The sequence below is a fragment of the Leucoraja erinacea genome, chromosome 24, assembly GCF_028641065.1.
Source record: "Leucoraja erinacea ecotype New England chromosome 24, Leri_hhj_1, whole genome shotgun sequence".
In the NCBI taxonomy this organism is placed as follows: domain Eukaryota; kingdom Metazoa; phylum Chordata; class Chondrichthyes; order Rajiformes; family Rajidae; genus Leucoraja; species Leucoraja erinaceus.
Genome location: NC_073400.1, coordinates 15558481 through 15630569, shown reverse-complemented (window position 1 = coordinate 15630569; position 72089 = coordinate 15558481). Strand labels below are relative to the sequence as shown.

The 72089-nt window shown below is 44.1% G+C and overlaps 2 protein-coding genes across 3 annotated transcripts in view; both read right to left on the bottom strand.

Annotated features, from left to right (window-relative positions):
• Nucleotides 1–31531: 31531 nt before the first annotated feature.
• Nucleotides 31532–56328, bottom strand: LOC129708669 (suppressor of cytokine signaling 2-like). 2 transcript variants are annotated; one of them, XM_055654578.1, is made up of 3 exons: nucleotides 55884–56328; nucleotides 55182–55407; nucleotides 31532–39649 (listed from the first exon to the last, which is right to left on the bottom strand). In XM_055654578.1, exons 2-3 carry the CDS (start codon nucleotides 55309–55311, stop codon nucleotides 39177–39179), a joined length of 603 nt encoding a protein of 200 aa, XP_055510553.1. In that variant the 5' UTR covers nucleotides 55312–55407; nucleotides 55884–56328; the 3' UTR covers nucleotides 31532–39176. The 2 variants fall into 2 exon arrangements, with proteins under 2 accessions (XP_055510553.1, XP_055510552.1); XM_055654577.1 differs by having other exon boundaries at nucleotides 55182–56328.
• Nucleotides 56329–70270: 13942 nt separating this feature from the next.
• LOC129708667 (diphosphoinositol polyphosphate phosphohydrolase 1) overlaps nucleotides 70271–72089 on the bottom strand; it is an 80778-nt gene continuing 78959 nt past the window's right edge. The window contains exon 5 of the mRNA XM_055654574.1: nucleotides 70271–72089. This exon is cut by the window's right edge and continues 326 nt beyond it. The gene's annotated coding sequence lies outside the window, so the exon portion shown is untranslated.

Below are 72089 nucleotides of genomic sequence, written 5' to 3'. Positions count from 1 at the left end.
CTAGTGTGGAAACTGGCCCTTTGGCCCGCCGAGTCTGCGCTGACCCGTTCACACACTATTTCCATGTCCAACGCGTTAAGGGCAATGTACAGGAATTGCCAATTAACATAACAAACCTGTACATGTTTGGAGTGTGGGAGGATACTGGTGCACCCGGGGAAATCCCACGCGGGCACAGGGTGAACGTGCAAACTCCGTACAGTCAGCACCACTCTCAGGATCAAACCCGCTGTAAGGCAGCAACTCTACCGCTGTGCCACCCTACCGCCCCTTCTTCAATTCATTTTGATTCAATGTATTTAGGGAATTTGATTTTCCATTCCTGTTCCTCCTTTCCTCGACTGACCAAATCCATTCACTCCCAACACCACATCCACATCTGATCATTGACTTCGGAAATGGGAAGTCAGAAGGCTAGTTGAAGGCTACATAATCCATTTCTATCCATTCCCTGCATATCCATATGTGGCACAGTTGGACATCCTCACAGTGCCTGCAGCACGGGTTAGATCCTGACCTCAGCTGCTGTCTGCATGGGACTGCATGGGACTGCACGTTCTCCCTGTGACCACATGGATTTCTTTTGGGTGCTCTGGTTTCTTTCCACATCCCTAGGTCGTGCAAGATTGTGGGTTAAAAGGCCTCTGTAAAATCCATCTAGTGTACAGGGAGTGGATGACAAATTGGGAGAGCATGGAGCTAATGTGAATGGGTAATCGATGGTTGGCGAGAAATCCATGGGCCAAAAGGCCGGTTTCCATATTGTATCTCTAAAAGATAATGAAAGATACTAAAAGAGTCCGAAAAGGGTCTTGACCCGAAACGTCACCCATTCCTTCTCTCCAGAGATACTGTCTGTCCCATTGAATTACTTCAGGATTTTGTGTCTCTCTTTCTCTAAAAGAAACATTCAGTTTAGTTTAGTTTATTATTGTCACGTGTACCCAGGTACAGTGAAAAACTTTTTTTTTTAATTGCGTGCTAATTAGTCGGCAGAAAGACTGTACATGATTATAATCAAGCAGTCCACAGTGTACAGATACAGGATAAAGGGAATAAGGTTTAGGCCAAGGTAAAGTTCAGTAAAATCTGATTAAAGATCGTCCTTGGGTCTTCAATGAGGTAGGTGGTAGGTCAGGACCGCTCTCTAGTTAGTGATAGGATGGTTCAGTTGCACGATAACAGCTGGGAAGAAACTGGGCCTGAATCTGGAGGTGTGCGTTTTCACACATCTGTATCTTTTGCCTGGTGGGAGAGAGGAGAAGAGGAGTGATTGGGGTGAGACTGATCCTTGATTATGCTGCTGGCCTTGCTGAGGCAGCGTGAGGTGTACAGATGGAGTCAATGGAAGGGAAGTTGGTTTGCGTGATGGTCTGGGCTACGTCCACAACTGTTGATTGCTGTCCTTGAAGCTTTCAAACTTTTAGAGTCCTTGCATGCTCTCGCACTTTTAACATGCATTCTTGGATATATCTTGGAAGTAAAGCTCAGATCTAAGATCTGAGGCATCAATCTAATGCAATACCTTCATTAATCACAGGATGGAGAGAATTACAAGGAATTGGCCTTTTCTGTTATAAGCATTGCTCACAATATTTTTCACAGATTCTTGCATCTGATAACAGTTTGTACATATTTCTCACACCTATTTAATGCATTCTTTGGGCCTTCAAAAGTAAAGAAATAACCAATTGAAATAGTCCCAACCTAGAACGTCACTTATCTATTTTCACATTTTCTCCAGAGATGCTGCCTGACCCTTTGAGTTACTCCAGCACTTTGTGTGATTTAAAAAAAATGTGAATTTAGTACTGTTTATTTCAATGTAATCTAACAGAACTGCAGATGCTGGTTTATACTAATGAGTGACACACAAATGCTGAAGTAACTCAGCGGGTCAGGCAGCGTCTCTGGAGAACATGGATAGGTGATGTTTTGGATCGGGACCTTTCTTCAGACTTCTTCTAAAGAAGGGTCCTGACCCGAAATGTCACCTACCCATTTTATCCAGAGATGCTGCCTGACCAGTTGAGTCACTCCAGCATTTTGTATCTATCTGCAGTTTATTTCAACAAGTTTTTACTAACTGGGTAAATCCTTATCAATTCACCTTAAAGATACTGACCTATAATGGGAGGACAATCTGCCTCATAGTCACTCTGCACTAGTAAATCTCTCTTCCTGTGCTAACAGGCCTGAATCTCTCTATGGATGCTATCACCCTAGGGTTGATTCCCCTTAGACTGGCTAGCCTTCCCCTTAGATTGGCTATGTAGGCTAGTCTGTTGGACCTCTCTCTACACTCCCTGCTCTCAGGCAATTCCATTGAAGTCTGCTACACTACATTATTTTGTCCTCTTTTCATCTGTGGCCATTGTCCACCCATCTCCCAATCAATGTTGTGACATTGGTGCATTAATTGCTCACAATGAGGTTGCCGTGTGATGTACATAAATGGCAGAATATGTGAGGACTTTAGCTAAGGTTAGTTTAAAGACACAGCATGGAAAGTGTCCCTTTGGCCCACCGAGTCCACGCCGACCATCGACCACGCCGACCCATTCACACTAGTTCTATGTTATCCCATTTTCACATCCACTCCCTACACACGAGAGACAATTTTCAGAGAGCAAATTAACTTACAAACCTGTGTGTCATTGGGATGTGGGAGGAAACTGGAGCACCCGGAGGAAACCCATGCTGTCAGGTGAGGAACGTGCAAACTCAACACAGACAGCAGTCAAGGCCAGGATCGAACCTGGGTCTCCCGGTACTGTGTGGCAGCGGCTCTACCAGATTCCTTCAATTTGTTCAGGGGTGGCAATGGTAGAGTTGCTGCCTTACAGAGTCTGAAACCCAGGTTCGATCCTGCCTACGGGTGTTGTTTGTACAAATTGTAAAATTGTCCTTATTGTGTCGGATAGTGCTAGTGCACAGGGTGATCATTGGTCGGCATGGACCTGGTGGGCTGAAGGACCAGATTATGTGCTGTATCTTAAAACAAAATAATTTAAACACACTTCTTTCTGCTCCTTGTTTTACTCCCCTGCCCGTACACTGGAGCTGGGGCAGAGGGCTGAGGGACTGCTGTCAAAATACATTTCTGTTCACAACTGAATCTGAAATTTGACCCTGTCCCATCCTTGGCCTCCGTTTAAAAATAAATAACCATGGAAGCCAAGCTGGTCGAGTTTAAGCCGCAGCTTGGCTAGCTGATCTGAAATGAGTCAATTGTTAGTGCCAGCTGTAAACAAAACCACTATGATTGGCAGCTCACACAACGTGTCACATGTGGAGGCACAGATTTAGACTTTAACTTTAGACTTTAGAGATACAGCATGGAAACAGACCCTTCGGCCCACCGAGTCCATGCCCGTTATCTATCGCCCCGTGCACTAACTCTATCCTACACACTCGGGGAAAATTACAATTTTTACCAAACCCAGTTAACCTCCAAACCTGTACGTCTGTGGAATGTGGGAGGAAACGGGATATACGTTCATAAACCATAGGAGCAGTTAGATAGGTGCCAGGTAGATTAACTGGCAGTGATTAGGATTTGTCACAAAGATGGACACAAAATGCTGGAGTAACTCAGCAGGACTGGCCACAAATCTGGAGAACATTTAAAGGTGATGTTTCCGGCCGAGAACCTTCGTCAGACTGATTGTTGGGGGACGAAAAGAAAGCCGGAAATGGGGAGAGGCAGGCGAGGGTGATTTTGGGACAGGCGGATGGTTGGAACAAAGGTGGGAGATAAGAACAATAGGTGTGAAATGGGTTTGAAGAGTTGCGGATTGTGAGGACAGGGGAGAAGGTGGTGGAGGGGAGCAATAGGTGTGAATGGGGGGGGGGGGGGGGCGCAGGGGAGGGAATGGGGTGGGGGAAAGTGGGGGAGTGGGGTGTGTGGGGAAGAAAATTCGGGGGGGGGGGGGTTAGAGGTTAACTTAAATTGAAGAATTCAACATTCATACCACTGGGCTGCATTCATGTTACAGAATTTTCTTTGACTGAATACCAGGCAAACAATTGTTTAAGAAGAAACTGCAGATGCTGGAAAATCGGGTAGACAAAAACGCTGGAGAAACTCAGCGGACGAGGCAGCATCTATGGAGCAAAATAAATAGGCAACGTTTCGGGCCAAAACCCTTCTTCAGGCAAACAAACTTCTTCTCGATTAGTAAGGGAGACAAAGGTTATGGAGAGAAGGCAGGAGAATGGGGTTGAGAGGGAAAAATAGATCAGCCATGATTGAATGGCGGAGTAGGCTCTGCTCCAATGACTTATGAACTTAGGAAAAAACTTTTCACAGTTATTAAGTACACATGACAATAATAAAACTAAACATTAAACATTAAATTCAGGAAATGGCATGGAATAATCTGCCTTTATTCACCAGAGTGCTATTTATACCAAGTTAAAGGCTGGCTTGGCAGCATATCTTTGGGCTAACGCTCAAAGCTGTATGTAGTAGAGAGAGAGTCCAAATCCAATGCTTTCATCTCAAAGATGTGAATTTGGATTGAGCCCAATAAACAAGATGAAAATCTCTCCCCCCTGGAAACAAGGTCACCAATTTGAAAGAGATTCTGGAAAAAAACAACAACACCCACCACACCAAACCACACATGAGTACATGGGCAGCTGTACTCAAAGCCAAAAAGTTGATCTTTCACATGGGATTTAGAATGAGCAGACTCTGAAAGATAAAATATTACACAACGGCACCAATTGTTGGCTCATCAGAGTGAAAAGGTCACTGCCTAGAAACCAAAGTCAACAAATACCTTCAAAGAAGAGAAGTTGCCTTGCAGTGCCAGAGACCCGGGCTCAATCCTGGCCTCAGCTGCTGGCTGAACTTCATACAGAGGGTGGTGGGTGTAAGGAACAAGCTGCCGGAGCAAGTAGTTGAGGCAGGAACAATGGATAGGAATGACGCCATTTAAAAGCTACTTGGACAGGTATGTGGATAGGAAAGGTTTAGAGGGATATGGGCCAAATGGGACTGTCTTAGAAACAAGGAAGCTCACAGAGCGCCGTGGCCTGCAGGGAGAAGCTGATGAGCCGGCCCTTGCACAGAGAATCTGGTGGACAGCGGCCTGTAGGGGCAGCCCACCGAACCGTCCCCTGTTCGTCCCCCAAAGACCAGAGGCCGAGGATGGAGCCGGAGATGGCAATGGGCCAGACCGGTGAGGGGCGATGCTGGTTGGAGAGGAGAGGGAACCAGGGTCTGGCCTTCCACCCCCTCGAGGTCAGCTGCAGGAGATGCAGCCCCAGGGAACAAGAGGAAGCGAGCAAGTAGAGGGGCGCCAGTTCACAAGTCGACCCACACGACCATGGGATGGCGACGTGATGATTGCGGGTCTCACTGGGCCATAGGGCTTGTTTTCCTGGCTCTAAACTAAATGTTCAAAGGTGGTGGTTAATTGGGCTCCGTATAATTGTCTTTGGTGTGTCGCGAGTGGATGCGAAAGTGGGATAACATGGAACTAATGTGAACGGGTGGTCGACGTTCGGCGTGGACTTGGTGGGTTGAAGGCCCTGTTTCTGTGCTCCTTCTTTCAATCAATTATTTTACCAGGATTTTTTGATTCCACCATTGATCTTACATCGTAGGTCAAGGGGTCATTTTCTGTGGTTTGGACCAAAACTGGACAAGACTGTTCCTGACAAAACCCAAAATGAGCCTCTGTGTGCAAGATACAGCCACTCCCCGACATACGCAGTACGCCACTCACGTAAACGCGCACTTACGTGAACGGTTCTGCACCCGGTCCCTAGGACAACGGAGGCAGTTTCTAATTTGCACAACACTGTACGGTCACTTAAGTTTACATTGGAAACAAGTCGGCAATGGCGGATGTGCTTACCCAGAAGGCTGCGCTCTGCAGAAAGTGCCCTGGTTGCAGCTGAGATGGTTCATAATCTCAGTGAGTTATTTCGGGCAGTGGATGGAGATGGTGATTCTGTCTGATGTCAAATCTGACAGTCATAGAATCATACAGCGTGGAAACAGGCCCTTCGGCCCACTTGTCCATTCCAACCAACAGGCCCCATCCACACTAGTCCCACCTGCCTGCTTTTAGCCCATATTCCTTTTAACCTAACCCATCAATGTACCTTCATAAATGTTTCTATAACATTGTGATCGTACCTTCCTCAACTGCCTCATCCAAAGCTAGTTCCTAACACGCACCACCCTTTGTGTAAAAAAGTTACCCCTCAGGTTCCCATTAAATCTTTCCCGTCTTACCTCTAACCTATGTTGTCTGGTTCTCGATTCCCCAACTCTCGGCAAAAGACACTGTGCGTTTATCCGATCTATTCCTCTCACTAATTTGTACACCTCTCTCTATAAGATCATCCCCACATCTTCCTGCACTCCAAGAAATAGTCCTAGCCTGCTCAACTCTCTCTGTACACCAGGCCCTCAAGTTCTGGCAACATCCTGGTAAATCTTTTCTGAACCTTTTCAAGCTTGATGAGCATCATTCCTACAACATGGTGCCCGGAACTGAACACAGTACTCTACAATGTGGCCTCACCCACTTCTTATATAACTGTAACATGACCTCCCAATGGAACCTTCATGGAACATGACACTTGGGGAATGTACGTATTTGCAAAGAGGTGCTGCCAGATGGAATCTCAACACCCATCACTAGGCTGATGACGGAGAGAAGTCTGATTCGATTTGTCCAACTCTTTGAGAAGTGGACATATCTGGGCAACAGTCCACATTGCTGAGCTGATGGCAATGTTGTGATTAGACTGAGACAGCTTGGCTCGAGGCAGACCTACACCCAGGGCGTAGGCTGTCAGTACAACATTTGCTACATCCAGCTTTCTCAACCTTCTCTTAACATCAGACCCAGTCCATCGAGTTGATTGAAAATGGTAAACGTCACCGCTGAGTGATCAGCGACTCTTTTAAACATTTTCTGTTCATAAGATCATGCAGTGACGACATGGAGACAGAGTCATATAGCGTTGAACCAGGCCCTTCGGCCCAACTTGCCCACACCGACCAAAGTGCCCCATCTACTTTAGTCCCACCTGCCTGCATTGGACATGCAAACTCCACACAGACAGCACCAGAGGTCAGGATCAAACTCGGGTCTCCAATGCTATGAGGCCACAGCTCTATCCACTGCGCCATTAATGCCAGGCCTGATCACTTTCTCTGGAACTGTAATACCACAATACTGAAAGACTAATTTCTGCTCTCTTGTCCATATCTATTTAAATCTACCCTATCAATGTACCTGTCTAAATGTTTCTATAACATTGTGATAGTACCTGCCTCAACCACCTCCTGCGGCAGCTAGTTCCATACACCCACCATTCTTTGAAGCAGAATTAGGTCATTCACCCAATCGTGCCTTCTCCACCACTAGATTGCGGCTGATCTATTTTTTCCCTCTCAACCCCATTTTCCTGCCTCCTCCCAGTAACCTTTGACACCCTTACTAATCAAGAACCTGTCAATCTCCGCTTTAAAAATACACAACGACTTGGCCTCTACAGCCGTCTATGGGAATGAATTCCACAAATTCACCACCTTCTAGCTAAAGAAATTCCTCCTTGTCTCCATTGTAAAGGTACGTCCTTTTATTGAGAGGGTGCACCCTCTGGTCCTAGACTCTTCCACTGGTGGAAACATCCTCTCCACATTCGCACCCGCGCCCATCAATCACCCATTCACACTAGTTCTGTGTTATCCCAAAAACCGTCATCTTTCCGACAAATCAGCACGTCTTTGGGATGTGGGAGGTGTAGATGGCTAGTGCATGTCCCTTTAACATAGTGACCTCACTACCCTTAACCACTCCCCTTATTAGGTGTATAACTGCATGCTCCCTCCCTGGTGTCTCTCTCTCTAGCTACGGTGACAGACCACGTACAGCTAAGATAGTAATAATGTGAACAGTTAATAAAACTACAGTTAAGCCAAAGTGTTGTTGAGACTTCTTTACATGGTGTCAGCCTGGCTCCACATCAACAACGTCAGCCGCTGCTGCAACAACCTGCCCCTGAACTCCCCTGGACGGCGGTCGCTACTGACATTTTCGAGTGGCGGGGGAAGCACTTCCTGGTCCTCGTCGACTCCTATTCTAACTGGTATGAGGTCGACCAACTTCACTCTCTCTCCTCCTCAGCTGTCATCGGGAGGCTGCGTCGCCACTTTGCCACGTTTGGCTCCCCTGCTCGCCTCCAATCTGACAACGGCAGCCAGTTCACCAGTGCCGAGTTCCAGCGTTTCGCCTCTCAGTGGAACTTTAAACATTTCACCAGCAGCCCTGAGTACCCGCAAAGCAACGGCCTGGCGGAGCGTGCAGTCTGCAGTGCTAAGGATTTGCTGGAGCACTGTCGCCTGTCCAATTCGGACTTCCACCTGGCCCTCCTCAATCTCCGCAACATCTCCCGCGACCCTGCCCTGGGCTCGCCGGCACAGCGCCTGCTGGCCCGCAGAACTCGACCCCCTCTACCTGTTGCCCAGCAAGCCCTTGCCCCCTCTGTTCTCCCGCCCGCTTCTGTCCAGGAGCGTATTGCCACTAAGCACGACTCCCAGAAGCGCTCCCACGACCACTCCTGCCGCCCCCTGCCACCTCTGTTTCCCGGCCAGATCGTCCGGATGCAGACGGCCTCTGGCCACTCCAAGCTCGCCACGGTGGTCGGCGATGCCGGTTCTCCCCGGTCTTACCTGGTTGACCACGACGGCGTCATCTACCGCCGCTCCCGCCAACATCTGCTGCTCGTTAACGAGCCCCCTCCACCGCCTGCTGCTCCCTTCTCCCCTCCGCTTTCCGATTCAGCTCCTGCCGTTCCGCGGTCGTCTCGTTCCCTCCCTTCTCCGTTGATTAAGCCACCGTCTCCTCCTCCCAGCCCTCGTTCTCCCCCCTCCCCGCCGGCGCCTGTGTCCTCGCCCATTCCTGTGCCTTCCCCCACCGCTTCTCCCCTTGGGTCCCCGGTTCGCTCGCCTGCCCCGGCTCCGGCTGCTCTTGTTCCTGCAGGGGGAGGAGGTGGCGAGCATCGCACCCGGTCTGGCAGGCTGGTTAAGCCGCCTGTCCGATATGGGGATTTTGTTTAGATCTGTAATCATTATATGCCTGCTTGTAGCGCATGAGACGTGGTCGCCCGGTCACCATTATATTGCTTTGTTTGAAGAGAAAGGATGTAGATGGCTAGTGCATGTCCCTTTAACATAGTGACCTCACTACCCTTAACCACTCCCCTTATTAGGTGTATAACTGCATGCTCCCTCCCTGGTGTCTCTCTCTCTAGCTACGGTGACAGACCACGTACAGCTAAGATAGTAATAATGTGAACAGTTAATAAAACTACAGTTAAGCCAAAGTGTTGTTGAGACTTCTTTACAGGAGGAAAATGGAGCACCCGGAGGAAACCTATGCAGTCACAGGTAGAACGTCCAAACTCCACACAGACAGCACCGGAGGTCAGGATCAAACCTGGGTCTCTGGTGCTTGGCGGCAGAAGTTCTACCCGCTGCGCCACTGTGCCACCCTAACACAGTTTCTCTCCAACCGTAATGCAATGATACCAAGAGGCTATCTTCTGCACTCTGGCATTTTTCTCTTTGCACTATCTGTGGTACTTGTGCACGGCCAGATTGTACTCATGCATAGTGCTATCTGATTTCATTGTACAGCACGCAAACAAAAACTTTTCACTGTATCTGACAACATTGAACCAATACCAACCTGTGGGAAAATGCTGAAAGATCAACTGCTTCTCTTTCCATAGACGTTGCCGGACCTAGGGTGCTGTCCGTGTGGAGTTTGCACATTCTCTCTGTGACCAAGTGCCTTTCCTCCAGGTTCATAATTCAAAGGAGCAGTAGTAGGCCATTCGGCCCATCGTGTCTACTCTGTTATGGAATCATGGCTGACTAACTTCCCTCTCAATCCCATTCTCCTGCCTTCTCCCCATAAGCCTTGAACCCTTACTAATCAAGTTTCTATCAGTCCCTACCTTAAAAATATCCAATAACTTGACCTCCACAGACATCTGTGGCAATGAATTCCACAGATTCACCCACCCTCTGACTAAAGAAATTCTTCCTCATTTCCTTTCTAAAGGTACGTCCTTTTATTCTGAGGCTATGCCCTCTGGTTCTAGAATCTCCCACGTTGAAACATCCTTCCACAACCTGGCTGTTCACTATTTGGTAAGTTCAATGAGGTTCTCCCTCATCTTCCCAAATTCCAGTGAGTACAGACCCAGTGCCATCAAACGTTCATCATATGTTAACCCAGTCACATACTCCGGGTTTCCTCCCACATCCCAAAGACGTGCATCTGTAATATTTTCCCTATTGTGTAAGCAGAAGATAGGTAACATTGAACGTGTGAACTTTCCCCAGAAAAGACGTACAGGTTTGGAGGTTAATTGAATTCAGTAAATTGTAAGTTGTAAATTGTCCCTAGTGTGTGTAGGATAGTGCTAGCGAAGGGGAAACCTTCTGTCCTGGGCCTCTTCTACTGTCAGAGAGACAAATGCTGCCTGACCCACTGAGTTACTCCAGCATTTTGGGTTTATCTTCTGGACCTTATATAAAGTTGTATTTCAAGGTCACACAATGTTCTTCAGTTTGCACTATTATGGTCTGATTACCTAATATCACTGCTAATTTACTGTATTATTGTTCATTGTATATTGAAGCCTTTTGTTGCTTGCATTCCAGTCAGCAGAAAGACTATACACGATTACAATCAAGCCGTCCACAGTGTAGAGATACAGGATAAAGGGAACAATGTTTAGTGCAAGATAAAGTCAGGTAAATTCCGATTAAAGATGGCCCGAGGGTCTCCAATAAAATAGATGGGAGGTCAGGACCACATTCTAGTTGGTGAGAAGACGGTTCAGTTGTCTGATAACAGTTGGGAAGCTGTGTGTGTTGTGTTGGAGATTTAAAAGAAAAGTTGCACTCTTTTCATTATTTTTCTATCATATCTTTTATTTCTTTTGTCCAGTTTTTCTTGAACTCTATTTTGCTATTTGTACATGATTTAACAACTAAGCATCGTGGTTTAGGCACTGCATGTGAAGATTCCTCCACCATTTTGTTTGAAGAGACCTCAGTTGCTTGATAGGCTGGGAAATATTTCTGAATAAGATACGTTTCCTGCAAAAAGTTGCGAATCTATCGTCACCTGATAAACTCCAAGCAAACCATTTCACAACGACTCAACTGTGAAAACCTTCATTTTGAGAAAAAGAGAGTACAAGAAAAAATGGAAAAATATACCCTAAATTTTAAACCACACCATCCTGGCCATGCTCTCATTTTATTCCTACCATTGAAAAGATGGTACAGGAGGCAGAAAAACATGACCTCCAGGTTCAAGACTAGCTTCTTCCCAACAACCATCAGGCGCCTGAACATTATACAGCACGAACCATTTAACTGTAGACGGTTTTGCGTTGCAGCACGCAACTTCATGCTTTTCTTATTGCACTAGTATTGGGGTTATTCATTTATTGTTTTTTTTTAATATATACATTATACTGTGTTATGCTTTTATGCTTGTTCTGCTGCCACAATAATTTAATTGTTTAGTTTATTTATTTAATGAGTTTAAGGAACCTTATATATTTAATTATTCTAATTTAGTTTAGTTTAGAGATGCAGCGTGGAAACAGACCCTTCGACCCACCGAGTCCGCGCTGATCATTGATCACCCGCACACTAGTTTTGTGTTATCCCACTATCTCATCCTACACTCTAGGGGCAATTTGTTTTTTTACAGAAGCCAATTAACCTACAAACCTGCATGTCTTTGGAATGTGGGAGGAAACCGAAGCACCCGGAGGAAACCCAGAGAAGGTACAAACTCTGCACAGGCAGCATTGCTAGTCAGGATCGAACCCGGGTCACTGCCACTATGAGGCAGCAGGTTTACCACTGTGCCACTGAGTCGGCAAAGACATAGTCGGTTCATTTGACAATTAAACACTCTTGACTTAACTCGCTCATCCTGACTATCAAATTCATACTTCAAAAGAATATCCTCCTGACAAAAAGTGCGTTGGGCTCGAAATTTCAATTATGAACCATAAACAGCCAAATATCTGGTTTTGATGAGTTTAAAAACAGAGCAATGAATCAATTTATAACAGTAACGTGATTTCCCACCATCTCAAATCCTTTGAAGGTCCAAAAATTCCATTCTTTGTTAACTAGGTCTTTCTTTCCAAGTGGCACGTAACTATTTCAAGTGTTGAGCAAATATTTTCCAATGCTTTTGGTTTGGGGTCAAATCAGTTCCCATCCAAAACAGTTTAACAACTTCTGGCCAAAAGAAACACAGCAAAGCATTTATAGAAGTTGGAAGAAAACGATATGCTTACGCTACATTTTCTAGGAAGTATTTATGGTTACATAGAAAGTAACAAGGATTAATGTTACTGGTTAAATATAACCTTACAAAAATCGCAAAAAGTGAATTGAATTTTTAACGGCGTCATTTCAATCTTGGACCTCTTTACAATAGTACAATGCATTTATTAGGTGTATTTACAACTCATTTATACTCAGCAATTTTTCTGTAGATAAAAAGGTGCTGGTATTCATATTATTCCTTGCTGCTTAAGGCGATTCCTATAAACTGCTTAAGCTGATCAAGGGTCTAATTTACTGTAATTAACAAGTTTAATTTTTTCAGTAATCTTTGTAATATTAAAAGTTTTAAAAATCTGGTCTAACTTTTTAGAGGTGAAAGTGTGGCATATGATTACAAATAGTGAACGGCCTGGATAGAGTGGATGCAGAGAAGATGTCTCCACTAGTGTGAGAGTCTGGGACCAGAGGCCATGGCCTCAGAATAAAAGGACAAAACTTTAGAAAGGAATTGAGGTAGAATTTCTTTAATCAGACAGTGGTGATTCTGTGGAAGTCATTGCCACAGGCGGCGGTGGAAGCCAAGTTATTGTTTGCTGTTAAAGCAGACATTGACAGACTCGTGATTAGTACGTGTGTCAGGGATTATGGAGAGAGGCTGGAGAATGGGGTTGAGAGGGAAAAATAGATCAGCCAAGATTGAATGGCCTAATTCTGCTCCTATGATTTATGAAGTTATTAAAAATGTTATTTACATATTTAAAGTAACTTTAATTAAAGCACTTCAAATCTCTAATCCATATTTAAAATATTAAAATGGAATAGAATGGTTAGACCTTTTAAAAACTGTGAATGAGCTGTAAAATAAAGCCAAATACAAATATTTAGGTAGGAATTCCTTCTGCTCCATCAATTTAAGAGTGTTTAATTTAAGTGATTAATTGTCAAATGAACCAACAATTTTTTTGGGTGCCATGATAGCGTAGTGATAGGGTTACTGCCTCACAGCACCAGAGACCCGGGTTCGATCCTGACTATGGTTGCTGTCTGTACGGAGTTTGTACCTTCTACAGGTTTCCTCCGGGTGCTCCAGTTTCTGGTTAACTTCCATAAATGGTTTGATCCATACAAAAAGCTTCCTGTGAACCTGTTTTTCAGGAAAGGTTAATTTACCGCAGATTATACTTTTCTCAGCACCCACACCTGCAGCAATTTGGCGCAAAGTAGTTGATTAAATGTATCCACAAAAACATTTTAGTGAAAGGAGTCAGGTCCAAAATGGGGACTTGCATCTCCCCACAGACTGTTTTCATCCCTTTATTTTGTGCTGGGTTCAAAGCTTGATCGCAGTTTTGAAAAGGTCTATTTTTCTAGTCTTTGGACTTTACCTTAGTCTTTAGATTTTAGAGATACAGCGAGGGAACTGGCCCTTTGGCCCATCAAATCTGTGCCGACCAATGCCACTAGTACTTTCCCACACACTAGGGACAATTTACAATTCTTAACAAAGCCAAATAACCTACAAGCCTGCACGTCTTTGGAGTGTGGGAGGAAACCAGAGCACCCCGCAAAAATGCACGCAGTCACAGGGAGAATGTACAAACTCCATATATACTGCACCCATAGTCAGGATCGAACCCGGGTCCCTGGCGCTGTAAGGCAGCAACTCTACTGTTGGGCCAGCGTGCCGCCCTCTAGTTATTGGAGACAAGCCAAACTTACTTAGTCTTCTGAGGAAGTAGAAGTGTTGGTGTGCTTTCTTGGCCAGAACTTCAGTGTAGTTGGTCCAATTCAGATAGTTGGTGATATTTACACCAGGAACCTGCAGCTCGCAACCACCTCCATTTCTGCTGACTGGGGCCTGCACACCACCTTGTTTCCTGAAGGCAGTAACCACCTCCTTTGCCTTACTGGTGAAGGGTTGATGAATAAATGCATTGCTTTCACATGAGTTCAGCCATGGAAGATGTCATCGAGTGTTTCACAACCACTCAGTTGGACAGAGATAGAGAGGTTATTTTCTCTAATGCTGAAATATCAATCAGATGTGTTGTAATGTGGAAAAATGTGAGTTTGTCCATCGTCATAGAGATACAGCGTGAAAACAGGCCCTTCGGCCCAACTTGGCCCTTGGACCTGCCAACATGCCCCATCTACACTAATCCCACCTGCCTGTACTTGACACATATCCCTCCAAACCTATGCTATCCTATCTTGTTAGAAAAAATATTAGAAGAGCAAAGTATTATTTTAATGGTAAAAGACTGAAATATGCTGGTGTGAAGAAAGTCCTAGGTTTCTTGATACATATATCCTTGGAATTTAACATGAAAAGAAATGGGAAGACAAATGCTATGTTGGCCTTTATTGCAAGAGCGTTTGAGCACAAGAGCAAAGACACTGACTGTTATTACATATGGCTTTGGTGAGACCCTTCTTAATATTGAGGAAGGTGCGACAGAGGTACAGGTGCACCTCCTCTCAGCTCATCACTTTAACTCCCCCTCCCATTCCCACACTGACCTTTCTGTCCTGAGCCTCCTCCATTATCAGAGTGAGGCCCAGCGCAAATTGGAGGAACAGCATCTCATATTCTGCTTGGGCAGCTTACATCCCAGCGGTATGAACATTGCCTTCTCTAACTTCAAGTAACGCTTGCTTTCCCTCACTCTCCATCCCCTCCCCCTTACCAGTTCTCCGGTCAGTCTTACTGTCACGGCTACATTTTATCTCTGTTTGCTTTGTTGTTACCTTCTCCCAACTAACAATGATCTATTCTACATTTTCCTTGATCTGCATTCCCTTTGCCCTTTCACACCTTACACTTCCTTATCTATACCCTGCCTTATCTATGTACCGCCCACTCTCCTGACATCGGCCTGAAACGTCACCCATTCCTTCTCTCCAGCATATTGTGTCTATCCTCCTCTAACATTATCGACTGCATCTGATGCTCTCGATGTGGCCTCCCTTACATGGACAAGTCGAGAGTACAGGGGACTGTTTTGCCAAACATGTGCTTGGTCTGCCAAGGCCTACTGGATACCACTAACCATTTTAACTCCCTTTCCCATTTCCATTCAGTCCATTGCCAGAGTCCGGCCACATGCAAACTGCAGTTAACAGTACCATATATTCCGCTTGGGTAGCTCACAACCTAATGGTATGAACATTGAATTCTACATATTTAAGTAACCCCTACCTTTTCACCCCTCTCTTCCCTGTGCCCACGACACACTTGTGCAAACCCATTTCTTACACTATCCTTCTCCCTGCCCCAAACCACACCGCCCTGTCCCCTTATATCTATACCCCTCACTCAGGCTTTACATTTCACATTTCTATTTTCCTTATCTAACATCCCTTCATCTAACATCTCTTCATCTCTAGCAGTTGTCCACTGATCTTCCAATCTACACCTGTATCCACCTATCGCATGCCAGGCTTTAACCCACTCCCACCTCTCATGCAGCTTTCTCCTCCCCCCCCACAATCTCTCTGATGAAGGGTCCCGAACCAAAACATCACCTAACCATTCCCTACAGAGATGCTGCCTGACCTGCACAGATCCTCCAACACTTTGTGATCTACGCAAGATGCACAGATCGCGGAGCTCCAACACTTTGGTTGAGCCGCGGGACTGACTTACCATCGCCCGGAGGGGTAACAACATCTTCGGCCTGGATCACCTCAGCGCAGAGAGAGAGAATAAGGAGGGAAGAGACAGAGACTTTAAGACTTTGCCTCCATCACAGTGAGGAGAAGCCTGGTGAACTCACTGTGGTGGATGTTCATTTGTGTTTATTGTGTGTTTTGTTATTTATTATTATATGTATGACTGCAGGCAACAACATTTTGTTCAGACCGAAAGGTCTGAATGACAAATAAAGGAATCTAATCTAATCTAATCTATATTTCAATAGTTTGTGTTGGATACAAGATATTTTTGTGTTCTGAGAAATTATTAAACAAACAAATAAAGTCTGCGTAAGGGACTAGTGGGGGTGGGGGGTGGAAAATATGAATTGTTTCAATGACGTTATTTTGATTTGTCAACAACTGAATGTTTTATATTCAATCATGGGATGTGTTTAGATATGGATCTTCATATCTAATTCTCCACTAAACTTGAAGGCTAGAACTAATATCAAGCACATTGCAGCACAGTGTCACAGCTGGTAAAACTGTTGCCTCACAATGCCAGAGACCCGAGTTCGATCCTGTCCTTGGATGCTGTCTGCGTGGAATTTGTACATTCTCCCTGTGACTGCATGTGTTTTCTCCGAGTGCTCCGGTTTCCTCCCACACTCCAAAGAGGTTCAGGTTTGTAGGTTCATTGGCTTCAGTAAAGATTGTATATTGTCCCCAGTGTGTAGGATTGTGCTTGTGCACAGGGAGGTCAGTGCAGACTCGATGGGCCAAAGGGCCTGTTTCTGCACTGTAGCTCTAAACTAAACTAAACTAAACTAAACTTATGTATACTCAGTTCAGACAGCATCTGTAGAGAAGGAAACAGCTGAAAGAAATAGCATTTTGAGAACCTTTCGTGAAAAACATTGAAACGTGAGAGAAAAAAAAAGACAAGCTTGTCTTTGCAGAGAGAGGGAAGTGTGGAACCAGCAAAGAAGTTTTTAGTGTTGGAGTCATAGTGTCATACAGTGTGGAAACATGTCCTTTGGCCCAACTTGCCTACACCTACCAACATGTCCCATCTCCTTTAAACTTTGCCAGTTAGGTATCACAGGTGGCTGACGTGGCTGATCTAGCACTCTGGTGCCAGGATAACAGCCTCCTCTTGAACATCAAAAAAACGAAGGAGCTGATCATGGACTTTAGGAGGGCACATCATCCGAGGACGTACACTCCATTGAGGATAAATGGGGATCCTGTGGATAGGGTGAACTGTTTTAAATATCTGGGAGTCCACATCTCTGAGGATATGACATGGGCATCACACGCCTCAGCACTCGTGAGTAAGGCAAGGCAGCGCCTTTACCACCTCAGGCAATTGAGGAAATTCAGAGTGTCTCCGAGGATCCTCCAGTGCTTCTACGCAGCGGCGGTGGAAAGCATCTTGTCCGGGAACATTACCATCTGGTTTGGGAATTGCTCTGCCAAGGACAAGAAGGCTCTGCAGAGAGTAGTGCGTTCGGCCGAACGCACTATGGAAACTTCACTCACCCCCCTGCAGGAACTATACAACAGGAGGTGCAACTCCAGAGCAAACAAAATCATGGGAGACCCCTTCCACCCCTGCAACGGATTGTTCCAGCTGCTACGGTCAGGCAAACGCCTCCGTTGCCGTGCGGTGAGAACGGAGAGGTTGAGAAGGAGTTTCTTCCCAGAGGCAATTCGGACTGTACACGCCTATCTCACCAGGGACTAACTCTACAGAACGTTTTTCCTTCCATTATTTATTATGTAAAAGAATATGTGTGTTATGATTGTGTGTATTATTTGTTTGGTTGTTTTGTTGTTTGTCTTTTGCACAAAAGTCCGCGAGCATTGCCACTTTCATTTCACTGCACATCTCGTATGTGTATGTGACAAATAAACTTGACTTGACTTGACTTGACGTGACTAAATACGCGCTGGACTTTTAACATCTCAGGAATTTCTTCAGACTGATGGAGTAGGGGAAGGAGACTCGCTTTAGACTTTACTTTAGAGATATAGCGCGGAAACAAGACCTTCAGCCCACCGAGTCCTCGCTGACCAGCGATCACCCCGCGCACGAGCACCTACCTGCTAGGAACAGCATTTTACTGTAGCCAATTAACCGACAAACCTGTACGTCTTTGGAGTGGGAGGAAACCGAAGCAATAGGTGAAAACCTATGTGGGTCACAGGGAGGACGTACAAACTCGTAAGGAGTGATAGGAGCAGAATTAGGCCATTCGGCCCATCATGACTACTCCGCCATTCAACCATGGCTGATCTCTCTCTCCCTCCTAACCCCATTCGCCTGCCTTCTCCCAATGACCCCTGACACCCGTACTAATCAAGAACCTATCTATCTCTGCCTTAAAAATATCCATTGACTTGGACTCCATTCCTGTGGCAAAAAATTCCACAGATTCACAACCCTCTGACTAAAGACATTCCTCCTCAGGAACATCCTTTAATTCTGAGGCAGTACAGTCTGTACTACCTGCTGTACTGTACTGAGGCAGTAATCTGTACTGTACTGGGGTAGTACTGACTCCATGCAGTCAGCACCCGTAGTCAGGATCGAACCCGGGTCTCTGGCGGTGTAAGGCAGCAACACTACTGCTGCACCACTGTGCCACTAAAAGCTAACTTGCTTTTCTATAGAACCAGCATGGGCTCAATGGGCCAAATGTCCTGAGGCTATAACCATCTTGTTATTCTGTTTGGTGTCAAATCCCTTTATGGCTTTGTGCTATCTTATCTCCATAACCAGCATAACAACCCTCGCATTCCTTCAATTTCTCTCATACTCTTCCCCTTACTATTGGCAATGATGTCTTCAGCTGTCTGGGAAATAAGTTCTGGAACTAAACATTTATTTAAAAAAAAGTCAGGAAATTCCTCAGAGTTACTTTGGCTCCAGAACTGTGGCAGAAATCTTGTTCACATGTCGATTTTCAATGAAAGTGAAGCTTAGGGTTTTGGCTAAAGATTACCTTGCAGTGGGCTGTTCCTCTTGAATTCTTCCTTTTCCTGGGTTTGTATGCCTTAACATTAACCTGGTCTCTACGGTAATGTGGATGGGTTCAAAGATTCCAATGTGTTCCTGGTCTATACATTGCGATCTCCATCGGTACTGATCCTGCAGATCATGGTGATTCCCACTCACCTGGCTGACAGCTTCCCTAGGACTGTACTTGCCATACAGGGAGTACAGAGAAGGTTCACCAGACTGATTCCTGGGATGTCAGGACTTTCATATGAAGAAAGACTGGATAGACTCAGCTTGTACTCGCTAGAATTTAGAAGATTGAGGGGGGATCTTATAGAAACTTACAAAATTCTTAAGGTGTTGGACAGGCTAGATGCAGGAAGATTGTTCCCGATGTTGGAGAAGTCCAGAACAAGGAGGTCACAGTTTAAGGATAAGAGGGAAATCTTTTAGGACCAAGATGAGAAAAAAAATTTTCACACAAAGAGTGGTGAATCTCTGGAATTCTCTGCCACAGAAGGTAGTTGAGGCCAGTTCATTGGCTATATTTAAGAGGGAGTTAGATGTGGCCCTTGTGGCTAAAAGGGTCAGGGGGTATGGAGAGAAGGCAGGTACAGGATACTGAGTTGGATGATCAGCCATGATCATATTGAATGGTGGTGCAGGCTCGAAGGGCCGAATGGCCTACTCCTGCACCTATTTTCTATGTTTCTATGTTTACCGAGGCCGCTGAATATTGATTTCATCGCAGATGATACTTGTTATCAGTGCAGCTGCCAGTACAATAAAGGACTTCACAAATAGGAGCAGGAATAGGCTTCTAGCCCTTCACACCTGCCCTACCATTCAGCTCTACCAAGTCCTGATACATTAGTGGATATGAGACTTTTGGATAGATGCATGGCTATGCAGAGAATGGAGGGATTTAGCTTATGTGTAGACAGATAATAGTTGATCTTGGCATCATGTTCAGCACAGACATTGTGGGCTGAAGGGCCTGTTCCTGTCCTATACTGTTCTATATTCTTTGTTCTGCGTTCCATGTTCTATGTCCCATATTCTATGTTCTGTGTTCTATGTTCCATGTTCTATGTTCTATGTTCCATGTTCTATGACTTGCGAGAATGTTGAATATTTTGATGAGATCACTTCACATTCTTATAAACTACTGAGAACAAATCTATCCAATCATTCCGTATCCCTGAAACCAGTCATTCAAAACTTTACCGCACTCATTCTCTGACAGATGCATTCTTTCTATCGACCTTTGTGTTTGGACAATGTGAACTCATGAATGAACCGTTCACCCTAGGCACGAGCAATTACCTATGTCTAACAATCTGTTTTTGCACTTCAATTCAATCTCACTTGCAAAAAAAGTGAACTGAGCGCTTGAATTTGTGGGCAAAAATATATTAAGGTGATTCAGAAACATGGCTGCAAACAGAAAGATTTGCAATGGTCTTTCATGGAAAAACAAGCAAAGAATTCCAGGATGCCTTCCCGAGGTCACTAGATTGTGCTGCGGCATTGGCCACTGGGCTTTGAGCTATTTTTGGAAGACATCATAATTTGAGAAGATGGATGTATTGTCCCAAGGAGGCAGCAACTTATCATCATCAATTGAAAGATACAGCATGGAAACAGGCAGGGCCGGATTTAGATGAAGAGAGGCCCTAAGCTATTTAACTTGTGAGCCGCCCCCGCTCCCAATCCCCCACCCCCACGACTAGAGGACCATGACTACCTGACAGTGACAGTGTGACACTTTTAGATCCTACTGTATGTTGTCATTAAACAGTTGGTTTTAAAATACATATTGGATTCACCGCGGAGCGGGCGATGCGTTACCTGGATCGCCGTTTGAAGCTCTGGGGTGTTGGGCCTGCTGCTTCACCATCATGGAGCTGTGGTTTGCAGAGCTCCCAGCCTCGGGCCGTGCTGATTTAATATCGCGGAGCCCTGGGAACCCTTTGCCGAGGGCCGCCAGAGTGAATCTCCACCCAGCTCAGCCTGTGGACTTCGGGAGCCGCGGTCTCCGGTAGGAAGTGGCTGATTCGGAAGTCCAAGCCGCTGAGAATGTTCTCCCGTTCCAATGTTTGAGGGGGATGGGGAAGACCCAGTGGAACAGCCACTGAGGTTACCAGGGTTGGGGGGACTAGCACTAGAACCCAGCGCAGTCAAACCCGGGGGAGTGGGAATCTGCAGCGTGGAAGCTTCAGGCCCAGTACTGAGTCCAGGCTGCAGGTAAGGCGACAGCTGTGGGCTGCTGGAGGGCAGTGGAGTGGCCAGGGTCAGCGGGCAAAGAGTAGGAGGTCCCGGTGGGCGGATGGTCGGTGGGGCGGCGAGGTTCGACAGTCCAGTGAGGCAGCGAGGTGAGTAGGCCCCCATAGATCTCGAGACCCTAAGCTTAAGCTTGTCTAGCTTATACGTAAATCCGGCTCTGGAAACAGGCCCTTTGGCCCACCGAAAATCCATGCCGGCCATCAATCGCCCGTTTGCACTAGATTTATGTTAACCCACTTTCTCATCGACTCACTCCACACCAGGAGCAATTCTACAGAGGCCGATTTAACCTATAAACCTGCACGTCTTTGGGACATGGGTGGAAACAGGAGCACCCTGAGGAAACCCATCCGATCACAGGGAGAACGTACAAACTCTGCACAGACGGCACCTGAGGTCAGCATCGAACCCTGGTCTCTAGCACTGTAAGCGCATACAAAGGAAACATAATGACTTGGTGACACAATGAAATGCAATGCTGGAATCTTGAGCAAAACACAAAGTGCTGGAGGAACCCAGCAGGTCAGGCAGCATCTGTGGAAGGAATGGATAAGGGCACATTTCAGGGTGTGACTTATTTTAATTTAGTTTAGAGATACAGTGTGTAAACAGGCCTTTTGGCCCACTGAGTCCACGTTGACCAGCGACCATCCGTACACCATTTCTATCCGACGCACTAAGGAAAACTTACAAATACCAATTAACCTACCAACCTGCACATCTTTGGAATGTGGGAGGAAACCGGGGCATATTTTTGTTTATAGATATTTGTACAGTTTCACATCCATGATATGCACACATTTAGTTTACTTTAGTTTAGAGATACAGCGTGGACACAGACCCTTTGGCCGACCAGCAATCACATGTACACTAACTCTATCCTACAAATGAGGGACAATATAGAAAAGCCAATTAACCCACAAACCTGTAGGTCTTTGGAAAGTGGGAGGAAACCGGAGCACCCAGAGGTCTCAGGAAGAACGGGCAAACTCCACACAGACAGCACCCGTAGTCAGGATCGAACCTGACCCTGTAAGATAACAATACTGTTGGGCCATTGCGCTGCCTCTAATTCTTCAATCTGGTGCGTGGACAACACAAGTAGAACAGGGAGCGCTGGCACACTTGGTGAGTGAGTGGGGCTGGCTGGTGGCCTCTCTTCCCACGCCCGCTCCCTCTGCCGACACAGCTGTTTCTGTGATCCTCCCCCACACGTCGTCTCTGCCCAGAGCCAACTCTGGGTCATAAACTGCTCTCAGGAATGGAAACCTTTCGCAACTTGGGGACTGTATCTAAGCCAGAGGAGGGAGTAAAGGACAGATAGGAACAGTAGGCACATCAGAGCAACGTAGCAATACTCCACCTCCCTTTGCTTCCCATCTCACAGAAGGGGAGCTCCCGGTGAGCGCTGCGCAGACGTGCTAGTGTGGACCAGACCGCCCGTGCGGAGCCGGTCAGTACCGGACCCGGCCAGCGGGCGCTGTGAACGAGGATGAGCCCGGCGGACAAGGACCATCGAGAACGAGGGCGGGCTGAACATGGGCGGACAAGGATCGGCAAGTACGAGGGCGGGCCAGCCAAGGGCGGACGAGGACCACGGAGAACAAGGGATGAGGACTGGTCCGTCAGCCAATGACAACAACGACCAACTGGCTGCTGGGAAGAAAGGCGCAGGGGCCACGTGTGAGGGAACAAGGAGCCCCGAAAGCCGGAGAGTGGAGGAGGAGGGAGACGCTGGCAGCGACAGAGGCGAGGAGTGGGTCGGCAGGGGAGGTATGGGGTATTGTCTCCAGCATCTTCAAGGAGGCACCCCCTGGGACACAGAGGTGGTCGGCAGAAGAGAGGGATGTAGGGTCAGGCTTACCTAGAATTACATCAGGACCTCCAACACATGGGCTTTGCACTTTAGACTGTTTGTGTTTTCTGTTTTTGTTTTTGTTTTTTTGTGTGTGTTTGTGGCTGTGCAAAACACGTTCACTGTATTGTGCATATGTGGCAATAAAGAACCATTGAATATTTGCTCTCTAAAGCCACAAACAGGCTTTAAGACCACCCCCCCCCCTTGCCCTGACTGACCTTGTACCTATCCCTCTTCTTCTCTCACCATACATTCATAAACAATTCACACCTTGCCATTTCTCTGGAGACAAAAACATTTGTCTCACACCTTGTGTGTGTTCATATCTGGCCTTTGTCCAACTATCTGTCTATCAAAAAGGGCACAGTGGTGCAGCAGTAGAGTTGCTGCCTCACAGCAACAGAGACTCGAGTTTGATCCTGACTGCGGGTGCTGTCTGTACAGAGTTTGTACGTTCTCCCTGTGACTGCGTCGGTTCTCTCGGGGTGTTCTGCTTTCTTCCCATATTCCAAAGACGTGCGGGTTTGTAGATTAATTGGCTTCTGTAAATTGTCCCTAGTGTGTTGAATAGAACTAGTGTACGAGTGGTTGTTGGTTGGCACGGAACCGGTAGCCTGAAGGGCCTCCTGATTATACGCTGTTCCTCCCCCCACCTCCCCAATCCCCCCCTCTCCCTCCTTGCCTGTGTTCAGAAAGATTATTCAAAGGTCTCCATTAAGGTAGATAGTAGCTCAGAACTGCTCTCTAGTTGTTGATAGGATGGCTCAGTTGCGTGATAACATCTTGGAAGACACTCCCTGAATCCAGAGGTGTGCGTTTCACACTCCTGTGTGCATTAGCTTGCCATACACTTAATGGGTGAAGAATTCACATAACACCCCTACTTTACAACAGTGACCATTCACTGGGGCTATGGGTTGAGAATAGAGGCTTGTCACATGTACACATTTCGGGTGATTTTCAAGATTTCAGCTTGTTGAATAAAGTCTTGCTCTATGTAGATTCAATGAGTCAATAGACTGGTTGGCACCACACACAGGAGAAGCTACAATGGAGACCACACATAATCAAAGCGCAAGTTTGAGACAAGAAGAGGTCATCACGGTCACCTTGCATCAAAGACCCTCCAATGCTCCTGGGCAATTCATTCTTGAAAGCAACCTGGGTCAAAAGTCACTTGCTGTGTCTAATTGTCCACTCAGTGGAGTCACTTACTGGAAATCATCTCAAAATTTATAATTTTACTCTTTTAAGGATTAAATATGTGGAGAAACATGGAATGGCAATCTAGAGCTGGGACTGGTTTTGAGTTTAGTGTTTAGAGATACAGATTGGAACCAGGCCCTTTGGTCCACCGAGTCAGTGCTGACCAATGACACCTGTCCACTAGTACTATCCGACACACTAGGGACAATTTACAATGTTTATCGAGCCAATTAACCTACAAACCTGCACGACTTTGGAGTGTGGGAGGAATCCGGAACACCCAGAGAAAACCCGGGCGGTTACGGGAGGAATATACAAACTCCTTACAGACAGCACCGTAGACAGTGTCAAACCTGGGTCTATGGCGCTGGAAGGCAGCAACTCTGCCATTGAGCCGCCCGGTGGTTCTAAAGGAATGCGAGCTAAACAGAATAATTCTGCAAATAAATCTAACAATACTTGGAGAAATGTGCTTTCTTGAAAAATCTCTTTTGATTTGGCTGCTCATGTCTACCTTGAACTGATGTAAAACATTAGGTAAAACATAATGTCCTTGGCTACAACATTATGTTTTGTAAAAGTTCTTGCCCATCAGTCTGTGCCAGAAGCTAATAAGTAACTCATAGGACTCATACGGCATGGAAACAGGGCCTTTGTTCCAATTTGCGTATGCCAACCAAGATGCCCATCTACCCCAGTTTGTATTTGGCCCAATAACCTCCAAACCTTTTCTATCCATGTACCTTGTCCAATGCATTGTAACCCTTGTTATAGCACCTACCTCAACTACATTGATTAGTCCAGGTGTCGGGGGTTATGGGGAGAAGGCAGGAGAAAGGGGTTGAGAGGGAAAGACAGATCAGCCATGATTGAATGGTGGAGTAGACCTGACGGGCCAAATGGCCTAATTCTGCTCTCTCTAGCAACTCGTTCCATATGCCCACCACCCTCTGGATGGAAAAAGTTGCCCCTCAGGCGCCAATTGAATCTTTCTCCTCTCACCTTAAACCTATGTCCTCTGGTTCTGGATTCCCCTACTCATGGTAAAAGACTCTGCGCTTTCACCCTATCTGTCCCCTCCCCCAATGAATTTATACGTGTATACATGTGGTGAATTCCAGGTGGTTACATGAAATGAAGGCGATATTAAGAGGCACGATAAATAAGCATGTCATAAGACACGATCCGTGTCTGGTTCTTGTCCCATATTCAACATGCAAACATTTTAGGACCTGATCATTTCAGGTTATTCGCATACAATCTGAATGGGGCTTGAATAATTATTTGGCTTGACCAAGTCATTTGAAAGTTTATTTATAAAATCGGGGAATGACAGCATGTCTACAGAATGAGAAAGACACCACCCCGAGCTCCAAGTGCCCGGTCTCTTAGGACGGCATAGCTGGCAGTGTCGCTGCCTCACAGCGCCAGAGACCCGGGTTCAATCCTGACCTCGGGTGCTGTCTGTGTGTGTAGTTTGCACGTTCTCCCTGTGACCACGTGGGTTTCCTCCGGGTGCTCCAGTTTCCACCCACATCCCAAAGTTGTGCATGTTTGTAGGTTAATTGATTTCGGTAAATCACCCCTAGTGTGAAGGGAGTGAATGAGAAAGTGGGATAACATAGAACTAGTGTGAACGGATGATCGATGGTCGGTGTGGACTCGGTGGGTCCAGCCTGTTTCCATGCTGTATCTCTAAACTAAACTAATCCTAGATATCATGTCTTGCCTGTATCTATTGCAATGTCCCTTGTCCTTTAGATTTGTCACAGTCCATTTTCTGCTAAGATCTGCCAATTGGAGACAATTTAAGTTTGATCTTCAGCTTTTGGTTTGTTTCATTCCCTTGGTGTGATCACTTACTTGATCTCGTCCAAGTAATTACCCACAAATTGATGCCAAATATTCTGAGAACTAACCAAAAAACAGTGTTCAAAAGTTATAGGAGATGAATTAAGCCGTACTGCCCATCAAGACTACTCCGCCATTCAATCATGACTGATATATCTTTCCCTCTCAACACGATTCTCCTGCCTTCTCACCATAATCTTTGACACCATTATTTATCAAGAATCTGTCAATCACTGCTTTAAAAATACTCAATGACTTGACCTCCACTGCCGCCTGTGGCAATGAATTCTACAGAATCACCACCCTCTGGCTGAAGACATTCCTCCTTTCTAAAAGTACATCCTATTTTTCTGAGGCTGTGCCCTCTGGTTCTAGACTCTCCCACTAATGAAAAATCCACTCTACCCAGGCCTTTCACTGATCAGTAAATTTCAATGAGGTCCCCCTCATCCTTTAAACTCCAGCCAACACAGGCCCAGTGCCGTCAAACGCTCATTATACGTTAACCCAATTATCCCCGGGATTATCCTCGTAAACCTCCTCTGGACCCTCTCCAATGCCAGCACTCAGATAAACAATAAAAGGAGCTATCCACATCACTGAACCCAGTAACCATTTTATTTAATCAGACACACAACACACACACAGAATGAAAAGATTCAGCAGTATTTTATTCGAGTGTGAATGAAAACAAGTCTCACAAATTCCAAAGACATGGTGTAAACATCAGTGAATAAAATGTACAGTGCCTGCTGCTCCAGCAATGTAACTAACAGGACTGTCAATTAAATATAATACAGATATCAATACATACAGGCCAACCAGAATTACCTTTCTAGTGAACTAGCCAAGAAGCTTATTTTTTTTATACAGGTTTGCATACAGGATCTATCAACATTAGCACAGTAACGGTGTTAGTCTCAAACACTATTAATACACATTTAATATTTAGTTTTCTTTCATCTAAAAGCATGACGTTTCAAACAGTCCAGTGTTTGGTTGTTGGCAAATTGGGATATTAATACTGGACTGAAGACTTCAAAAATTATCATAAAGTTCAGCAAAACATTGTAAAGAAAGTCTATTTATCACAATCTATTCTCCATGAAGATTTATAAAGTGCAGCCTGCCATATATGACTATTTTAAAATATTTTACACATTCTCGTTGCACATCCCAAACCAATTATGTGTCAGCTAGATTTTGAAAAAGTCTCAAAATTTCACTCCCTTTTTGCATTTCCGCAAAGGCAATACGTAAATGCACCATTAACTGGCGATAATCTTTGTCCAACGCACAGATTTTGACTGAGAGACCAGATTAGTTTTCCCAACAATACAATAGATCTGTTGGCCAGAGTAGCTGACACTCCGCCAGTCACCAAATACTCAGTTACTGGGTGATTTTTATTTTAAAAACCAGTTCTCAATGTAAATAAGACCAATTGTAAAACATAAACCAGGGATAATATGCCGTCAGTCACTATGTCCAAATTTTTCAACATAATCTTTTTTCAGGAACAATATAAAAATATAAAATAAAGAACTAGATGCATTCCTGTATCTTACTGTAAACAGAATCCGTTATATTTTACTTTGTGCTTTTATCAGACATGCTGCTAATAAAGTGGGGAGTCCAAAAAACATTTGCATATAAACATAATCTATATTCCCATTTCTCAGAAATGTCTGCACCAATGCTAACTGGAGAGCGGGGATAAAAATACTATTGAAGTAATTCCCAAACTCCAGGAATTTAAAAGGAACACCCTTTCGCAAAGCAGTTAATAATCCCTCTATCGATTGGTTATTAAAAACTGCTTTACAAAGATTGAATTTAATTATATGGTTAATAAACGACATCCATCGTGGGAATAAATAGACTTAATTCTTCCTCTTCAGAATCGATTGAAAAGTACAGCACGGAAACAGGCTCCTCGGTCCACGCCGACCATCGACCCCCCCGTTCACACTAGTTCCATGTTATCCCACTTTTGCATCCTAAAGGGCAATTTACAGAGTTCAATGAATCTACAAACCCGCATGTTATTTTTGGATGTGGGAGGAACTTGGAGCACCCGGACAAAACACACAGTCTCAGGGAGAACGTGTAAACTCCACACAGACAACACCCGAGGTCAGGATCGAATCGGGGTCTCTTGGCCATGAGACAGCAGCTCTACCAGCTGCACCACTGTGCTGCCCAAAGTTGAGTAATTCAAACCATTTACACGGTCTCTTTAAATAAAGGGCAGTCACGGTGGCGTAGCAGTAGAGTTGCTGCCTTACAGCGAATGCAGCGCCGGAGACCCGGGTTCGATTCCGATTACGGGTGCTGCCTGTACCGAGTTCGTACATTCTCCCGTGAGTTTTCTCCGAGATCTTCGGTTTCCTTCCACACTCAAGACGTACAGGTTTGTAGGTTAATTGGCTTGGTAAATGGAAAGATTGTCCCCAGTGGGTGTAGAATAATATTAATGTGCGGGGATCACTGGTCAGCATGGACCTGGTGGCCAAAGGGCCCGTTCCCGTGCTGTATCTCTAAACTAAACTAAACAGCCATATTAAGCCATAACGTTCAACAGTGATTTTGGAAAAAAACATTCAAAAGACATTTTTAAAGGCAGTTTAGATATATGTCAGGAAAATAATATTAATAGTTGAATAGTGACCATTGTCGATTAATGATAGTTTTGCAGGTACAATAATATGTCAGGAACCTGGAGGGAGTTACATGTTAATAACCAAAAATGGTTCAGCACCACAAAGTTGTTAAGATATTAAACACAAAAGACTTACTTTTGCATGTGCACCATTTTCATAACTTGGCTATTTCCCAGCAGTTGATATAAAGGCTGCTGGTGGTCACACTGAGATAGTACAGTGCTCTGGAGTGCTCACACTCCTCCTGAGAAAACAGATCTGTTCACATGAACAAGACCTCCAGTATTCAAGACAACCGGTCTAAAGATTTGTACAGGATAAATTCAGCTCAGAAAAATCCCACAGTTCACAAGACTGGAAGTCAGTAAAATGGAAGCAAGGTGGACTTTGTGGATAGTTGTAGCAAATCTATTTGCATTACTTAGCTCCTGTTATTTTCTTGATTATTAATATCAGTTCAATTTTAAAACAAGTCAGGAATACAAAATGGTACTAAATAATTACACATGCTTCAGAATATTTTGAATGAATGCACAATTAGGAAACTCAGTTAATCTTTTACTATTATTAATCTTGTCTATGCAGGTCTCATTTCAGAAATATTTGCTGCTTTTTATTTCTTAAAAATAATAAAAGCAGCTTCAGACATTACGACCACCCTGACAACTTGCTCACATGATGTGTGATTGATAGATGCACGGCATCAAAAAGGTGGTACAATTCCTGTTTTATGCACTGGTGAACTCTTGACATACTTTCTCGTACAGAACTCAAAGGTGAATTCAAAATCCTAACACAAATAATATCATCCACATCACAAATTGTAGAGACCCCGTTAGTGGGCCGAATCTCTGTCCAAATAATAGAAAAATTGCAAACAAACGGAACAACACCACACAATCCTTTTCTCACCGAGGGAGAGACATACAGTCGGTAACAGGCCCTTCAGCCCATCTTGTCCATGCTGATCATGATGGCACTTCCTGCTCGACCCACTTGCAACATTTGGCCCATATCCCTTTAAACCATTCCTTTCCATGTACCTGTCCAAATGTCTTTTAAATATGGTTATTGCACCTGCCTCAACTACCTCCTCTCCATATACACACCACCCTCCGAGTGAAAACGTTGCCCTTCAGGTTCCTATGAAATCTGTCTCCCCCCTCAGTTTAACGATTAAACAAAAAAGGGTTAAGTTATAACAGGGAATTCCTCATGACTTTCTCTCAGGAAGTTTGGCGCTGGGTTAAGATGGAGATGAATGGAAACAATGTAATTGTCTAAAGAACCTAAAGAGCTGAAATCACTCAATGTTTGAGGCAGAGACACACATTTAGTGTAGAGATACAGCACAGAAACAGGACTTTCAGCCGACTAAGTCTATGCCGACCAACAATCACCCTGTGCACTAGTTCTATCCTACACTCCAGTGACAAATTACAGAAGCCAATTAACCTACAAATCGGCACGTCTTTGTAGTGTGGGTGGAAACCAGAGCACCCGGAGCAATCCCATGCGTGCACAGGCAGAGCGTACAAACTACGTACAGACAGCTCCCATGGACAGGATTGAACCCAGGCCACTGGCGCTGTAAGGCAGCAACTCAACTGCCGTGCCTCCCATTTGTGGCATAAAGTAGTGAGAAGATTTATGGGAAACAGGCAGCAAACAAGCTGAGCCCAAGATCAGATCTGTCACAATTGTATTGAACAGTGGAACAACCTTGAAGGGCCACCTATCCTGGTCCTATTTTACTTTTCCATGTTCCTTGTAAAATAATAACTGTAAAAGCGCAACAAATAAAATGTAGGCATCAATACTTTAGACATGTTTCTCTCTACAGCAATGCATCTGAACGCTTCCTATTTTGGGAAATAGTGTACCATTGGCACTAAAAGTCAAAAACCGTAGCATAATGTAAAACTGAACGCTTTCTAAATTCTGCACCTGCACAATTGGTCTAGAATGATTAACTATTAACGTTTCTGGCAGGAACTAAATATTGAGTGGAAGAAGGGACTGCAGATGCTGGTTTACACCAAAGATAGACACAAAATGCTCAGCGGGTAAGACAGCACCTCTGGAGACAAGGAATGGGTGATATTTCAGGTAGAGTCTTGATGAAGGGTCTAGACCCAAAAGGTTGCCTATTCCTTTTCTCCATAGATGCTGCTTGATCCGTTGAGTTACTGGACTTTGGGGCATTTGCATTGGTATCCAAATTCTACTTTGGTCTTTTTATAATCTTAGCTAGGTTGGAATTCTGAAGTCATCATTCAGAATTTCACTTTTGCTTCAATTGTGGTTTCACCAAAATTAAATACTCACATTTAGCAAATTTAATTTATTGAAATTAAAATGGGATTTAGGTACACGGATCCAGTTACTGGTGGACCAGACTCAGAAGGCAAGCTCATGACTATAAAAAAGAAAAGAAAAAAATGGGAGAGAACAAAATATATTCTTTTTGTTCAAGTCATTTAGATTTAGTCAGAGGGTGGTGAACCTGTGGAATTCTTTGCCACCAAAGGCTGTGGAGGCCAAGTCAATGGATATTTTTAAGGCAGAGATAGATAAATTCTTGTTAGCACGGTTGTCAGGGGTTATGGGGAGAAGGCAGGAGAATAGGGGGGGGGGGGGGGGGGGGGGGGGGGAGGGAGATAGATCAGCCATTCTGCTCATGTCACTAATTACCTTATTTGTACGGGTTAGGAGAAGTTGGCTTCAGTGTGGTATTGTTGGTGATTTTCAGCAGGGATCTCAAATAAGGAATTAATTATCAACTCAAAGAGAACACCAGGAAATGATATCTCCAGACACCATGTAGGGAGAAAAAACCCCTCTAACTGAACCCATGCATAGTTGGCAGTAATTGAGCACATCATTGTCATTCAAGACTGCAAGGTTCCCGAAACTGTTCCAATTTAAAAAATATCAATACTTTAAGATGATCCTTAGAAAAGGTAGAGGATGAAAAACTAAATAAATCAGCTTTCTTAAGGAGCCATTACATTAATTAATGTTACATTAATTAATTTTACATTAATTATCCATCATTTTCATAATTACAGAATAAATGTTACATATCACCCTCATCTTATCATCTTTACCAAAGCCAATTAACCTACAAACCTGTGCGTCTTTAGAACGTGGGAGTTAACCAGAGCACCCAGAGAAAACCCACATGATCACAGGGAGAAGGTACAAACAGCACCCAGTCAAGATCAAACCCGGGTCTCTGGCGCTGCAAGGGCAGCATCTCTACCACTTCACCCAAACGTTATGGTCATCCCTTTCCAATTTAAAAAGAGTAATAATCAACAATTCAGTTTTTAATTAAAATTTAATTTAATTTACGATGTTATTTCTTTCTACCTGTTCGCAGTAAAAAATATTGCAAATTCTACTTGATGAGTTTTTGAGTTTTCTTATTTTTTGCAGAGGGTAAATATTAGCTTAATTTGTGGCTCCAAACACAAAATACCATTGAAACTGGTGCACAATTTCCAATGTGTACAGTGATCCAACTTGGGTGGGATTAGTTGCTGCACTAAATACTCATAGTTCCCATTCTAATCAGGCAAACATTTTAATTCCATAAAGGTGGTGAAGGTGGTGAAGGCCAAACATGCATCGTGCTCTACAGAATTAGACCAAGCAATCTATTTTCAGAAATCAAATCCAACGTGGATGAAATGCAGAATACAACATTTCATATAATTCTGACTAAAAATATTCAGCAATGGCTCGTACCAACATTGTCCGGTACAGCTGGGGAAAAGTTGCAAAATGAACTTTTGCTCAGCTAAAACGGTCACCATGTAAAATAATAAAACATTTGGTTGCACAATTTTCTAGTTCTCCTACCCATGTCTGCAAAATATCCATACTTGGGCTGTTCATTTTAAAAAAGTATCTAATTTTCTCTACATTATTCACAGGATTTTTTTTTTTAATTTAAGGGTCATCACTTCCAATTGTTAAAAAGAATCCATTTGGCCAAGAATGGTGTCAAATCCTAGCATAAACATGGAACATTTTCCTCCAAATTCTGGCCCTCAAAGACAAATGCTCACTTTAATTTTGAAAAAAAATCGAATATGAAAAAAAAGGTTTGTGGTCCACGGCAAATATGTTGGATTCAATAGAAGGAAAAAAAAAAAACAGGTTGCCGTTCCAATACTGCACAATTCGTATAATTATGTCAGCCATTTGCTCTGTATGTGAATGCTTGCAATAACCTCAACCCGGAATGAAAGGCAAAATGCCTCTTGTACAGTGTGTTCTTGCTTAGAAAAACAAAATAGCCCCAGTGGAAGAAACATGAACAAGAAGTTGGGTATCTGGCAACATTTTCGTTGAAAGTTTAGTAATATATTTGAGTTATTATTGGAATCACACATCATAAATCCTTTAAAAGAATGAAGTACCGGTCTGTGTTTTTTTTTTAATTTTACTTTTAGTTTTGAGATACAGCGTGGAAACAGGCCCATCGGCCCACCGTGTCCGCGCCGACCAGCGATTCCCACTTATTAGAACTATCCTACACAAGAGGGGATAATTAAAGGTTTTACCAAGCCAATTAAAATACAAACGCACAAGTCTTTGGTAGGAAACCGGAGGACCTGGGAAAAACCAACACTGTCACGGGGAGTATGTACAAACTCCGTGCAGACAGGATCAAACCTGGTTCTCTAGCGCTGTAAGGCAGCAACTCTACTGCTGCGCCACCGTGCCGTATTCAAAGTTAACAAAAGATCAGAGTTAGCTTTAAACACTAGATATTAGAATTAACTCCAGAAACAACCACAGAGTAGGGTGAAAGAAAACGGGGCACTTCCAATTTGTAGCCATTGTGAATTAGTGATTGGAAACATGTTGCCATATGGTGTTCTGCACCCCAACAATAATTGGCCATCGTGAACCATCTTGACCTTTACATGGGTCCAGATTTTGCTGGGATTTGTTGACATTTCCTGCCAGTGTTTCTATCACCATGATTTGCCACAGGGTTCAGCAATGGAGCAACAAGTTGCTGCAATTGTCCAGCAGTTAAAATGGAAAGTCTGGTCCAGATTAGGTCTGGTATACGTTCACTGTCCCATTCATCAAATGAAGATTACGTGGCTATGGAGTAAAAGGGGAGAATAGTAAATGGCTATTTAATAATGTTTTTCTTCTGGGATATTTTTAAATTTATGACACTGTCAGAGGCATTAGGAAACATTTTTAAAAAGAACCAACTTGGCAGATACCAAATCCGGTGTGCGACTTTGTGGTCTGTTAACAGTTTCTCCACAGCTTTGGTGGGGCTCGTTTTAGTTCAACCATACCACAAGGTTACAGGTAACATGCCGTGTCTTGCCAATGGAGCCCAGGAAGTTTCCAAAAGACAATTTATTTCCACACACGTCCAAGCTCAACGCTAGACATCAAGGGTATTTGTTGGAGCCACAACCACCAAAATCTGGACAATTGGTATTGAGGGAGTGCAGCGTAGGTTCACAAGGTTAGTTCCCGGGATGGCGGGACTGTCATCTGTTGATAGAATGGAGCCGCTAGGCTTGAATACTCTGGAATTTAGAAGGATGAGAGGGTATCTTGTTGAAACATATAAGATTATTAAGTGATTGGACACACTAGAGGCAGGAAACATGTTCCCAATTTTGGGGGAGTCCAGAAACAGGAGCCACAGTTTAAGAATAAGGGGTTGGCCATTTAGAACAGAAATGAGGAAAAACGTTTTCACCCAGTTATGAATCTGTGGAATACTCGGTCTCAGAAGGCAGTAGAGACCAATTCTCTGGATGCTTTCAAGAGAGCGTTAGATAGGGCTCTTAAAGATAACGGAATCAGGAGATAGCTAGAAGGCAGAAACGGGTACTGATTGTGGATGATCAGCCATGATCGTATTGAATGGCGGTGCCGGCTCGAAGGGCCGAATAGCCTACTCCTGCATCTATGGTCTACAATTCAGTGCCAACATACACTGTGAAAGCACGTTAGAGCAACCGTTAGACTTTAGGGTGTTTTATGAATCATTTTAGTTTAGTTTAGAGATACAGTGCAGAAACAAGCACTGAATCCACCCACTGAATCTCAACATCTATCTCTACTTGTGGCCAAATTATTGAAGTGGGGGTGAGGTCAGGAAGTTGCAGGAAGCATTTATCAGGACTCGTACCAAACAATTGAAGCTTCAGCTAGCTATGTCAATTTATCTATGTCAACTAGCTACGCCAGTTGGTCTGAAGAAGAGTCCCGACCTGAAATGTTACCCATTCATGTTACTCCAGGGAAGGTGCCTGACCTGCTGAGTTACTCCAGAACTTTATGTCCTATTGTGTAAACCAGCATCTGCATTTCCTTGTTACTACAATATATATTTAAAATGTTTTTATAGTACTTGCCTCAACTACCTCCTCCAACAGCTCGTTCCATATACCTACCACCCTGTGTGTGGAAAATGTTGTCCCACAAGTTCCTATTAAATCTTTCCCATCTCATCTTAAAGCACCTCACCTCAATAGCACTCAGCCATTTGGATATCTGGAAAGTGCAGTACATGCATCCAGACACACAAGCCCAGCATTCAAAGACAGACAAACATCCGACAATATCTTTGATTGCTAGATATCCCTCTATTCACGTGTGCCTTTCCAAAAGTCTCTCAAATGCCACTAATCTATCTCATATTTCATGGTATAATGAACATCATAACTGCTTGAGATAACTAAAAAAATAAACAGAAACAAACATCTTAAATAAATCCCCTTTCAGCTTTGACTCCTGAGCAACAAGCCTGGAATCCAAACTAAATGCAATCGGGTCTTGGATTTAACTAACGAGTTCCCAACTGATATTTGTAGTGATTCCATTTATTTTTTTCAATTTATCTCAAGCAGTTAGAATTTTCATTATACAATGAAATGCGAGATATGTTTGTGGCGTTTAAGAGACTTTTGGATAGGCACATGGATTTGCAGGGAATGGAGGGATGTGGATCATGTGCAGGCAGATAAGAGTTGATCTTGGCATCATGTTCAGCACAGACATTGTGGGCAGAAGGGCCTGCTCCTGTGATGTACTGTACTGCATTGATCTCTGTTCCATTAACCCCATGCTTTGTTAATATTTCCTTCAGTTTTGATAATTGTTAAATATGTTTGAACAACAGGGACGTTTTTGAACTTGAATTGCATCATGACTTTTAGGTTGCCAATTGAAAACCAATTGGGGATTGTTTTGGGGCCATTTTACTTCTGAGACGTCACTGTTGGATTAATAAGTGTAAATGCCCAGTAAAATTAGCCCAGTGTTCCTGCCCAGTTAAGTGCCATTTTGGAACCAGTATGATCTCACTGTTCAATACATAAAACAGATTTCCTGTATTTCATTCTCAAAAGCAAATCTCTCCATACAGAATCATGATTTGGGATAAGTCAAAGTATGGTATCGATTGAAAATATCCTATTGCAAAACCTATCTGAGGTAGGTATAGTGTGTTTATGGAAGCTTAACCTTTGAACTAGTCAATGATATTAAGGACCAGTTGGTCTGGTTGGGAGTTACAGCATGGAAACAGGCTCCTCTAACAGCTCGTTCCATATACCCACCATCCCCTGTGTGGAAAAAGTTGCCCCACAAGTTCCTATTACCGTATTTCCCGGCAATGAAGACGCAGCCCCATTTTGAGTTGCTAAATTTTGAAAAAAGGCTGGCAGAACAGGATCTAAGGGTTTGTTTAGTCGTGCAGACAGGATCTAGAGTTTTCTGCAGTTTCCAGATCGCCTGCATGCCCCGGGACTGGCTGCAGTTCCAGATCCCTCGTGTCCCTGGGACTGGCTGCAGTTTCCAGATCGCCTGGGAGCCCCGGGTCTAGCTGCAGTTCCGCTGTCTGCTCGCAGCCACCTGAGCTACTGAGTGAGTTGCTGGTATGATCCCAACCCCCTCCTTCTCAACGTCCTGCCCTACACGTAACTTTACCCCTGGCTAAAAAAATAGCGTCTTCATTGCCAGGAAATACGGTAAATCTTTCCCACTTTACATCCACTCTCTACACACAAGGAGGCAATTTTCAGAGGCCAATTAACCTGCAAACCTTACACGTCTTTGGGATGCGAGAGGAAACGAGTGCACACAGAGGAAAGCCCACGCAGTCACAAGGAGAATGTGCAAACCCTACGCAGACAGGATCGAAGCGGAGGTCAGGATTGAACCCAGTTCTCTGGCGCTGTGAAGCAGTGATTCTACCAGCAGCGCCACTGTGTCGCCCTATAAATCTTAAAGTGGGTCACGGAATACAGTGGCTATCTATAGCACACATTCATAGCTCACAACAAGCTTTACAGCCTCAGTGGCCTTTCCTTGTTCCAAAGATTATTAAGAGTCAGCAACATAGAAAATAGGTGCAGGAGTAGGCCATTCGGCCCTTCGAGCCTGCACCACCATTCAATATGATCATGGCTGATCATCCAACTCGGTATCCTGTACCTGCCTTCTCTCCATCCCCCCTGACCCCTTTAGCCACATCTAACTCCCTCTTAAATATAGCCAATGAACTGGCCTCAACTACCTTCTGCGGCAGAGAATTCCAGAGATTCACCACTCTCTGTGTGAAAAATGCTTTCCTCATCTCGGTCCTAAAAGATTTCCCCCTTATCCTTAAACTGTGGCCCCTTGTTCTGGAATTCCCCAACATCGGGATCAATCTTCCTGCATCTAGCCTGTCAAACCCCTTAAGAATTTTGTAAGTTTCTATAAGATCCCCCCTCAATCTTCTAAATTCTAGCGAGTACAAACCGAGTCTATCCAGTCTTTCATCATATGAAAGTCCTGACATCCCAGGAATCAGTCTGGTGAGCCTTCTCTGTACTCCCTCTATGGCAAGAATGTCTTTCCTCAGATTAGGAGACCAAAACTGTACGCAATACTCCAGGTGTGGTCTCACCAAGACCCTGTACAACTGCAGTAGAACCTCCCTGCTCCTATACTCAAATCCTTTAGCTATGAATAATATGCAATGCAAAGAAGTAGCTGCTTTCTTCATTCGGAGAAACCAGTGCCGGCTCCATTGCATTTCATATCATTCAATACTAATTTTAAAGATGCAGCATGGAAACAGGCCCTTCGGCCCACTGAGTCCGCGCCGACCCGTTCGGTGTTATCCCACTTTCCCGTCCACTCCCTACACACAAGGGACCAATCATTCTAAAAACCCACACATCTTTGGGATGCGTGAGGAATCCGGAGCACCCGGAGGAAACATCCACGGTCGCAAGGGGAACGTGCAAACTCCACGCAGACAGCACCCAAGGTCAGGATCGAACCTGGGGCTCTGACGTGGCGAGGCACCAGCTCTACCCGCTGCCCCACTGTGCCGCACTTTTGGCTCATTGTTGAAAGAATGTCTTATACATATTAACACAGATAACCTGTAAAGTTTGATCCTATTATCTAAGGTTTGAGGTTTTGTGTTGCCGCTTGGCTTGCCTCTTTAGCCTTTGTCTCAAGTTCTGTTAGTGTCAGGTATGCTACTGGTACAAGTTAGCCTAACTCACAATAGGAAGCAAAAACAAATGCAGATTTCTTCTCCCAACTCCCACACGGCCCTAGAATGGATCACGAGCCATCTTCCTGGAAGAGACGAGAAGTTTGTTTCTCAACTAGAAACACACTACCAACTTGCATCTAGGGTGAATGTCCAGAGTTTAACCCGTATTGGAGTTTATAAGACTCCTGGGATCACTAGCAGTTCTGCAATGAGTCTCGCCATCAAGGCCAACAGTTCCACTTATTCTAGCAACTCATTTTGGCAATCGAGCAAAAACAAAACATTTGAGAGCCCTACCCATATTTAGTGTTAACCCTCCCTTCAATCCATCCTCCTGACCCTGCACAGAAGGACACCTCCTCCCATCCCCTCCCAAGTGAGGCACAAGAAATATCAGATGCCGATCTATTCCTTATGCAACACATCCCAGGAGTTCAAGGTACAAGCAGTATATAGTGCACCATGAAAAGCTGCAACAGAAATACAGAACGAAAAATAAAATACGTGCCAGAAACCTCATTAAACAAAAAACAATTACATTTAACCAAGAAACTATAAAAAAAAAGTATTTTGATTATTGGATCCAAATATAAAAAAGTTGGCTAGTTTGTATCCATCCATCGCATGGTGTGTCATTCTGCTTCTTCCTCACATAAAACAGTTGATCGTCTCCTCAGTGTACGAATCTCTCAGCCACTTAATTCATTTGCTCGCCCATCCACCTGTTTGGAATGATTTACTATCGGTTGACTTGCTTATAAGTGGAATGGGTATTCTAATAAATATTCCTTCAATCTGTTGGGTAGAGGAAGTTCTTGGATTGTCTTGGTACTTTTGTTGATTATAATCCGACAAAGGTGTTGAAGTGAAGGCGTTGCGACGTATAAAGGTTTGGTCAACTTCAGATGGATGACTGTATCTTTAGTCACTGGTGCGATGGACTGGTCATGTGCGTTGTGAGCGCCCTTAGACACCGAGACATAGTGCTGGACCAGGTCGACCACATCGTCAAAGTTCTTCAGCTTTGGTTTTGCCAACACCACCGAATCGAAGCCAAACTTTCCCTCGTTGTACTCGATGCGGAGATGGGCAGGTCCCGAGCTTGTTTTGACGGAAAGTGTGAGGAGATATTGCGGGTTAGAGCTGTCCCTCACCAGAAACGTGCCCTCGGTGGTCTGATTCAGCATCTGGCGCGCTTCAATGGATGTGAGAGCTCCCCAGTACCAGCCTGAATGGACAGAGGAAGAAGAAACAGTCAACAGCTTTTAGTTTTGTTTCAAGATACAGCATGGAAACAGGCCCTTCAGCACACCGAGTCCACGCCAACCAGCAACCGATCACCCCACACGTTAGTTCTATCCTACACACTTTTGGGCGGCATGGTGGCGCAGCGGTAGAGTTGCTGCCTTACCTCCCCAGAGACCAGTGTTCAATCCTCACTATGGGTGCTGCCTGTACGGAGTTTGTACGTCCTTCCCGTGACCTGCATGGGTTTTCTCCGGGTGCTCCAGTTTCCTCCCACACTACAAAGACATGGTCCACGTGGTCACAGGGAGGATGTGCAAACTCCGTACAGACAGCACCTGCAGTCAGGATCAAACCCGGGTCTCTGGCGCTGCAAGGCAGCAACTCTACCGCTGTGCCCTTATATTGGTAGCATTATGCCAGAATACAGGAAATTATTCAAATTTGCAGACTCTTGTTCATTTACCAATTTTTAAACTTTCTCATTAACAAAAAAAACTTTCACTGATACACAGATACAGAGTTCTCCTAAAGCCCATCAGCTTTTATTTAGAAATTTTTCTGAAACATTTATTCCAGTTTCAGAAAATAGACCGAAACCTGAGTGAAAGTTTTCACCAAGTTTGAAGGTTTTTAAACTTTAGACTTTACAGAGCGGGAACGGGCCCTTCGACCCACCGAATCCGCGCTGCCCAGCTATCCCCCTACACTAGCACTTACCTACACATATTAGGGACAATTGGCAATTTTATCGAAGCCCATGATCCTACAAACCAGTAGTGTGGAAGGAAACCAGGGGGCCTGGAGAAAACCCAGGCGGTCACTGGGAGAACGTACAAACTCCGCACAGACAGCACCCATAGCCAGGATGGAACCAGAGTCTCTGGTGCTGTAAAGCAGCAACTCTACTACTACGTCACTGTGACTTTCCGAATAGGCCGTGGAAACAGGCCCTTCGGCCCACCGAGACGGTGCTGACCAGTGATCCCCTTGTACACTAGCACTATCCAACACATATCAGGGACAATTTACAAGTCTAAACCTTAAACCTTCAACTCTGGGCGATCGTTTCGCCGAACACCTCCGCTCGGTCCGCAATAACCAAGCTGACCTCCCGGTGGCTCAGCACTTCAACTCCCCCTCCCACTCCGTCTCCGACCTCTCTGTCCTGGGTCTCCTCCATGGCCACAGCGAGCAGCACCGGAAATTGGAGGAACAGCACCTCATATTCCGTTTGGGGAGTCTGCACCCCGGGGGCATGAACATCGAATTCTCCCAATTTTGTTAGTCCTTGCTGTCTCCTCCCCTTCCTCAGCCCCCCTGCTGTCTCCTCCCATCCCCCAGCCTTCTGGCTACTCCTCCTTTTCCCTTTCTTGTCCCCACCCACCCCCACCCCCGATCAGTCTGAAGAAGGGTTTCGGCCCGAAACGTTGCCTATTTCCTTCGCTCCATAGATGCTGCTGCACCCGCTGAGTTTCTCCAGCTTTTTTGTGTAACCCTCAATTACTCTTTGTTCCTTTACTCAATCCCTCATTCTATTAAACAAACAAATCACATGCGTCTTCTTCAGATTCGGAGACATGAAACATGGAAACGGGCCTTTCGGCCCACAAAGTCGGTGCTGAACATCATGCACTCATTTACACAAATTGTGCACTAACCCCACTTTTATTTTAAACTTTATTCTTCAGATACACAGCATGGAAACAGGCCCTTCAGCCCACCAAGCCGTGCTGAGCAGCAATCACCCTGCGCACTAGCACCATCCTACGCACACTGGGGATAATTTACAATTTTATCAAAGCCATTGTAGATTTTCCTCAACCAGATTTATTTTGGTTTTATTCTGTAACTGTTTATCGCTAGGTTATCTGACAGTTTATGGGTGGGAAGCAAGAGGGGGGGGGGGGGGGGGGGAGAGGGGATGAAGAAGTGAAAGTGCTTCATAATTTAAAAAAAAATCTGGAGGAAGGTTGGTATATGGAAGGAGCTGCCAGATGAGGCGGGTACTGTAACAGCATTTGAAAGACACTTGGACATGTACATGGATAGGAAAGATTTAGAGGGATATGCGCCAAACGTGGACAAATGGGACACGTGTAGTTGGGACATCTTGGTCGGCATGGACAAGGTGGGCTGAAGGGCCTGTTTCTGTGCTATACGACTCTGCTACCAATCTCATTGTGAAAACACAGGCTGTTATATTATTAAGGGAAGCTGGAAATATTGGGAGCATTTGATTAGTGATACCCAGAACTCAAACCAAGAACCGATAGAAATGAAGAACTGCAGTTGGTGGTTTACAAAGGAAGCCAGAGTGCTGGAGTAGGTTCGTGAATCAGGCAGCATCTCCGGAGAACATGGATAATAGGTTGCATTTCAGGTCAGGATCCTTCTTCGGGCTGAAGGGTCCCAACTCGAAATGTTGCCTCTCCATATTCTCATGAGATGCTGCCTGGAAATCAAGCAGCAGAAGCCATTGATCTTTTCACTGTGCCTCAACAATAAGCCAAACGAAGTTCAGGTGAGTTCAGGGAGATAAGATTTCACAGGAACCCAAGGAGCAACTTCTGTTTGTACAAAAGGATGGTAGGTATTTTTGGACAAGTACATGGATAGGACAGGTTTAGAGCGATTTGGACCAAATACAGGCAGGTAGGACTGTTGTATACGAGGCATGTTGGTCAATATGGGCAAGTTGGGCCAAAGGCCTGTTTTCATGTCGTATGACTATGACCTGCCAAGTTATTCAAGTACTCTCTTTCTTCTACCGAAGAACTTGCATCTTCACAATCCCATTTCAAGTCATACGAGGCTAAAAACATGCAATGACTGCAACACAACAAGAATGATATCAGGCTAAAATGTCAAGGTTTAGCCGGACAACGACTCCATTCACACATTGTTGCAGCTGCATGAAGTTCTTGCAGCTGTTTATGTAAATAAAACAAAACACAAACACATCCATTAATAAATGGCAACCATGTGTAATCTCCATGGAATCTGTGCAGGAAATGGGAAGTTGTGAAACATTAGTTGTGAGCTTCAGAGACACAAGCTGGATAAATGATTGCAACTACAGCATTTGCAATGTGGTCTCTGAATTTCTTGAGCATTTGCAATATTTAGTGCGCTCAATGCCCACCTTTCCATTACAGTCGTAAGCCCATGGAAACAATGTGTAGAAAGGAACGGCAGATGTTGGTATATACCGAAGACAGATATAAAGTTCTGGAGTAACTCAGCGGGTCAGGCACCATCCCTGGAGAAAAAGGATGGGTGATGTTTCGGGTCAGGACTCTTTTTCGATGAGTCTTGTCGATCCCCACCAAATGGGGCAACACATCTGCCATAAGAGAGTTTTTGTTTGCCCATACTACCTCACTGCAGGAAATACCAACATTCTCCTCCCAAGCCCAACGAAGGCGAAATGTAGAAAAAAAGAATTGCGGATGCTGGTTTATACCAAAGATAGACACAAAATGTGGAGTAACTCAGTGCGTCAGGCAGCATCTCTGGAGAACATGGATAAGACCATTAAATACATAAATCAACTGTTGATTTCACAATAGGTTTATGATCTTTTACCTGTTGGTACAAGTACAAATTGTCAATATCAAAATGTTAACCATAGACAAACTTAAATTCAAGTCAAGTTCCCCAATTGACTAATTCAACTTGTATAGAAACAAATAACTGCAGATGCTGGTTTATAACAAAGACCTGAAATGTCACCCATTCTTTTTCTCCACAAATGCTGCCTGACCCACTGGGTTACTTCAGCACTTTGTGTCTTTTTCAACAGAGACTAACTGGATGCCATGTTATTAGAACAAACTATCTTTGAAAAGCAACCAAATAAAAATCTCCACAACAAAATCACAATGATTTAGCACATTTTACACAGACAAGTGGTTAATTCTTCCTTCCCCAAGCAAATGTCATCCAAACCAAATATAGTACGCCAACTCAAATTTCAGCAGAGATCAGTACAACCCTAGAAACTCTGATATATAGATCTTAGCCAAGCAGTGTTATTTGTCTAAAGAAGGGTCTCGACCCAAAACATCACCCATCCTTTTTCTCTAGAGATGCTGCCTGACCCTTTGAGTTACTCCAGCACTCAGTGTCCATCTTTGGTATAAACCAGCAGCTCCAGTTCTTTTTTTAATTACATTGAAATAAACAGTACCATTTTTCATTTTACAAAATGACACAAAACGTCAGAATAATTCGAAGGATCAGGCAGCATCTCTGGATAGGTGACGTTTCAAGCCTATCTTTGGAATAAACCAGCATCTGCAGTTATTTTTTTCTATTCTAGTGCATTTGTTGAATTAGTCAATTGCGGAACATGACTTGGATTTAAATTTTTCCATGGTTAACATTTTGATATTGATAATTTGTTCTTTTATCTACAGGTAAGTGACTATAAGATCATAAACCTATTATGAAATAACTATTAATTTATGAATTTATTGATCTATTTGGTGCTCAGGATCAATGTTACGATGGATCTCAGATATCACCAATCTTTGGAACAAAACACACAGCATTAATATTACTCAAAAGATTTCCGCTTTTATTGTATTCAAAAATCAAAGTGCTTTCTTACAGCTGTTCAAAAATCAAAAACATACTTTTGTATTTAGTATCCATAGATTCCCATCTGCACTTCACACTGCCTCAGCAAGGTCACCAGCATAATCAACGACTAGTCTCACCGACATTTTCGCCACCTCCAACGGGATCCCACCACTGGCCACATCTTCCCATCTCCTCCCCTTTCGGCTTTTCGCTGAGACCCCTCCCTCCGTAACTCCCTGGTCAATTTGTCCCTTCCCACCTAAACCACCCCCTCTCCTGGCACTTTCCCTTGCATCCGCAGGAAATGCTACACTTGTCGCTTTACCTCCCCCCTTGACTCCACTCAAGGACCCAAGCAGTCATTCCAGGTGCGGCAGAGGTTCACCTGCACCTCCTCCAACCTTATCTATTGCATCCGCTGCTCTAGGTGTCAGCTGCTCTACATCGGTGAGACCAAGCGTAGGCTTGGCGATCGTTTTGCTCAACACTTCCGCTCGGTTCGAGGTAACCAACCTGATCTCCCGGTGGCTCAGCACTTCAACTCCCCCTCCCATTCCGAATCCGACCTTTCTATCCTGAGCCTCCTCCATGGCCAGAGTGAGGCCCACCATAAATTGGAGGAGCAACACCTCATATTTCACTTGGGCAGTTTACATTCCAGAGGTATGACCATTGACTTCTCCAATTTCAGGTAGTCCCCGCTTTCTCCTTCTTTCCCCTCCCCAGCTCTCCCACAGCCCACTGTCTCCGCCCCTTCCTTTCTTTTCCCCCCCCCCCCCCCCCTCCCATCAGTCTGAAGAAGGGTCTCGACCCGAAACGTTGCCGCTTTCCTTCGCTCCATAGATGCTGCCTCACCCGCTGAGTTTCTCCACAATTTTTGTCTACCTTCGATTTTCCAGCATCTGCAGTTCCTTCTTTAACAACTAGTCTCACCCTGGTAACTTCCTCTTCTCCCCTCTCCCATCAGGCAAGAGGTACAGAAGTGTGAAAAAAGTTCCCCAGAGAAGGGTCTCGACCCAAAAGGTCACCAATTCCTCCACTCCAGTCAGATGCTGCATGTCCCGCTGAGTTACTCCAACATTTTGTGTCTATCTCTAGATTCAGGACAGTTTCTTCCCAGCTGTTATCAGGCAACTGAACCATCCTATCACTAATTAGAAAGCAGTCCTAACCTACCATCCACATTATTGGAGACCCTCAGACCATCTTTAATGAAGCATTACCTTGTACTAAATGTTATTCCCTATATCATGTATCCATACACTGTGGACAGCTCGATTGTAATCATTCATAGTCTTTCCACTGACTGGTTAGCACGCAACAAAAAGAATTTCACTGTACCTTGGTACACACGACAATAAACTAAACTAAATCTTCAACTTAGTTTGGAGATATAACGTGGAAACAGGCCTATCGGCCCATGCTGACCACCGATCACCCGTTCACACTAGTTATGTTATCTACGTTATCCCACTTTCACATCCACTTCCTACGCGTTAGGGGCAATTTTAGAGGATGGTGAACCAACAAACCCACAAATCATTAGGATGCAGAAGGAAGCCCACGTGGTCACAGCGAGACCGTGCAAACTCCACACAGACACCACCCGAGGTCAGGATCGAACCCAGTTCTCTGGCGATTTGAGGCAGCAGCTCTACCAGCTGCGGGACCGTGCTCCCTTTTGGTTTTGATTTTAATTTATTTTGGGGTATGGGGGAAATTGCAGGAAAATTAGTTTTTTTTGCACAGTGATATTTGTTCAAAACTGTCCGACAAAAACCACTGAACTTAATTCACATGGAAATCATAAACAGTTACAATTAAGTGCACGTTAAATTATCCAGAACTATTACTTAAAAGTGTGCACCACCAGACCCAGGAACAGCTTCTTCCCTCCATCATCAGGCTTTAGACTTTAGAAATACAGTGTGGAAACAGGCCCTTTGGCCCACCGAGTCCATGCAGACCATCACCCCATATACTAGCACAATCCTACATACCATGGGCAAAGTGCAATTTTTATCAAAGCCAATTAACCTCCAAAGTATTTGGAGCGTGGGAGGTTACAGGAACACCCCCAGAAAACCCATGCGGTCACAGGGAGAACATACAGACTCCGTACAGACAGCACCCATATTCGAACCCTGGGCTCAGGCGCTGTAAAGCAGAAACTCTACCGCTGTGCCACTGTGCCTACTTGTACAGCCATCTGAACATTCCTTCCATGAGCTAGGGTACTGCCCGATTCACCTCTATCTTATTACGGACATTGGATTAGTCCATGGAACTGATGCACAACAATTCTGAGAACTATATTCTGCACTCTGTATCTTCCCCTTTGATTTATTGGGCCTATTGAACCAGTTTGACTTGATTGCATTTTTGTGCATGGTATGATCTGATCTGTTTGGATATCACGCAAAGAAAGCCTCTCACTATACCCCCGTACACGTGACAACCATAACACTAAACCCAAACTATTCCTGGTAACTGCAATCCATTTGCCAATAATATTCAAACAAATATGCCTCCATTTCAAAGAAAATAGGTGGGCTAATCGATAATATTATTGTGGAATAATTGTGAACGGGGTGACACTCATGCAGTGGATTGCGTTGTGCACACATGACCTTTCACTAAAAAGACACAAAGTGCTGTAGTAACTCAGCGGGGCTGGCCCGAACTTTCCCTTGTGCCAGTGGACGATGTTCAATCACTTATTAAAGAGAGTCTAACCATGAAATAGACTAATTTGGACAGGTGTCAAGAACTGAAACTGCACGGGGACGTTAAATAAACGCAATTAACAACACGACTTTTATTCATGTACTGTCTTTCAAGGTGAGAAACATCCCAAGGTGTTCTGCAAGAAATGTATCACAAAATACAACATGGAGGTGTACAATGACAGATGATTAAAGCATTGATTAGATTACAAAGAGCATTTGGAGCAATAGAGCCATACCGCAAGCAAACAGGCCCTTCAGCCCATGTGAAGAAGAGTTTCGGCCCGAAACGTTGCCTATTTCCTTCGCTCCATAGATGCTGCTGCACCCGCTGAGTTTCTCCAGCTTTTTTGTGTACCTTCGATTTTTCAGCATCTGCAGTTCCTTCTTAAAGGCCCTTCAGCCCATCTCATTCCTGGTGCTCGTTTGCCCACACTCGACCCAAATTCCTCCACACCTTTGCTATCCATGGCACAGCAGTAGAGTTGTTACCTTACAATGCCAGAAACCCGGGTTCAATCCCGACTACGGGCGTGGTCTGTACGGAATTTGCACATTCTCCCTGTGACCGCATGCGGGTGCTCTGGTTAATTGGTTTCAGTAAAAACATCCCCAGTGTTTGTCGGATAGTGTTAGTATACAGGGTGATCCCTGGCCAGTGCGGACTTGGTGGGCCGAAGGGCCTGTCTCCGTGTTGTATCTCTAAAGTCTGCAGGACAAACCTGGCAGGTTAAATCTCCATATGATTGTATCATATCCCAACCTGGGGTCAAGGATAGAGCGTTCACACCACGGCCCTGTTTCCACCACCACGCACAAGACAGACACCACTGTATGCAGTTGCCGAGAAATGTGTTCAGCTCTGGCTGAATAACTTCTAATCTCGTGTGTGGACTCGATAAGAAGAAGATATCCCAACCTGAAACATGACCTATCCATGTTTTCTAGAGCTGCTGCTGCCTGACCCGCTGGGTTTCTCGAGCACTTAGTTTCATTTAGTACTCACATTTACCGAGGTACAGTAAAAAACTTTTGTTTGCATGCTATCCAGTCAAAGAATGTAAATAAATACAATACAAAGATTGACAGGTACTTGGTTAGTCAGGACGTCAAGGATTACGGGAAGGCAGGAGAATGGGGTTGACAGGGAAAGATAGATCAGCCGTGATTGAATGGCCGAGTAGACTAAATGGGCCGAATGGCCTAATTCTGATTCTATGACCTATGAATACAATCAAAGCCTTCCAGAGCGCACAGGTAAATGGTAAATGGTACAACATTTAGTGCAAGATGTAACATTGAGACCTTGTGTAAGCCAATATCTGCAGTTCCTTGTAAACCCATTTCACTAAACTGCCAAAACAAGCCAACTTCACAGCATTTGGAATATACCAACATGTTGCAAGTGGGTGTATTTTTCATTAACATCTTACATTTAGAGTAAATCACAGCCTGACAGTCAGCCAGGCGAGAGGCCTCTTGCCCTTGGTTTTTGGGGAAGAAAATAGCAGGCGGGCTGTTGTGACCAAACCACAACTTCGACACTGGAAAAATACCTAACAATATAGCACTTAAAACTGGGCATCTTATTTTGAAAAAGTGCAGTTTTGTAAAAACAATGCAAATGATCCAAGGCCAGTGGGATCTCTATTGATTAATTGCCTGCAAAATAATTGACATCAATATTATTTCTAAGATAGACACAAAATGCAAAATAGGGATAACACCGAACAAGTGTGAACGGGTGATCGGTAGTCAGTGTGGACCTGGTGGGCTGAAGGGCCTGTTTCCATGTGTCTCCAAACTAAACTATTCCAACGTTTATCCGGTTCATACTTCCCAAAGTTACTCATCTCACTTTTCCATATTTCTAAAATTAACTTCACAATGTTAGCACTTTTGTTTTTAAACTGCAAGCTTCAATTTTTTTTCCACTGGACTATCAAGTCTTTGTTCATTCTACCACACCCATGCTTAACCCAACCCATATAATTCCTTCCCCTATTTAAACGTTAATAATAACGTGTTACAGCCAAACATGCTGACAAAGAATGAAATTGAAAATAGACACAAAATCTTGGAGTAACTCAGCGTCGGGCAGCGTCTCTGGAGCAAAGGAACAGGAGCCTTTCAGGTCGAGACCCTTCTTCAGACTGAGAGAGGGAAGAGAGGGAAACCAGAGGTATGAAAAGGGTACAGAATAATACTGTCCAGGAAAGAATAGGCCAGGCAAAAATAGCGATATCACTGGTGACAAATTCAACCATTAAAGATGGTGTGGCCCTAACTATTACACAAAGTTCACCATCATTGTTCAGTAAATAAATATAATAAAACTTGCATTTGGAGGTGCTTACACAATCATCACAGTTCTTTGAATCGCCATTGCCAGAGAGTTTTTTTTTGTTGCCACTGTGTGTAAGAGAACTGTATCAATCCCTTTGGTGTAACTGATCCTTTGTGAACTTTGGACTGCTTTTCCTAGAAGCAGCCTTGACGAAAAGGGAAAGTACTTAAAAAAAATAATAAAAAAATTAGGACGTTACAAACAGACCCGGGATTTTAGCAGTGGAAAGTTATATCGATTAACTGGGTTATCCAAGAATTTCACACATTTTCCAGTTCTATTTTAAAACACGGATTAAATTGGGCTTTTTTGGTTCGTCCTTCTCTCCACTTGCATTAAATATTTTGGAGCATTAAATTTCCTAGAAATGCTAAAGACCACAGTGTAACTAATTTACTTTCTAGCAACCCGACTGATCACATGGTGCAGTAATTATGGAGATTTTAACCAATCAGCAGGCAACTATTACTCAACACACAGGCATGTATTAGAAAGCACAGGGACGTGTAGGTTTAAAGCAACTTTCATCTTAGATATGCCACCAGGACCCTTCACAGACTGCACTTGTGCCGAGTCCAAAATGCTTTAACATTTTCCTCGGATTTAAGCAGCGTTTTCATTGCCACGATCAGATAATGAACATCGCTGTTACTTGGGTATATCTTCCTCCAGTGCACGACGGAGGCACTTTTATGACCCGAGGTCACTGGATTTGCACAGCGGACACGAACTAAACACTCACAGAAAGATAAATCAAGTCTGCTTGCATCTAAGTACCCTTCAAACATGTGACAAATCCAAGTCCGAAGTAGGGTTCCGACCCAAAGCGTCACCCATTCCTTATCTCCACAGATGTTGCCTGACCTGCTGAGTTACTCCGGCATTTTGTATCCACCTCTTTGACAAATCTTAATCACTGGCTATTAATCTACCTGGCACTGAAAATTAGCTATTACATTCAAAGAGTATCTAAGTTTTAAGTTTGAATTGTTGGTGGTGATATTAAAATTGCAAGCCTATATATAATGGCTCAATGTTTTATGTAAGAACATAGAACAGCACAGCAGTGACAGGCCCCACAATGTCTGTGTCCAACATGTTACCAAGACCAACTCTCACCTGCCTGCACTTAAACCAAGGTAAAATACATTTGCAAAAGTCACAGGACAATTCCAGTTTTAAAATGCTCCTGATGTTTAAATTTATTTAACAATTATTAAAACTGATGGAGATATTTTTTAAACCGCATGGTGAAATAGGACACAGAACAGTACAGCACAGCAGAGGAACAAGCCCTTCGGCCCACACTGTCCGTGCTGAACATGAAGCCATCACCACCCTCAGCCGCACGTTCCCGGCACTCGCCGCTCTCTGGGTAAAAAAAAAAAAAAATTCCTGCACATCTCTTTTAAACTTTGCCCCTCTCACCTTAAAGCTATACCCTCTAATCTTTGACAATACCACCCTGGGCTAAAGGTTCTGATTGTCTACCCCGTCTTGGATGGCAGAGCAGTAGAGCTACTGGAGTTTGTACACTCTCCCCGTGACCGCGTGGGTTTTCTCCAGATGCTCTGGTTTCCTCCCACACTCCAAAGACGTGCAGTGTTAATCGGCTTCAGTAAAATTGTAAAATGTCCCTAGTGTGTGGATAGTGCTAGTGTGTGGGGGTAATCACTGGTCAGCGCGGACTTGGTGGGCTGAAGGGTTTGTTTCCGCGCTTTATCTCTACAGTAAAGAGGATAACATAGTAGTGTGAACAGGTGGACTCAGTAGGCCGCAGAGCCTGTTTCCATGCTGTATCTTTCAATCAATCAATAATGAAGTTTATATAATTTGCAGTTCTGGTCGCCCCATTACAGGAAGAATGGGGAGGCTTTGGAAAGGGTGCAAAAGGTGGAAAGAGGAGGTTTACCTGAATGATGCCTAGATTAGAGGATATAAGTTACAGGGAAAGGTTGGACAGACATGGGTTGTTTTCTCATGAACGCTGAGGGTTGAAACAGGCCATTTGGTCCACCAAGTCCACTCCAATCAGCGATCCCTCACACACAAGCACTATCCTGCACCCTAGGGGCAATTTACAATTTACAAAAAAAAACCAACATACAAATGTGGTCGTCTTTGCAGTGTGTGAGGAAACTGGAGCACTCGGATAAAACCCGAGAGGTCACAGAGGGAATGTACAAACTCCGTACAGACAGCGCCGGAGTCAGGATCGAACCCACGTCTATGGCACTGTAAAGCGGCAGCTCCACCACTGTGCGCCCCTTTTATATTGTAATAGCACTACTGTGACTGACAGAGGCTTGAAAATTACTTAGCAGCGTTGACAATCTGTGAATTAGGGGTTTAACCAGCTGGGAGGCTATTTTGTTGGCGACATAAAATTGTTCTTTCAATTTCTACCGTGCAAAGTCACTTATTAGAGTAAAGCCCTAGAGAATCCCAGGCCCTACTGACTGAACAAATGCAGCAAGCTCCACTCCAAGAAAATGATTGAATGATATGGAACATGGAAACAGGCCTTTCGGCCCACCGAGTATTGATCCCCTATTCACATACTAATTGAATGTTATCCCACTTGCTCATCCACTCCCTGCACTAGGGTCAATTTATACAGGCCGATTAATCTACAAACATGCACGTCTTTGGGACGTGGGAGGAAACCGGAGCACGCAGTCACAGCGAGAACATGCAAACGCAGACAGCATCCAATGTCAAGATCACTCATGTCTCAGGAGCTGCAAGGCAGCAGTTCTACCTGCTGCACCACTGTACCACCCATATTCTGGGTCATTATTATTATTTGAGTAATTGGCTGAATTTTATGCTACTATTTACCTCCGTCACATCTCTGCCCAATTTCCAAATGTGTTCGAAGATAGACATAAAAAGCTCGAGTAACTCGATGTGACGGAGGTAAATAGTAGCATAAAATTCAGCCAATTACTCAATGTTGGACAGCATCTCTGGAGAAAAGGAATAGGTGTCATTTCGGGTCGAGACCCTTCAAATGCGTTTCCTGGCTTATCCTATGAAGTTCTGCCACACGTGACTGCACAACTGCCCAAGAACAGATGGTGTAATACGAAGTTACAGAAAAAATACATGGATGCAAAACTAATCATGGCTACTTTTTCCAAAATGCCAACACTGGCAAGATAGGCTGAATGGCCTCCAGTGCCGCAAGAAGGGTCTCAACCCGAAACGTCACCTATCTACGTTCTCCAGACATGCTGCCAGCCCCACTGAATTATGCACTGCAAGTCATTTACTGCAAGTTTCAATAATACAGAGCTCATTAGCTTTGCATCACAAGCATTGTGCTGGTGATTTCAACGTTTAGACTACTGAAGGCATTGAGAAAAAAAAAGATATCAACAAATATATAACATTTGTCCCATTGGAACAGTCCCCAGTCAAATGGTAATGCCCATATGTGAAAGGGGGTCCCAACCCAAAACGTTGCCGACCTGTGTTCTCCTTTAAGGAGCTTTATCTCATACTCCCCTCCTCTCCCCCTCCCTCGTCATTTGCAGCTGACTCTAGTCTTTTCTCGCCTCCCTCTTCGCCGCTTCCCACCCTCCAAACCCCTAATTTCAGTCTGAAGAGCTCCAACCCAAATCGTCACCCATTCTCCCCCCCACCCCCCACCGAGATGCTGCCTGACCTGCTGAACTACTCCAGCACTTTGCATCTATCTTTAGCATAAACCAGCATCTTTGTTTTTACATTCTTTGTTCTTTGTTTCTACATTCTGCCTGGTCAGATGAGTTACTCCAGCACTTTGTCTTTTCCTTTGGTAAACCAGCATCTACAGTTCCTCCTTTCTACATGCCCTTAGCACCATCAGTTTAATTCTGAGGTGAAACATGATTTGCACATTATGTTCACTGAGTCTTGTTTTATTTTCAGTAACATGCTTTCAATGGACGTTGTGTCAAATGCCTGAATAAAATGCTCACGGCATCCACTACCCTGTCCTCACTGTAATCTCCTGCCACACTCAGGCAAGGAAGGTACATCCATTCACTTCCTCCCCACTGTGATTTTTTTTACTTTTGCTCACAAACGTTTCAGTAATAATGTTTCGCAAAACTTTATCCTAAATGGAACATCACTCTCCTGGCTAACAGGTTTCAAGGCATTTCTGCTACCTTTTACTGGGAAAGAAAAGATTTGTATCTTCCTTATTGAGTCCCTGGGCACTTCTCCAACTTATATGGAGTTTCAGTAGACATCTTCCAGAGCTCCTGCAATCTCCTGCTCTGGTTGCTAACATGGTTTCAAATGAGTTTCCCTCTTCCAAACCTACTCGTCTTAAATTTTCGTTCTTCATATATATTATTTTATAAATAATTTCCCCTGTCACTTTCCATTCAGATTTTTTTCTTCAACGTTTTCACAATCAGGGTGTTTTTGTCCCAACTCTGTCTGACGCTGAAGTTCTAAGTAATAAATAATCGGAGGCAGAAAATTTTCGGAATTGATCACAATGTGTTTCTCCGAAAGATCTCTGCATTTCCAATTTGTATAAATAAATTTTTATAAATACAGAGCAACAGTATGCCACAGGGCAAAGAGGCGGGAAAACTGGAACACAAACTATCAGCTTTTCAGAAAAGTTGTTTTTCCACTACTCTCCTTATGAAACTTTTGCTAATTTAACCACAATTGTTTCATCATTCAGATAACAAAAAAACCCAACAACATTTATGTTGGGATGGAGTTTACCAATGTGTAAAATAGTCAGTATATAAAAAAAACACTAAAAAATATGCACACTGCTTCCTTAACTTCCAACTTGCCTCAGTATCCATTGGCCCCTCTCAAGCCTTTACACTTTACATTTACAGAGTGTGTGCAGAATCCCATTCACTTATTTTTAAAATTAACCTCTTTGCTAGAGAAAACAGCACATAATGTTTTGTACTTTGCAATTTACATAACACATAAAACCTTTCACCCTACAAACCCACTTGTTTATTTAATGACGTTGGGGGCAATTAAAATATACTAAAACTTAATAAAGAAATCTTTTGTAACATATCCTTTAAAAAAATGTGGCATCCAAAAGCCCACTGATTGGAGTCTGAATAATTACAGGTGAAAATCAATTATAAATTCGGAGTTCATGCTAATTTCTGGGAAGGGGGGTGATGGGGGAGAAAACTGAAATAAACCCTATTTTTCAATTAGCAATTTCGTTCTAACACAAGGGAATATTTGTAGCACAGCAATAATAAAATAAGGGTGCATTTAAAATTTTCCAAATGTTCGGGTCTGAAATATTTTAGACCCCATTGTCTGCGAATGACTGTTTCAAACACAGCACATTCAACACGCGGATAATACACGTAGAAGTTACAAGGATAACGAAACAAAAAATTAGTAGTTTTAAGAATTTAGCGTCAATTCTATTCTAGACATCAGTTCTCATATAGGAGGGGTGGGTTAACAATTATACGCGACGTTGTGTTAAAATATATATAAGATAAAATATACAGTTACAAAACAAATGCTGGATATCTAAGGGAATGGAGATAAGACACAAAATACTGGATTAACTCAGCGAGACGGGCAGCATCTCTGGAGAGGAATGGGTCGAGACCCCTCTTCGGATTGAGAGTCGGGGGAGAGGGAGTCTAGAGATATGGAAGTGCCAGGTGTGAAAAGGACAGATCAAAGCGGACGAATCGGAGAACTTACCCAATTTGATTAAAATGCAACAAAGGCAACGAAGCAATATTGGAACAAAGGGGATACAACATTCCCGGACATTTTAAGAAATCGCATTCATAAAAACCACCGCGCTTCTTCGCATTTTAAAGTCTATACGTTCGCGACAAATGTACCTGTAAGTTCCAAATGACTCATGGTGCAGGAGATACGGACCAAGTCTGTCTGTCCTTCCCGGAGGCCAAGCGGGTCTTTGGCACAATTACTGGCGCACAGCAGCCTTGCTGCCTTCTCTTGACAAATCATAGAGGGGTGATGAATTCAAATGACCGCTAATCCCACACCGATCACAAGATTAACGCGGGCCAGAAGGGAGCTCGTTATTTTCCGCCGCCCTCGGATCTAGGCAAGAAGCATGGTGGACAATAGTAAAGCTGGAAGAACTATTGATATAATTTAACTTCTAATGCAAGGCGCTGCTTCACAACACCAAAGAACCGGTGAATCTTAATTCGTCAAAAAAAATTGCTCGAAAGTAACACAAATGTTGTCCAATATCTCGGGCGGAATTCAGATTCATTTTCTAAACACCATCATAAACAGCAGACAGGCGGAACCTGAATTTATGCAATCGAGATCAGGAAAGAAAATGCTTTCCAGTAAAAATCAATGGCTCCGATGCGAAGCTTTGCAATTAAACAAAGGCGTGAACGTTAGCATTGATATTCACTTTTTGTGCTGCCAGGCCAGTAGAAATGACACTCCGGGTATATTCGTTCCAGTTAATTAATAAGCAAGTCATTTACGGGTTTTTTTTCCTCCAAAGTCGGCTTGATGGAGATTAAAGGAACACATTTCCGTGTATCAAACGCACGCACCTCTGGTTAAGCGGGCCGTTCTGTCGTTATTCGATGGTTTGCGAGCAACGCTCCGATACCAGGAACAAGCTGGCTCCCCCCCGGGTAACTCCACTATTAACAGCCAGCCGCTAATTTAATACATTCGGCCCAATTCAACTCTTCCCCCCCACTGACAGGCACAGTCGAAGCACCACGGGCGACAGAGAGTGAGAGAGAGAGAAAGGAAGAGAGAGAGAGAGAGAGAACGAAAATGGACAGCCTTTTGTTCGTTTCTGATTCTTGGAAAGAGTTAACCCTTTCAACTAGAGCTCTGGTTCATTTCCCCCGCCCCGCCTTCATGAATCAATCCACATCTCTAGTGATGCGCGTCCACACACTAAACTTCACCCACCGGCTCTTTCTAAATCATTTTCAGTTTCGACTTCCCACCCCACAAGGCGTACTTTCTGCTCGGGGGAAGGGGAAAAAAAGGCCAGGGCTGTGTTCCCCCCCTCCCATGTTGTTGCTGCTAATCCTCCCTCCTCCCCCGAACAAGAGTAAATTTAAAGCAAAAAAAAATGTCACGTGAAGATAGCAATCTGTCCGCGGCAACCCAAACAGGCAGTGGGAGATTACACTAGAACTCGGGTTTCTTTTTTCACCTCTCTCCCTCCTCCCTCCCTCTTCCCCCTCTCTTTCGCTCCTTTTCTCCCTCCCTCCCTCTCTCCCCTTAGCCTCCAAACATCACCGAACGCGTTAAATCTGACATGCCTGACCGCCAACGCCTCCTGTTTCCAGTTCATACCCCTCCCCCCCCCTGACACTTTCTGTTTTGAGAAAGATTGCTTCACAAACAACTAATTGTTAGAGTGGGTGAGAGAGAGAGCAAGGCTGATAAATGTAATGTAAACGAGGAAGCTGGAAAGATGAGGCTGGATTTGTATGTTTGTTTGTTTTCGTTTTAAGCAGCAGCTTGGTAAAGATAAAAACATTAGCCAGGCGCCTCAATCTCCCCGCAGGAAGTCCTGACTGTACAGAGGCCAAGGTCGCCAGCAAAGATTTGGTCGCCAGTCTGTGCGGACACCGGGGTTGGAAAGGCCGGGATTACCAGCAACGAACCGGTCGGTGTTCCAGGCTGATCTACCAGCAGAGAGTTGTACAGAGGCCGCGCCGACCAGAAGAGACCGGGTTACTGTGAGCCAGCATGGGCCGTCTGATATTCCAGGCTGCAGGGGCCGGGGTTGCTGCATAATCCCGGTTCTGGTTGATTGCACCCCTTGACATTTCCAGGCTGCAGGGTCCGCAGTTACTGCATGCTGTGCGTAATGCTGGGCATGGGGTTGTTGCAGGCAACGCTGATGCAGCAGGTCCCGGGGTTAGTGCATGCAACGCTGATGCAGCAGGTCCCGGGGTTAGTGCATGCAACGCTGATGCAGCAGGTCCCGGGGTTAGTGCATGCAACGCTGATGCAGCAGGTCCCGGGGTTAGTGCATGCAACGCTGATGCAGCAGGTCCCGCAACGCTGATGCAGCAGGTCCCGGGGTTAGTGCATGCAACGCTGATGCAGCGCGCGCTGTCTCCGGGCTGCAGCTTTCCAGGAACTTTCCAAGAATTCCGCGTCACCTGCTCTTGTTGCCATTTGCTCCGCCGGCCAATCAGCGGCGAGCTCAGCCCCGCCTTGCAATTGTTGCGTCACGCGGCGCCGCCCACACGCGGGCTCGGGCGAGGTCATGGGGACAGGGGCAGAGTTACGCGGCGCAAAGCAAAGCCGAGGGGGTTGCTCTAATGGAACAATGTGATTGCAAGGATATTCAGTTTAAAAATAAGTGTGTATTGGATGCACTGTCACTGAGAGTGTATGAATAGAAACATAGAAATTAGGTGCAGGAGTAGGCCATTTGGCTCTTCGAGCCTGCACCGCCATTCAATATGATCATGGCTGATCATCCAACTCAGTATCCCGTACCTGCCTTCTCTCCATACCCTCTGATCCCCTTAGCCGCAAGGGCCACATCTAACTCCCTCTTAAATATAGCCAATGAACTGGCCTCGACTACCCTCTGTGGCAGAGAGTTCCAGAGATTCACCACTCTCTGTGTGAAAAAAGTTCTTCTCATCTCGGTTTTAAAGGATTTCCCCCTTATCCTTAAGCTGCGACCCCTTGTCCTGGACTTCCCCACCATCGGGAGCAATCTTCCTGCATCTAGCCTGTCCAACCCCTTAAGAATTTTGTAAGTTTCTATAAGATCCCCTCTCAATCTCCTAAATTCTAGAGAGTATAAACCAAGTCTTTCTTCATAAGACAGTCCTGACATCCCAGGAATCAGTCTGGTGAACCTTCTCTGCACTCCCTCTATGGCAATAATGTCCTTACTCAGATTTGGAGACCAAAACTGTACGCAATACTCCAGGTGTGGTCTCACCAAGGCCCTGTACAACTGCAGTAGAACCTCCCTGCTCCTATACTCAAATCCTTTTGCTATGAAATAGCTTTTGCATATAATTATAGACATAGAGTCATACAGCACGGAAACAGGCCCTTCGGCCCACTTTGTCCATGCCTACACCAGCCCGCGTTTGGCCCGTATCCTTCTAAACCTTTCCTATCCATGCATCTCTCCAAATGTATATTATATGTTGCTTCAGCGGAGGTCTTTGGCAGCTCGTTTCATACACCCTCTGTTGCCCTCAGGTCCCTATTAAAAAAAAATCCCCTCTCATCTTAAACCTATGTTCTCTGGTTCTTGATTGCACATTTTTGTTTTGTGCATATATACCCGTTTTGTATATAAAAATAACGTTTATTTTTTGAAGAAAGAAAATGTAATGGCAAAATAATTCAAGCAAAGCCCATGGAGTGAATTACTGCAACGTCTGAATGCGTTAGTGTGAGAAAAGCAAACAAGTGTTTTGAGGAAATTATATTCCCGGTTTAGAAACGAGGTACTGCAGGTGCTGGTTTACAAAAAAAGACACAAAGTGCTGGTGTAACTAAGCGGGGTAGGCAGCATCTCTGGAGGGCATGGACCCGAAATGTCACCTACCCGTGTGTAGGAAGGAACTGGAGATGCTGGTTTACCCTCAAGATAAACACAAAATGCTGGAGTAACTCAGCGGGACAGGCGGGATCTCTGGAGAGAAGATTTGGTGACGTTTCGGGCTGAGATCCTTCTTCAGATATTTTGTATGTCACTTATCCGTGTTCTACAGAGATGCTGCCCGACTCACTGAGTTTTACTCCAGCACTTTGTATCTTTTTACATTCCTGATTGATTCGCTTGTTTCTTGAGTGGTTAAAACATAATGTGATTAGACATTCAGAGCCAACAACAATTATTCTATTACAGTATTTATTTATTTTTTGGGGGGGGGGATATCTTTTTTTAAAATTATAAACTACGTTGACCAATTTCCTCAAATACGCTTGCATTTGCTACAGGGCGTCGGCGAACAAATTGGTCAATGCACGTGGTGCTTATGTTGACAAGAGTGAAAGTAAAGCAAATACTAAAGAAAAACGCATTGTTAAAAACGGGAGAAAGAGCCGGAGCCATTGAAGGTACTATATATAGTTTATGCCACGGAAGACTCGAAAGGCCTAGCGACTTCTACGCGATAATGTTAAATGGCGATCTCACATACGCCGCTCAGAAAATATGCAATTTTAGGCGAAAGCGGTACATTTGCTTTTAGTCTGAAGAAGAGTCTCGTCCCGAAGCGTCACCGATTCCTTATCTCCAGAGATGTTCCCGCTAAGTTACTCCAGCATTTTGTGTCTATCTTCGATTTAAACCAGTATCTACAGTTCCTGCCTCCACATTTAATATTTGTATTAGGTAGATACAAGAAACTGCAGGTGCTGGAATCTTGCGCAGAACACAAAGTGGTGAAGTAACTCAGTGGGTCAGGGCAGGCAGCTTATCTGGAGAACAAGAATAAGTGTGTATTCCTTCACCGGCTAAGCTTGTACGGGTATGTATGTCACATCACAGCACGAAGAGCCAGTGTCTACAAACTTGACTTGAGAAAATGAACTATTAATCACGGTAACCACAAAATGATGGAGTCATAAGACTTTTTTTTAAATCTCAAAGTGGTTGGATTTTATTTTGTATTCTTACGTTTCCAATACAAGATATATTGTTTGATTCCACGGGAGAAACCCGCTGTTGTTTTAATGTTGAATTCATGAAGTACAACGCAGTCGTTGTACACGAGACTGTGGGCCGGTGTGGAGTAATATTTGTGTTTTCATTGCAGGAAGCATAATTCGGATTTATATTTTGACCATATCAATTTAAAAGCGCGGCCACTTAAGGAGAGACTGCAATTGTCAGTGTCAGATCTGAAAAGATAACCTTGATCAAAGCAGAAAAACACAGGATCTGGAATTTTTAACAATGGGTGAGAAAGATATAGTCAGGATGGAAATATAGTCAGAATAAACTACAGAAGCTGGAATCACGAACAAAGCACAACAGTGCTGGAAGAACTCAGCGGATCAGGCAGCATCTGTGGAGGGAATGGACAAGCGACGTTTCGGTTCGGGACCCTTCTTCAGCTAAGCTTGCGTGATAGAGATAGAGCCAGCAAAAATAAAACGAATCAACGTGGATCAAGACGGGTACAATCACAGCTAAAACCATTTTTAAAGGCCATAACAGGACCGGGTGAACAACGCGTTAAGTGTTCGGCCTTAACGGACAGTCGGATAAAGAGCGAGTGAATCAGACATATTGTGGCTACTGTGAATAATAATAGTTCACATTCTCAAATCGGATTGCAACCACTTAATTAGTGCTTCGAGTTTGAGACGGATGTGATATAATTGAATGTTGCAAATAACTAAACGCGCAGGGTTATTTTACTTCCACCGCCAAATGTTGAGGGTTATTCTTCAAATCTACGGCAAAACAAATGTAGACACAAACTAAATGCTGGAATCTTACATAGAACACAAAGTTCTGGAGTAACTCAGCGGGCCAGGCAGCATCTCTCTGGAGGACACGGACAGGCGACGAATGGGGTCTGGACCCTTCAGACTGCAAAAGCGAATAGTAGAAACAAGGAACTGTAGAAACTAGTTTACAAAAAAAGGCACCAAGTGCTTGGGTAACTCATCATTTGCAAAAGGCAAATGTATCGGTTTTGCCCACTATAACATTTTTCCCCAAAATATCATATAACTAAACGCCTCCCAACATTCTTCCAACATTATCGCACAAAAGCCAGTGAGCCTTTTGAGTCTGCACCAGTTTTTTTTTCAAATGCACAAATACATTCGCAGGTCAACGCCTCCAGCTGGTAAACAAGGCTTGATTCAGTTTTGCCCAACAACAATTTTCAACAGAGTTATTCATTTGTAACCCTGTTAGACATTGGAAACTTTAATTTACTATTTTCCTTATTAAGGTGGAAAAACATGAAGGTGTTCTCCATTTTCACCACTCCTCTAAGACTACAGCGTCCCCCCGTGGTATCACGAAGTATCACGAAGGCTAAACAGTTCTATGATGTGTTTCATGTGTGCGGTTCCTCCTAAAATACTTAGCGCCCAATCATTGTGTGTGGCAGCGAAGACAAACGTATGTTTAAATACATATCTAAAGGCAGGTATTTATATTACCAATCAACTCATCTAATTAGATATGTCATAGAATTAGTCATACAGCATGGAAACAGGCCCTTCAGTTCAACTTGCCCACCCTGATCATCATGTCCAATCTAAACTGGTCCCACCTGACTGCATTTGGCCCATATCCCTTCAAACCTATCCTATCCATCAACCTGTCCAAATATTTCTTGAACGTTGCAATCGTGGCTATCCCTCGAGGTAGAGGATGATGGTCTACATTCTGTTGTTTTTATGGACTCTTAGGAGGCTTACAAGTGCAATCCTGGCTTTGCAGCTCACAGAACGAAGACGCCTGTGAGTGTGTTTGTTAAACGAGTACTTGATGTTGCACTCCAAGAAGCACACGGTCCTTCACAAATCAATCAACTAATTCCAATGGCAAGGGAACCAAGACAATTGGAGCTGATGGATCTGTTGCAGCCTTCATCCGCCTTCACAGCCGTTGAGTTCAAGATAACTTTGTCCACATGGTCCATCGTTGAGGTCTTGTAGGTTGGATCATTCTTAGTCTGGACCCTCATCCTCGACCTTACCGCCACGGGTGGCCCTACCAGAAGCTGGTGCTTCCGATGGCATCGCTCTCAGAATCATGGGGTCAAGCGAGCCTCTTCACCACGACAAGGTAAACGATCCTCCGGCAGTTCGTTCCGTACACCCACCAGCCTTTGTGTGAAAATGTTACCCCTCAGGTTCCTATTAGATCTATTCACCCTCACCGTAAACCAATGTCCTCTGATTCTCATTTTCCCAACTCTGGACAAGAGACTCTGTGCGTCTATCTGGTCTGTTCCTCTCATGATTTTATACACCTATATAAGATCACCCGCATCCTCCTACGCTCCAAGAAATACAGTTCTAGCCTGTTCATAGCTCTTAGGGCTAAAGGAATCAAAGGATATGGGGAAAAAGCAGGAACGGAGTACTGATTTTAGAAGATCAGCCATGATCATATTGAATCAAATATAAAGTTAAATGGTTGTAAATCAACTTTATGACTAATGTAGAGCAATTGAGAAAAACAGTCTATCTGTGAGGCCTGACACGAACTCTCTTTCCATAGCAGTGACCATCTTTATAGTAGGGGGATGTGACAATGGTATAATGGCAATGGGCACAAAGGTGGATAGGCAAGGAGAGGGATGTCAGTTCACAGGTCAACCACAATTTCAAGGGAAGGCCACGGCTGGAGGCCCCGCAGCAGCTTGGGGCTTGCCTGGAAAGGAAACCGCTCATACCTAGAGCGTGGACTGGTCATCGAAAATAGCACCAAAAACATGACCAAATTTGATAAGTGGGGATGTGCTTAGGTATGGCAATACTTTACAGGACTGTTTCTAAGAAAGGAATTGCACTGTGTATTTGTACTTTGCACATGCGACAATAAAAGCAACATTGAACCATTGTTATTGTCACCTTCCATAGCAGTAACTCCCTTTATTGTAGGGGAATGTTAAGAGAAGAGGCTTGGGGAAATGCTAGAAGAATGTTGCCCAGTCATAAATCATATTTTTAATGTAATTAAAGAGGGATTTATACTACTTATAACAAGAAATTTATTTGTTGGAACAACAATTGCTGCTGCCTGTTATTACATGGATTTTGTGCATATATTCATGAAATAATGTGTTAGTTTTGGGAAAAGTCACAGAGTTCATCCTGCATGCGCACAGACTTTCCTTTGTGAATCGAGGAACAAACTTCAGTACAATGTTTTAGTTATCAAGAATCTTGTACATGCTTCCAAGCTTTAAGTTCAGAAATTTGGCTGTTGCTGTGGCCCATGCTTTTGAGGACTTTGTTGTCCCAATCCATGCAAGGGATGGCTAGTCTTTACTGGACAACTGCTAGGATTTGGAGAGCTAGCTCTAATCTTCACTCTGGCAGTCCTGGATTCAAACTCTTGCTCTCGATGAAACTCAGAAAACCTTTATCTCACTTTTGATTGCACTGGGCCGGTACTCGCTGGAGATAAGATGAATGAGGGATGGGCCTCATTGAAACATACCGAATAGTTAAAGACCTGGGTAGAGTGAATGTGGAGATGTTTCCATCAGTGGGACAGTCTCTAACGTACTTTTAGAAAGGAGATGAGGAGGAGGAATTTCTTTAGTCAGATGGTGATGAATCTGTGGAATTCATCGCCACACAAGGCTGTGGAGGCTTTCAGTGGATATTTTTAAGATGGACATTGATAGATTTGTGACTAGTAGGGTAACATGGGTTATGGGGAGGAGGCAGGAGAATGGGGTTGAGAGGGAAAGACAGATCAGTCATGTTTGAATGGCAGAGTAGATAAACGGAATGGCAATTCTAGTGGTGACATGCCCATCATAGCATGTAAATAAATCCTATATAAATCCATATAAATGCTAACTGCTTACTTTGATGTCACAAGCAAGTTTTCATTCAAAATCAATGTTCTACTTGATGAGATTCTTCCTTTTGCATGTCCATAACCTTTGTTAACCAGGCTGTGCATCTCTTGTGGAATCTCTTTCAAACTGGGATAAATGTCTACTATATATTATGTAGCAGTAGTTTGAATCTCTGCCACTGTTCATCTACGGACATGTCTCTTAACCTATTTTCTCAGTCCCCCTGAGATAACTATCTTCTATTATTATTGCCCTTATTTAAGATGAGAAGGCTGTCATTTTGATCTGCTCTTATTCAACCTTAAACTGGACCTGGAAGTTTCTCAAACTGTGGTCTCTATCTCCCAAGAGATGTACATGATCTCTTATTATTGCTTTCTCATTCCTCATGACCAAATCTAAAATAGCCTTTTCCCCATTAGGAACCATAACATACTGTTCTTCGAAGGAATCCCTGACGCACAGCACAAATAATTCTTCTTTGATACTCTTAACAGTTTGGTTCATGCAATCAAAAAATCGGTTAAAATCTCTCATGGTAATTAAGTAACCTTCAGTTGCAGATGCACCAGATATTTTTCCATTTTATGGTCTGCACTATTGGTGGGTCACGTTTTGGGGGGGGAAAATATTACTTACAATGGTGCCATACTTCCCTTGCTATGGATGATTGACCCCAAACCAATTCTGTTATTCTGAAGAAGTGTGGCGACCCAAAAGGTAACCTTTCCATGCCCTCTTGGGATTCCGCATGACTTGCTGAGTTTAGTTTAGTTCAGAGATACAGTATGGAAACAGACCCTTTGGCCCACTGAGTCCACGCCAATCATCGATCACCCGTTCACATTAGTTCTATGTTGTTCCACTTTCTCATCCACTTGCACACTAGGTGTAATTTACTGAGGCCAATTATTCTTCAAACCCACACGTCTCAGTGTTGTGTTCGATAAATCACTGGATTCAGACAACAGAGTTTGCATAGGAAGGTATTTTATTACACTAGCAAACAAGGCACATACTCAGGTATCTGCATACGCACTCGCAAACCCCGAGTACACAACAAGGTGCGCACCCGGGTGGTGACCTGTTGTCGATCACCTGCCACCCTGTGACACGGTCCAAGGTCGGGGTTCTCTCCTCCTCTGGGAGGGCATGTGACACAGTCTTTTATTGCATTTCTCGTCCATTCAGACCGTGCCATACCCCTCCTGTGAGCCAACCATTAGCTGGTCCAATCAGGCCGTGCCACACTTAGCCTGTTGTGCACATCGTTGCCGCACTACTTGCGGTAGGAGGCGTACATGGTCTGTCCAGCTACCGCAGTGTTTTGCTCAGCAAACCCAGACATAACTGTAGATTAACCCTTATCAATTCATGCCATTTATAACCTTCACCAAACATATGTGTATGCCACCCTTTACATGGTATTACGGTACTACACAAAGACTCTCTCTCTCTCTCTCTCTCTCTCTCTCTCGGGCATTCTAGTCAGTAAAACCAGATGCAAGCAGCTGGCTGTTGGAATGTTCCTGTGTACTTAATTGAATAAACTTGGATTTCACCATGAGTGTGTTTTTCTTATGTGCTGTCGATAAACATGGTGTCAGAAGTGGGATTAGAACCCACGCCTCCAAAAGAGACTGCGAACTGAACACAGTAAGAAGTCAGCCAAAACATCCATTCTTGTTTTCCCGATTCTGTGGCTCCAGACAGTGATCCCATGACAATGCCCAGTATCAACAACACCAAGGTTGCTGCTAAGATAGACACAGGGCGAGATGTAATGTGATCTTGCTGGCAGATTTCCAAAGATTTCACAACAACGAAACTGTTCTGAAAACAAACTTAAAGTTACATCCATTTGGTGGGCGGGAATTCCAACCAGTTAGCACGGTTACACTACAATGCCACCTGGCGTCTCAAGTTTACAACTTGGAATTTTTTTTATCGTAAAAGGGGAAGTGATGCAATCTGGGCAATGATGCATGCCGGAATAAGAACCTAGTTTTCTTCGGCTAAACTGTTTCAGGTGTCGACCTCTCAAAGTCCTACCCAACAACTACTCGAACAATACAAAGACCTTTTTGACAATCAGCTGGGCAAGCTTCCCACAAAATACAGTATTGTAACCGACAAGGAAGTTATACGTCGTTCGTTCTCCTCACAAAACATCACAAGCAATGAAGGATTGCGTCAAAGCTGAATTAGAGAGAATGAAATCACTGGGTGTGATAGCCCCTGTCAACGACCCCTCCTCCTGGGTCTCCACCATGGTTGCAGCAATCAAGAAGAACAAAGACAAAATAAGGATCTGCATCAATCCTAAGGATTTAAATACTGCCATCAAACAGCCACACCACCCGATGCGGATGGTGGAAGTAGTTGCTGCCAACCTAGGTAAAGCCACATTCTTTTCTGTCCTAGAGGCACAAAACTCAATTTGGCAAATGCCACTAGACCATGCATCCTCCATGTTGACCACATTCGCGTTGCACTTCGGACGCTACCGATTTTTACGAATGCCTATTGGCATTAATTCAGCCAGTGAGGTTTTCCAGCGTACTATGGAACAACTCTTATCGCTGATAGCTGCCTATGTTACATAATCGTGGATGGCATCCAGGTCACCGGGCACAATGCACAGGAACATGACTCAAACCTGAAACAGGTCCTGAATCGTGCCAGGGAGGTAAATCTCAAACTCGACCCTCTACAGTGCAGGTATCGGGTCGACGAAGTGACTTATGTGGGCCAAGTGTTGACCAACAACGGACTTAAGCCAGACCCATCTAAAACCATTGCCATCAATGAAATGCCAGCACCTACGGACGTGACTGCTCTACAACGATTCTTAGGCATGGTAAACTACCTTGGAAAATTCATCCCAAACTTCAGCGAGCTATCAGCCTCGCTGCGACAACTGACCCACAAGGATACGCATTGGTCCTGGCACCAACACCAGCAATGGGCATTTGAAACCCTCAAACAACTAATGTCTTGCACTCCAACCCTCGCATACTTTGATGCCAAATTACCCGTCACCTGCGATGCCTCCCAATATGGACTGGGCACTGCTTGCCTACAAGACAACGGAAAGGGCTCCAGACCAGTTGCTTATGCCTCCCGTACCATGACTGACACTGAACAGCGCTACGCTCAAATCGAAAAGGAGCTATTCGCAGTAACCTTTGCCTGCAAGAAATTCAAGGACTTTATCTTTGGCAACCCGATCACGGTCAAAACCGATCACCAGCCCCTGATCAGTATCCTCAGTAAGCCAATCCACACAGCACCAGCGCGCTTACAACGCATGATGATGGAACTACAGAGATATGACATCAGACTAACCTACAAGCGTGGTAAGGACATGCACATAGCTGGCACCCTCTCACGGGCACCTCGCTCAACCTGCGAAAAACACCTGTCTGATGATGAGCACGAGGTCCCTTTCCCTTCTGCCTATTATGCCTCCTGGTATGTAGGGCATCAACGAAGTTCCTCCACTCCTGTCTGTTCTGGGCTAGCTTCTGGACACTACCCCAGGTCATGTCCAGTAATGTTGATTCCTTCAGTTGCTGTTTCCATAACATATTTGTTTTACGAGACAGGGTTGTTAGCCCTGTGCTCAACCTCCAACCTGGATGACCAGTGGATCGCTTTGTCTCGCCTCTACCCTTAGACCTGTCCAGCATGGGAGACCCTAACAGGAGACGAATCTCTCGCTGGCAAAGCTCTAGGGGGTCACTGAGACACACAAGTTCCCCGACCACAAGGTTGCAATCCAACGGGGAGATGAGCATGAGGGGTACACGGTTATGATGATCTCCTGCCTCCCATCTGCCGGTTTAGACATCCTAGTGTTACAACCCGCTGCAGTCGAAACACTACAATCGTTGACCACAGTCATCCGCCGCGGCTGGCCAGACAAACGTCACCACCTGCCACAAGCTGTCCGCACATTTTTCCTGTCTGTGATGAACTGGTCATTCAGGACGGCGTAATAATGAAAGGACCCAAGGCGATCATCCCGACGTCCCTTCACAGCAAGTACTCCGACCTTGTCCATGGGGGCCATCCCGCTACAGAAATAACCCTTCAACATTCAAAAGGAATGCTGTTATGGCCAGATATGGCTAAACTACATTCTAGAGAATGTTGCTGTCTGCCCGATTTGCAATAGCTTGACCCCGCACCAACAGAAACAACCACTCCTCTCCCACCCCACGCCGGACTTACCCTGGTCCACAGTAGCAGCCGACATCTTCGAGCAGCACAGCCAACAATACCTGGTTTTAGTTGATTCCTACTCAGGATAGTTTGAAAGCGACCTGCTCAGTAGCCCGACCTCAGCCATAGTCATTCAGAAACGAACTCGCCACTTCTCTGTCCACGGAGTGCCCCCCTAAAGTTGCTCTCAGACAATGGACCTCACTTCTCCAGTCAGCTCTTCAGGAATTTCATGAAAAACTGGGACTTTCACCACATCACCAGCAGTCCCGAGTACCCGTGGTCCAACGGCCTGGCCGAACACGTCGTAAAAAAGGACAAAAGAACTAATGGAATGCTCACACAGGGCCGGCTCTGTTTACCTTGACTTACTCAACCTTTGGAACATCGTCCACGACCCTCTCCTTGGTATCTTCAGCCGTACAGCCCATGTCACAGCGAACCCGCTCCACTCTGCCTATGGCCAAGCAACCACTAGAACTACAGGTTAGTGCACAGTCAGTTATCCAATCCCCGCCTCAACGCCGCCGCAACATACAAAGAAAATACTACGATAAATACTACGATAATTCACTTCAATCGCCCAACAAGGGACAGGTTGTCCGTTTGCGATCACTCCGAGGTTACGACTGTCTCGGAGTCATTCTGGGGTCCACCGCGGAACCACGCTCGTACTTGGTCAGTATTGAATACAGCATTTATCGGCGAACCCGCCAACACCTCCTTCCGGTTAATTAACCAGCACCTCCACGTCCTTACCTGGACCAGCCTGCCGGTCTTACCTCACGCTCCACCAATGCTGCTCCCGCAATTCCTCTGCCGGCGCCTTCCCCGGTGCCCCAATCTTCACCGGTGTCTTCTCCTCCGCGTTCACCTGTTAAGGGGCTTGCTTCCCCAGCGAAGGATGAGGTGTCTGCTGGAGATTATTATCGTACATGTGCAGGACGTGTCTGCAAGCCAAACCCGCTAATTGGAAAATTTACTGGCTATACCTGAACTGCGCATGACCCGTTTAGTTTGATGTGCTCTCATATGCAGTAAAATAATAAATGCCGCACCTTATACTGGTGTTTTATATTTTCTCCATTAACCACTATATATGCTTTACTTCTTTAAGAGGAAGGATGTAGATTAACCCTTATTAATTCATGCCATTTATAACCTTCACCACACATATGTGCATGCCACCCTTTACATGGTATTACGGTACTACACAAAGACTCTCTCGCTCGGGCACACTAGTCAGAAAAGCCAGACGCAAGCAGCTGGTTGTTCCCGTGTACTTAATGAAATAATTTTGGATTTCACCATGAGCGTGTTTTTCTTATGGGCCGCGGTTAAACAATAATCAGAATTGTTTGGGAACATATTTGAACATCTTCGAAAACATCTACTTGTTTTTGAAGAATTCATTATGCTGTGCTGCTAAGTAAGCTGACAACACTTTTGCTGACATGGTCTGTTTGACCCTTACACTACACTCAAGGGTAGTGACAATGTGGGAGGACACCACAGCACCCAAAATAAATCACTCACGATCGGAAGGAAAACATGCAAACTCCACATGGAAGGCGCCAGAGATCAAGATAGCTCTCTGGTGCAGTGAGGCAACTGCTCAATCAGCTGCATCATTGTGACACCGCTGCTCTGATACCTTTCTTGATTAACACTACCCCACCTCCTTTCTCTTTCAGTCAGTTTTGGAACATATAACCTGGAATATTATAGAGTCATTGAGCTAAACAGCATGGAAATATTCCATTCGTCCCAACTTATCCATGCTGACCAAGTTGCCGAACTGAATGCCCAAGAACTGCAGATGCTGGAATCTTGAGCAAACTACAAAGTGATGGAATGTATCCACCTACCACGTGCCCCATCTCTGTTTTCTTCATTCCTCCGCCAACCCCACTTAAAATAGTCTTAAAGGATTCGATCAAAATTGTCATCTGTCGTGAGCGGTATAATGTAATATTTCATAATTTAGAGCCTGATATATTATCAAGTGTGGAATTTAATAACTAACATTATTATGCTTCTTTAAAATAAGCTTGAGCTTTACTTACACAAGCAGCTTTGTGTAGGACATCATATCCTCAATATAAAATAATGATTAATATAAAGCAATAATAATATAAAGCAATAACGCACATTAAAATTTAAGAAAAAAAATCCAGTCAACAATTGGCTTTCTGAAATACTGGTGAGTTTTATTCGTTGGCACAGGTTTATTACAATCTTCAATCTCTTGCCTCACATGTGTATCATCACACTCAAATCAGGTAAAACAACAAGACATTTCCAGTGACACTCTCTCCGGGTGAAGTATAAAGGTTGCATTAAAATATGAAGGACAGGATAACATGCCCTATGTTCTTACAAATACAGGCTATTGTAAAAGCCAGCACTTATCCCTTCCATCCAAGGCTTTACAGGAAAGCACCAAAAATGACACATTTATGTACAGTGCATTAATTGCAGGTAAAAGCTGAAAACATTAAGTGGTCATAATCAACTGATTCCATTGGTTTCTTCACTTTTTTTTACATATTAACAAGATTTTCATATTTGCTCGTCAGAAGTATAATTCACTATTCAATTTTACTTTGACTGAAACTTAATTTCTCACATTTTCAGGTTGTACTTAAGCAGAATAAAGCAGTTGATGACACCTGTCACTTTTAAAGAACACTAGAGAATAGGGCAATGCTTCTCTGAAAACTCATTCATGCATGCTACTCCACTTTGTTTAAATCCTCACCATTGACTGAGGATTGGGCTACTTTGTCACCCTGTGTAAAAAGGTTTTAAACTTTCAAATCTTCTTTCAACATGTTAAAAGAATGCGATTGGGAAAGGATGCAAAAAAGTAATGAATCCATATTTACACCGCTCTGAATCTGGGGCAGATGATAGGACAAGCCTAACTTTGACACACGAGTCTTTCTTAAAAGAAAGCAGCCCATCCAAAATTGGCAAGTGGATATTTTCTCCAGTAATGTACCTTTCTCGTATGTGCCTACAAGATACAAACAGTTTAAGTCACCGCACTGTATACCAGGATAATATTCTATGATAATCTTTAAGAAATTCTGGGTTTCTATATTCATGACTTAAATATAAAACCTAAAAGAAATCAAATTTTAAAGTGATCAATATAGAGCACTTATTTCGAAAGAAACAGGGCTACACTTAGAGAAAAAAAAATTACCTTGCTTATATTTTAAAAAGAGAAATGTAGGGCAATTTGTTCTGCATTTGTGAAAAGTAGAAACTTAAAGACAAAGTCAATCGGTTTAAGTGCTTAAGCAGTATACAGTGTCATTTTTAAATTGCAAGAATAACAAAAACAATCAAAAAATTCAAAACACCAAATTCTCAAGTTTGTTTATATCTTGAGTTACCTACAAAGAGCATCCTTTAACTCCAGTGTAGAACAATGAGAACAGTACAGATCAGGAGAAAGAGTCAAAGATACAAATGTATTCTGCACAATTGAATATAATTCAATGCTCCACAGATGACAAGACCCAATATGCATGGCTTGAAGTAGTTGTACATAAGTAAAAATGTTTTAAAGGCCTTATTCAACAACTTGTGTACAAGTTAACAAAGTTATTATGCGTGTCTTGTAGGTTATTCCACAAAGTATTACAAGTCAGTGATCAACTGTTTCTTTGCCTTTTTTTTCCGTAAACAGCAGTGGTGCATGTGATAAGCCAGCCAAAAATTTACAAAAGCTGTATACAAAAAGTTGCAGAGAACTAGAATTGGCATCCAAATATCCCTAGGTTGAAATCCAAGCCACCTTACAATTAAGAATTCCAAAGGAAAATACCAGGGAGACAATTGGATGCAACACTGGTACCTTAATTTCACAATTCTATCAAAAATATACAATATCTAACAAAAAAACCTTACTAGTTATGGCTTTGATCTTCAGCACTATATTATACATCACAATATAAAGTATTGTTATCAACATTGCACAGGTCTTCATGCAAAATT

What these genes read in the sequence shown, in the direction of transcription:
- LOC129708669 (XM_055654577.1), bottom strand. Translation starts at nt 55,311, where the DNA reads ATGATTTGTCAAGAGAAGGCAGCAAGGCTGCTGTGCGCCAGTAATTGT. An exon ending in GAGTCATTTGGAACTTACAG is followed by an intron (nt 39,650 to 55,181) that starts GTACATTTGTCG and finishes CTGTCCATTCAG; the next exon opens with GCTGGTACTGGGGAGCTCTC.